This window comes from Manis javanica, chromosome 12 (assembly GCF_040802235.1).
Source record: "Manis javanica isolate MJ-LG chromosome 12, MJ_LKY, whole genome shotgun sequence".
NCBI lineage: Eukaryota > Metazoa > Chordata > Mammalia > Pholidota > Manidae > Manis > Manis javanica.
Genome location: NC_133167.1, coordinates 1,400,545 through 1,471,703, shown reverse-complemented (window position 1 = coordinate 1,471,703; position 71,159 = coordinate 1,400,545). Strand labels below are relative to the sequence as shown.

Genomic DNA, 71,159 nt, shown 5'->3' with positions numbered 1-71,159 from the left:
CCCTCAGGCCTGGCTGCTCAGAAGAGCCCTGCTCACATGTCCTCCATGGAAGGTTCTTGGTCTCCTTCTGCAGGGCCCTGTACACCTGTGCCCTGTGCTCCCCACACCTGTGCTCCCCACACCTGTGCCCTGTGCTCCCCACACCGGGGCCCTGTGCTCTCCACACCAGGCTGGCAAGCTCACACACCTCTTTCAAGTCTCAGCTCTGACTCGGTCTCTGCTGAGGGGCTTCTTAACTGAACCCACCCATCACTCACAGTCACATCGCAAAGGTTCCTCAGACCCGTGGGCCTTACAAGGCTTCCTCATTGGATGTCCCATAAAGCCACCGCAGCCATGGAAGTTTTGTTGACTTTGTGAATAACAGAGCAATAAATAGACTGAATATGACTTGTGAAGCTATGCATAACACATTCTCCCTCTTTCTTAAGAATAACTATTTTAACATATGTGTTAAACAGAATAAGCACTAGATGCAGGCTCTGTGCTCAGGACTTCCTATGCAACAATTAATTTAATCCTAGGAGAGGTCTTTTGTCTTGGTCCTACTAATTTCATCCCAATTTTACAGGTGGGGAAGCTGAGACTGGGGAGAACAATGAGTTTGTCTCAAGCTATGTAGTAAGTGTGGATCCAGGAATTTACCCTGACTCTTCCTGACACCTAAGCTGCCCTCTTAACAATCATGGGCGTCTGGAATGTGTCTGCACGCCGTGACCCCCATTGGACTGCTAGGTTCCTTGAGGATAGAACTGCGCCTTATTTATGTGGGTAACGTGGGGTTGTCACAGGTTCTCCCAGCCCAGGTGCCCAGTGAACGTCCGATGATGGAGACCTGGTTGGCATCTCAGCCTCAGAGGCTACCTGGCCCGGCCTGCCCCGGGTGCTCACCCTGCCATCAAGGAGACCAGGCGCGAGCCCAGGTCTGAGCTAGGGATCTAGAGGGGCCTGACCAGGGTGCAGCTTCCCTGGGGCCCCAGGGCGTACCCAGGCTTCTGCCTCCACCAACTGCCTCTTGGTCCAGTTCTCAGCCAGGGACTGCGCCCACTGCTCCACAGACGCCTTCCATAGACCCTGCTCTTGGGGCTGCAAGCACCCTCTCCCTACCCTGAGCCTGCTGACCTCCGCAGAGGTGAAGTCCTTTACGCCCTTTGCAGAACTCCATTCCTTATTGGTGAGAGCCCTTAACTCACAGCATGATTTAGAACAGGGAGATCGATTCGGAACAGTAATTAATAAGAATAAACAATAATAACATTAATACATAATAATTCCAAATTGCTTATTCTTATTAATAATCATGTTTATCCTCGCTATCAGTTTCCTAAACTTATCGTTACCTACTTGTCTTCCATGACGGAGACAAGTACCCGCAGTCACTCTCACCGTCCTCTGGGCTCTCCGATCCCAGGCTTTCTCCCCTGTGCCATGTGGGTGTCATCAGGATTGCGTTTGTGTTTGTTACAGATGTAATTTTTGTCTGTTTTGTTTTAGCCCTTGCTTTAGTGATTTGGTCATCCATATACCCTATACTTCTAGAGTTCATTTCTTTTCTTGCTATAGGACTTTCTTTCAAATATCTCAAAAAAAGTCCTTGTATAATAAAATTCCTGAGGCCTTATGTGTCTGAAAATATCCTTATTTTGCCAATGTGTCTAAATGATAGCTTAGCTGGGTATAAAACTCTGAGTTTAAAGATTGTTGTCCTTTAGCATGGAAACTACCCTCTACTCTCCTCCCATATTCAGCGTTGTTGGCGTCAGCCTGACAGTGTTCCCTTGACAATCACTCTTTTTTTTCCTTTTTGGAAGTTTTATAATTTTACCTCCTTAGTGTTCATAAATTTCTCTGGGTGTGTTGAGATGTGGGTCTCTTTCTTTTTCTCTCTTTGTTGAGACTGTACATGTTCCTTGAATCTGGGGAATTCTTGGTCAGTAATATTTTCTCTCTCCTCCCCTTCATTGTTTTCTTCTCTCTGGGACTCTAAGGTCTAGGTGGACAGTTCTTCAGGCTTCACATTTCTTGACTTTCTACTATTAAAAATCCTTTCATACCTTCTTCATTTCTTTTGAGGAATTCCTAAGATGAATCCTGTTGCTTAGTAATCTCCAGCTAAATTCACTTTGACATTTAACCCAGCTACTGATATTAAAAAAAAACAAAAATGGAAGCCACCCCTTTGTTTTCCTATATAAGACCTTGTTCTTATTTCATCTTCCCAATATCTGTCCTTCTTTACTTCTCAGAAGAAACTAAACTGGCTTATTTTAAACTCTTGTCCTGTCTGTTCCATTTATTCTTCTTCCTCCAGTAGGAACTTCTCTTCTTTTCGTCTCTCTGTAACAGTTGTATTCCTAAGATGTCTCATTACTTTTCCTGGGAGGTTATACTCCCCCGAGGCATTATCTCTCTTTCCTGGAAATGCCCACTTCTAAGGGGAGAGGACGGAGCCCATGCAAGACCTTGTCTGCTTGGAAGAGTCAGTGGGCAGCCTTCTTCTATCACAGCGACATCACACATCGCATCTCCTCCTTGACGTTGGTCTTACTCAATATTGTCTCCTTCAGCTCTGATTACCCAACACATAAACTGGGAAGGAGGGTGAAGAGAGGAATTCTCAGTAGTTGGAAAGCCCACAAGAACCTACTGAACTGTTCTAAGCAGGAAGTTCAAGAGTCCGTAGTGTGCCCTCCGCCAGCGGCCCTGGCCCTCTCGCAGAGGCAGTTGGCTTCACTGAGCTCCTTGAACCAGTGGATTGAAGTCTTGGAAAAATCTCACCATGACCTCCTCAAATACCACTTCGGCTTCATCCCTTCCCCCACCTCCCACTCCTTCTGGGACCCCAAATATTTGCAGGTCGCTCCCCCTGACTTGGACCCCTGTGCCTTACTTTCTAGTCCTTTCTTTCTCTCTAAGCTCTGGTCTTCGAGTCCCCTGACCCTGTCTTCTGTTGTGCCTCAATTGCTATTAAGTTTATTCAATGAGTTTTTAATACTAGATGTCTTTTTCACTTACAATGTCTGTTTGATTCTTCTTAGAGATTCCGGTCCTTTGCTGACATTCGCCATCTTTTCGACCACTCGGTGCATGTCTACTCCGTTGTCTTGGCATGTTTCCAGTCACTGATGTTAAGTCCCTGTGTGCTGACTCTGGAATCTGGATCAGCCGTTGATGTACCGATGCTTTTTCTCAGTCATTAGTCATATTGTCCTACCTGATCTTAACCTAAGGTCTTATTGTAGGCCAGGTATTGTGCATACAAAGACAATAGACACTCAAGTTTCTGCTCCTCAGAGGATTCCTCCCACCTTTTTTCTGGGCAGAGAAAGATAATTACCTCAACCCATTTAGGCGTCGAGCTGGTGCAAGACTGGCTGCAGCATTAGAATTAGCCCCTCTACGTTTTCCAGGTCTGAGGGATGATGCCTGGATTAGTCTAGGTTCTCCATAGAAAAGGGCCAATGGGATAGAAAGGAGACTTATTACGAGGGATCATGCATATAAGATACCATAGCTCAAGCAGTAAGGCAGAAAGAAAAGGGGCCACTTCCTCTGTCCTAAACCCTGGAGAGCTGGGGAAGGCCTCCACCTTCGGGAGGGCCCTGTACCTTACTGGGCCCAGCAATTCAAATGTTAAGCTCATCCAGAAATGCTCTTACAGACACACTGAATAAAATGTTTGATCAGATACACAGCATCCTCGGATCCAGTTAGGTTGAACATAAAATTAGCTGGCATGATGCCTAACAGCAAGTCTCTCTGGCAGATGAGGGGGTTGGACACCCCGTGTTGACTTCCAACCCAGCCAGTCCATCTCTCGCACCCCAGCACCTTGGCAAGGAGTCCATGTGAGAACACAGTTGCGATTTTTGGTCTCCTCTAGATTACAATCTCTCATGCCAGCCCACGTGATTTTCAAAATTTCCAGGGATGTTTTCCCCAGGAGGGCCCCTCTGCCTAGAACAAGCAGCAGCCTCAGACACCACCCAGACCCGGAAAATGCCCCCAGGAAAGTAGATGGCTGGCGAGTGCAGGTCACTCAGGAAGGGCTCTCCCTGCCCTGGGATAGGGACTCGTCTGCTCCTTCTGGCCATGGCCGTTTGGCATCCATATAACTACAGCACTTTCCCGTCGCCATGGAGAGAGCAGCGGCCTGCTAGTCCTGCCACCACCTGCTAAGTGGAAGCTGAAGACCCTCCCAGTAGTGAGGGCAGAGAACTGCTGCCCAGCGCCTTGGCGGGAGAGGGAAGGGCACACGCAGGGAGCCCTCCCACATCCCACCGCTGGGCTCCACCCCTTCCCACTGGGGCCACACTCCTACCTCCCCCCCATCCCGAGGAGCCCAAGAACTGAGAAGGCCTCAAGGTTTTATTTTATTTTATTTTTTGGCCGGACCCACCAAACGTCCTCTACTTTTTGGCGCATCAGTGAGGTCGGATTTGAGTGCAGGGGCCAGTGGAACCCATGCGAGTCACCCATCGTATTATGAACCAGAACGACAGCGAAGACCCAAGTCTTCCACACATTACCCGTAGCACCGTGAGCGACTCTCCTCGCCTCTCCTTTCCGCAGTTGTAAAATGGCATTGAAGTGGATCACGCGTCATTCAGGAAGAAAGCAAAAACTTCAGTGTCATGTCTACACACACAATTATTATTGGTTTTTACTCTTCGCAAACAATGCTCTTGTAGGCTCCGTCTGTATCACCGCTTTGTTAAAGTGGAACAAAGAGTCTTATATGCCTTTTACCCAGATTTCCCCCATATGGATTTATCATTCTCTCAGGTAGAGGGGATAGATGATAGATAGATAGATAGATAGATAGATAGATAGATAGATAGATAGATAGATAGATAGATAGATATAGATAGATATAGATAGATAGATGTATACATACATATGTACCTATCAATTTATCTATACATTTCCTCTAAACTATTTGCATCAGTTGCAAACACTATGTCCTTTCTGCTAAATATTTTTGTGTGTTTCCTAAGGTGGAGATATCCTTGACATGAAATTAAGCAATGACAGAATACTTGTGAGTAACCTGGAGTTCATGTTCCTGTTTCATCAGCCAGCCCAGCAGCTCCCCTTGTGCCCTTCGGCACCGTCCAGGGTCCAGTCCAGGACCTCATGCTGCACTGGAATCAGGCCTCTTTGGGCTTGCTTCCTCTGGCACGGTCCCCTGGGGCTTCCCCTGGAGGGTGCGGGCTGGCCCCAGGGTTGGGTCGGACATACATTCTGGCAGATCCACCCCAGAAGGGAGGCACACGGGTCACTGTCCGGTCACTCCTACGTTGGTGTCCACAGACTTTCCCCCTCTGCAGAGGGCCCGTGAGGCCAGAGCCTGGGACTCCTATCAACTCCCCTGTTGCCATTTACTGGCCCACATCCCACTGTGGGGGAAGCTTCTCTTTCCTCACTCAGCCATTCCTTTATCTTTATATCAGCACAAATTCATGGATTCTTGCATTATTCTGTGGATTATATATAATCAGTTCCTCTTGCCATTTACCTTGTTGCTCAAACTGTTCCACGTCTAGCCATGGAGGGATGGTCTGAGTGAGCCCCTCCGCGGTGGCGCCTAGAGAGGGCCACATAGGCCTCAGACATCGTAGGATGCATGGATGGGCTGGGCAGCGGCGGAACACCCAGCTGTTCTGATAAAATCGCCATGGGTCAGACTGGGCAAGGTGCCTACCCTCTGGCTTAATCTATTTTTCTAGCATGTACCTCCTACGGCGCCTGCTGGGATCCCTGCCTCCACCAGCCCAGAGGACGAGCCAACCTAGATTAGACATGCTTTCCGACCTCGCCACTCTGCGCTCAGCCTGGATCGTGCCCCCATATCCCTCCTTTACCACGTCTGGGGCCCCCTGGCCAGGAGCAACCTCTGTGCCCTGAGCAGCCCACCCTACAGCAGGCTCCCATCCTACCTGCCCACCCCTGCATTCCCGGGTGCTGTAGAAAGAGACGAGTTGTTTGGAAAAGCGTTTGGCAGTGCGTAACAAGAATCATAAAATTGTTTGTTCCATTTGACCTCGTGGTAACATTTCTGGGAAATCATTCTAAAAGAAAATTCCAAAAATGGACAAAAGCCTATGCATGAAGAAGTTTATTGCAGAATCATACAACTCACAGAGCAAACTGGATGCCTGGCGGCAGGGGAATGGGTGAGATTCATGGTGTACTGAATGGGTTGAATATTATATTGCCTTTCATATGGTTCTCAGGATGATGAAGTCACAAGGAAAATGCTTGCTGCATAACTAAGTAGGAAAATGCAGACTACAAAAACCTGTGTATACCATGAGTTATGGATAATAAAATCATAAATATGATCCATAATAATATGGATAGAAAGTGTTGCTTTCTTGCAAAAATGACATCAAAACGCTTCCTGGGAGGGGACGTCTGTCCGAGAAGTTCTCTGTGCCGGGGCGGAGGCTCTCGGCTGGGAACTTGGCTGGGAGTGAGGGGCCGTGAGGGAGACGCTCTCCTCTGAGCTGGACAAGCTCTGGGCCCGCCCAGAGGTCAGGACTACAGGCTCCCACAGGCCCACACCCTGGAGGCGCACCTGGCTTCCTCCTGCGTGCCCTGTGTGTAGGCAGGGGCAGGCCCGATGCCTTCCTGAGCCAAGCAGAGGACGTGCCCTGGCCACGGTTACGATAACCCTTCGGGGAGTATGGGGGAGTCGTTTATATTTTCCTCGCACAGCACGCTACGGGATTATCAAATGTTGTGAAATAAATTGCAACATCCCATGTTTTAATATTAAGTTTACTAAGAAGATGTATCTTTGCCCCTTATTCTTCATTTCTGGTTCTTCTCAAACTTTCATGGGGTTTTATTTTGAAGCATGCTTCCAGCAAGGGGACTATTTTACCTCGCTCAGATTGAAGGCGTCAAGGAACACACAGCATGAAATACTATGTATTTAAAAGGAAAACTTACTTTCCTGTGCATAAATAAACAGATTGCCCATGGCATGACAGACAGAACTGATGGGGAAATTGGTTCAGCCAAAAATATCCAGGAATCACAGATAAAACGTGTATGTGCACCTGCGTGCTTAAAGACAGAGCTGAGCGCAGGACAGGAGAGGCAGCCCCCGGGGGGCAAACTCGACGAGGGTCCCAAAGCAGGTGGCAGGTGCGTGAGCTGCCCCTGGTGGGCCCGGGGCCTAGGGTGGTATGAGACCAGGACCTCCCTCCCCCGAGAGGCAAAGTGCTCCCGGATCCCACTACCTGACACGAGGGGAGCCTGCAGCCTACTTGGCCTCTGGAACGGTGTCCCACAGTCCAAATGTCTCCCCAGATTCTCAGTGTGCCTTAGTTTATGCTACCCTTCCGCTTTGGGAATCCCAGGTTGTAAGTGACCTGACAGCAGGCCGCAGCTGGGTCACGCAGGGGGTCTCCAGCAGATAAGGCTGAAAGATGATCCCCGGGCATGCTGACAGATGCACATGCAAACATGTGCAATGTCATTTACATGTGTGAGTGACATGTAAATATATGTAAATGTGATAGCACGTGTGAATAACAGTCAGGTGTCGGGGTTACTTTAACACTGCGTAAAATGATCAGGAAACAAAGCAGCCAACGCCTTTCTCATGGCGTCAGGCCCAGTAATGTCTGTGAGTCGGTATAAACGTCTTATTTGATCCTTGTTTATTTGTTAAAAATTTTAGTGTGCTATTTTCCCAGGTCTGTCATTTTTTTAGATAATTTTTCTTTAACAGCAACAAAAAAAGTCAATAGGGCTTTTTAGAAAACGTTTTGCAGATGAGAAGAACCAGCCTTCCTCCTTACGGGCCAGGCGTTCCATGAAAAGGGCAGTCTGGGGGACGCCAGGGTGGCTGCAGGACAGAGCTGACCGACCAGGGTCCCGGGCGGGCTCTGCCACTCAGCACTGGCAGCGCTGCAGGCCCCTCATGCTCTTGGCGGCTCAGCTTCTCCCTCTGGGGAATTGCAAGAAGGGCCCTGTGAGGCTCGGCGTTACCGCCGTGCGCCAGTAATGGGCTGCCGCCTGGGCGCCATCCCCTGCGTCAGGCCCGTCCACACCTGCTGGCCGGGCTGAATGCAATCCTTGCTTGGCCAGGTGAGCAGGTCAGTGCCGCTCTGGCCTGAGGGTCAAGACACATTTCCTTCCTCGTGGGGGGTGCACTGCTTGGTTTGGCGACTGGCTGAGGGCCTGGCGCCGCAGCGGTGGGGATAAGAGGCGCGCTGAGCACATAGGGGCCGGGTCCAAGCAGCGGCCCAGGCTTGTTACCCGAGCTGGCGGTCAGTAGCGGATTGTGTGCGCCAGAGCCTCCTCCCCAAGGCAGTGGTGTGCAGTGACCCTCACACAGGCCAGGTGGGGTGCCCCCAGAGAGGGGGCGGGCATGCCTTGGTAATGGTCTCCATGCCAGAGGAAGAGGGCGAGGGAACCTGAGCCCCAGGGGCACTCAGGGAGGGAGGCTGCTGCCAGCAAAGCCTGGCTCTGGACCCTGCATCAGGGCCTTACAGGGACACGGGACCAGGGTGCTGGTGGTGGACCTGGGGCTGGAGACCCATGTGGTGGTGCCTGAGGGTTGACAGGGTCTTCCACTCTTATTCAAAAGGCATTTTTGAGCCTCCTCAAAGAGAGGCTGGCACATTCCCATGGATGAGAAGACAGGGCTCAGAGAGACGGGGCCTGCCATGGCAGCCCAGCAGGGTGGGAGGCCATGGGAGCACACACAGTCCTGGACCCCGTGCACCTCTGCACAGGCTTGGGGACCCTCATCCAGACGCCCACTGTGACCCAGACTTAGGGACTGTTCCCTGCTCGCACTGCGTCCACAGCTGGCCATACGTGGGTTTCACCTGGGCAGCTCCCAGTAGAAAGTCCCCAAACTCTCCCAGGAATGGGAGGGTGAACTTCACCAGTCTGTCCATTGCTTGCCCTGGAGGACCTGGCCCCTGACTCTGACCTTTTCTGGGAGACGTGGCGCACCTGGAGCTCAAGGGGGTGACATATCTCAGAACCCTAATCCTGAGGTTCATCAGCACAGCCCCGGGGCTCCGTCGTCTCCAGGACGAGGAGCCCAGGGGCCGTGTCCTACCGTCAGGCCATGCCATGTTCCTCCCGCTAATTCAAACCCAGGTACCCGAAGCTCCCTCCCATGAGTGCATAAGGCCCAGGGCCAAGGCGTCCAGTCTTAGAGGGAAGGGGACACACGTCCCTCCCAGCCAGTGCAGTCTCTGGGAGGAGGTGGGGCTGGCACCCCAACACCCAGCTTCGCCTATTACAGAGGTCATCAGGAAATGTTCCCGTATCTTGTCAACATCAGCACAGTCTCGGCTGAGTGTCTGCCCGGTGCCAGGGACACCCTCCTGTCCCCCCGGGCAGGGTGCGAGGCCAGCTACTCTTACACAGGCATATCCCAGCGCACAAGTCACCTTTATGCAGGGCCCATCAAGGAACAGACACCGCAAAATCAGAGTGAGGCCCCCATGGGCTTCAGGAAGAGCGGGAACCCAAGCTGGGCCCCTCGGCGGCGATGAGGACTAAGGAGTCGATCAGCATCGCTCACAGAGACAGGGCATCTTCTCGCTTTTAGCAGCTTTATAGAGATAAAAATATAATTTACAGCTAATTCACTCACTCCAAGTACACAATTCAATGACTTCTGGTGTATTCATAGGGTTGTACAGCCGTCCCTACCATTTTACAAAGTTCTCCTCACCCCCAAGAGACCCTGCAGCTCTTAGCGTCGTTCCCCGGAGCTCCCGCTCTCTCCCCGGTCCTAGGCAAACACTAACCCACTTCCTGTCTCTCTGAATTTGCCTGTTCTGGGCATTTCCTGCGAGTGAGATCACACATCCTGTGGCTGTTTGTTACTGATTCTTTCACTTGGCAGTGTTCTCCCGGCTCGTCCACACTGCGTGTGACTAAATACCTTATTCTTCTCGAGGGTTGAATAGTAGTCCATTGTATGGATGTACCACATTCTGTTTGTCCACTCATCAGCCGATGGACGTTTGTGTTGTTTCCACTTTTTGGCTCTGTGACTAATACTGCTGCAAACATTTGCATCCCAGTGTTTGCATCGACACATATTCCCCTTTCCCTTGGGCGTCTGCCCCGGGGTGGGGCTGCCGGGTCACATGGGACTCTATGGTCATCTTTCTGAGGGGCTGGCAAGCTGCCTCCTAACACAGCCGCACCATGTTTCATCCCCACCGGCAATGGATGAGTGTTGCAGTTTCTCCACACCCTCACCAACACTATTATCTGTCTCTGATTATAGCTCTGCTGGTGCCTGTGAAGTGGCATCTCTTTGTGGCTTTGATTTGCATTTCCCTGATGGCTAATGATGTTGAGTCTCTTTTCATGTGCTTATTGGCCATCTGCATGTCTTCTCTAGAGATGGATATAGTATCTTGCATTTGACAAACGCACACTTCCTGTCTGGGGTGCTGCGTGCATTCATGTATTTATTTTTGATCTGGCAGTGCTGGCTTTCTTCTGGGAATGGAATCCTCCTCCTTGTGGGGAGCAGCTCCCCCTTGCCTCCGCCTTTTCCCTAACGTGTGGTGCCAGCAGTTCCCCTCTTCTGCTCCACCCCGCTTCCGCAGCTGCGGCGGCTGGCTGTGGGGTGACTGTCTACGAGGCCAGCGTCAGAGCTGGGGGCAGGCAGCTCTGCCGCGGGGCTTTGGGGGCCGATGGCCCCCACATGGGAGCGGCAGCCCCTGGGGGTGGCAGGAAGCAGCACCCCGCCCACGGGCCCTCCGGGACCTGCTGAGGTGCGGTGGGGCCATTGCTTGCAACTGGGCGGGCAGCTGGGACCTGCACAACTTTGGGTGGGTTTCCTGTGTCTGTGACCTAAGAATCTGAACACAAACCCCGCCACTTCCTCTCCAAGGCAGGAGGGGCGAGATCGCTTTGCAAGGAAGCCTCGTGGGCCGGAGGGCTGGAGGTCCAGGGGCCTGGGTACTCACCGCCTGTACGGATCAGCTCTGGCATCCTCTCCCACCGGGGCCTCTCCAGGGGCACGTGGGCTGCTGGGGGCTCAGCCCAGATGCCGGGGCGGGGGATGGGGGTCTAGGTGGCTTGGCCCAAGGCTTGTCCATTGATCCCGTATCCATCCCTGGTGAGGACAGAAGCCGCTGGGTGTTTGCAGAATACACGATTTCCCATTTCACAGAAAAGAGGCAAGCTGAAAACACGGGCCAGAGAGGAGCTTTACTGGGATGATTCAAGCCTAAGGCACAAGGGGGAGAGCTGCCGCTTTCTGCAAACCTACTACGCACCAGGGCTGGTGCTAAGCACTTCTTATCCGACAAAATGTGAGGGCCTGGCAGGCGTCACCAGGGTGCAGCCTGGAGTCCGGGCTGTGGCTCCAGCATCATGGGCCGTCTGTGGCCCCCGGTGGCTGAGCAGGTCCTCGGTGGCCTCTCCATCTGAGGAGTGGCTTCAGGCCCGTCAGAGTGTGCACTGCCTTGCTGAATGGACACATGGTGCCCACAGAGCCTAGCAAATGCGTCAGAAAGTCCCTTCACATGTGGTTTCACTTTACATGACTTTAATAGGATTCAACTATTCCCTGGAATCTGGGGGTTTGGCAGAGGTCTAAAACTGGTTTTCCAGTGCTTGTGGCCTGGCAGATTCAGAACGCAGTCTGGGAAATTCCCTTGACTTCTAGAGCCCTGCCATTCTCCTAGAAGAGAGAAATAACACAGATGAACGATTCTCACTTACTGCAACAGCATTTCAGTCCGCACACCAGCTCGCACAGTGAGTTTGCCGTCTCCCTCCAGGCCTGGCTGTGCACCTAACAAGTCTGAGGAGGTTCTAGACAGTTCTGTCAAGTGTAGCTCGAAGCTTGGTACCAAAACTGTAGCCAGGGCCACAGGTGTGGTCTGCATGGTGGCGAGGCGGTGTGGGGGTGGCTGCCTGGACCACAGTCACTGTCCACTCTCCTGGCTCCCACCTGCTCACCCCCTCTTGCTCAGGGCCAAGCCTTTGTTGCTCGACAACAGTGCTGTCACACTCCATCCGGTGCAGCTACTGGCTGGGCCCAACACGAGCCCGCAGGCAGGAGGAGCAGCTGGCGGCCTCCAGCCCAGCGCACCCTGGCCCGGCATGTGCCGGGGCTGTTGAGTACAGTCCTGGGCCTACTGGCTGGTCCAGAACGTTCCTTCAGTCTTGCCCGCCACCTCTCTCCCTCGCGGCCCTCAGACTCTCCATGGAGCCCACAGCTTCTTTTATTATTACACATGCTGAGTGACAGGCAGGCCATGGTCCATGTTCTTCTGCAGGAATGAGATAACAGGGACCCTGGAAATGACCCAGACATGCTCAGGGGGCTTTCCACACTGGAGGCTTCCCACAGGGCTCACATGGCGTCATGGAGGCCACAGGCCTCTCTGTTCACTGGCAGCCGGTCACATGCCAGGAAGGCCTGGTGTGGGTCTGTCTGCTGGTGTCTGACATGGGCTGCACATCTCACCACTGCAGAACCCGACTGCTTCCAGCTTGCATGTCATCCCCTCTAGCCTCACTGTTGACTGGGAATTCTTGCCCCCAGACCCTCACAGCTGTCCACTCTCGGCTTCAGGTCTCAATGCCATAGACCCACCCTGACAGAGGCCTTTCCTGCTCATGCCAAGAAACACGGGTATCAACGGTCATTCGCCATTTCCTGCCTGATGCTTATAATTAAACCACTTAATTCTCGTTATCTCATTTTTCCTGGTAGAGTGAATTCCTTAAAGAGGGAGATGGTTCCAGCACCCAACACAGGGGCCACGTGCCTGGGGTCAAGCACTTGCAAACACCTGAATCGAGAGCACATGATATGTGAGCCTTTGGGTCTTCAGTGAGAACACTCGGGCTGATTTCACCAAAACCGAACGCTTGGCCACGGTAGCTGATGTCAGAGGCCTACCGGAGCCCCGCCCTGGCCCAGGGTATCATCCTTGGCATACCTGGTGGCTCGAAAGGCTTCACCGCAGGCCTGAGGCCCCAACCCCTGCAGAAAACTACACTGTCCTCTTTCTCTGCCACTCAGGGCTTAGTTAGCAATGACGTGTTAGATATGGCTGGTATTTCTAACTGAGTATTTTAAATAAAAAAAAGAATCACTTATGATTTCTTCTGCACCAGAAATACCACTGTGGCTGCTTAACACACCCTCTAAAACTTTCCATCGCACACAATTCAGCAGCATTTCTACAGCCTCGGGCTCGGGACCTGTGATCTGGTGTAGACACGTTCCTGCATGTGTTGCTCGCAGGGCGTTTGTCTGTCCTAAGACACAACACAGCACGTGTACGTGGTCCGGGGCTTAGCGACAGCTTCATCTCAAAAATTATTGAGGGCTTCAGAAGGTTTTTGCTTATGTAAGTTTTATCTATCAAGATTTACCATGTTAGCAATTGAAACAAAGCACTTAACATTTTGTTTACTCACTAGAAATAATGATAATTAATCTATTACATGCTTACATAAGTAACATGATTATGAAAAATAAATACACTTTCATTAAAAAATTTCAGTGAGAACAGTGATATTGCCTTACGACTTTACGAATCTCCTCAAACCCTGACTAGATAGATAGCGGCGGGATTCTCGTATCTACTTCCACAACTGTCGGTTGAGTATGGCGTTCTGGTTGAAAGTACCTGAGAAAAATTAGGCAGATGGTTGTCCCAAAAAAATCTTTTAAAATAGTTTCTTCATAGAGTTGTGGATATTCGTCTTTGACACTTCAGCAAACTGGACAAGGGATAGTTTCTTGAAGATTAGTTGCAGTGCAGAATATAAGACCTTAATCGTTGAACTTTTTCTTCTCTGTTGCATCAAAATGCACTGATTTATCTGTCGCTCTGAGCAGATCTTTATCTTTGCATGATTTTGTGCATCGTGTCTTGTTCATTTTGCAAGTTAATGTTTCACTGAGCTACACAGTTTCAAAGGTTGATGCATTTAATTAAACAATGTCTGGAAAATCACATCTGTTAATGCGGCCATGAAGTTTCTCAGCAAAGCCTTTAAGTATTGGGAACCTATGACACTGCGGGTGGTGGACACACAGTTCCCAAAACTCTAATTTTCACTTGAAAGTTCACCTTTTATCGTTGTCAACAAATACTGTCAGTAGTTTTCTTTGAAATGACTTCACTTATTTTCAATAAAATATCTGCCAAATAATAAAGTCTGAGTAGTCTGCAAGTTGTCCTTCCAAATAAAAATGATTCCATGAGAAAACCTTGTTCGGCAGGTGGCCCGGGCACTCTGGGCTTCTCCTCAGACAGCTGCTGTCCCAAGGAGACCCGACTCCTTGTGTACTTTCCATGTTGTCAGGGCGGTAAAAAGAGCTGTGCATACACAGCCAGGATTCAGTAAAAGCCATAATCTTGTGTGTCATGCAGAACATTCCTGCGAGGGGCCTGTGGGCAGCTCACCATGCCCACTGGGGTCGTGGCGCAGACGTCAAGCACCTCACCAGCAGAAATCCTCCTGCTTGTCTTTGTACCATTGGCACAAATGTCAGCCCAGTGGAGAAGGAGGCCAACATATCAGCTTGGAGCTCTGGGAACCCCAGGGGCCTCAGGCCACATATTCAAGGCTTATTAAGCTGAAGGCCGGATCTTTTACATCAAACGGTACAATTTCAATATCAGTGGTTTTTCACATTGACGATACTTGTATAATGAATGTAGTTATCTGTACAGACCTTCAAAAGTAGACATGTGAATTTTCAGACTTAGAAAATGAAGAATATATAAATAACATGTTCCCACGAACCCAACACTCAGCTTAAGAATATAAATGTTAAATGGATAGTTTAGCAGCCTACCTATCCCTCCCCCATCCTGTTCTCCTGAATTCGCCATCCTGAATTGGGTGTTTATCCTAATGATGAATTTCTATGTGCTTTTGTGATGTGAATGTATCCCTGAGCATTTTCAAATTTATCAGATATTGGGGATTTGCTGTCCAGGGTGGAGATTATCTCAATTTATGCTGCCAATACAATGCCTAAATCTCTCTTCTCTCTGTATCTTTGGTTTAATGAGACTTAGGAGTTTTTGTGGTTCCTGTGGGTATAAAACGGAATTTTACTATTATGATAGTTCAATGTGCATTTCTCTGAGTGTCAGTGAGGTTGATCGTATTTTCAAACCTATTTACTGTTAGATATTTTTCTGCACTAATTGCCTTTTTAACTCTTAAAATGTCTTGTATTTTTTTAATTTAATATTGTTTTGTAGGAATTCTTGATATATATTGAATTTTAATGCTTTGCCTGTTTTTGTGGTGCAGACACCTTTTTCCATGTGGTAGTGTTTCCTTACGTTTATGATGATGTGTCTTAATGTGCAGTTTCTACTTTTAATACAATCAGAATGATCATTGTTTTGTTATTTATGGTTTGGATTTTTTAGGACTTCCTTAATAAATCCTTCCTGGCTGCAAAGTCAGAAAAATCTCCCTAGATTTTCTTATAGAACTTTTAAAGATATACCTCCCACAATTAAGTTTAACCCACCTACATTTTATTGCTGGGTATCATGTGACCTGGGGTCTCATTTTATTTTTTCCACGCAAACAGCAGATTACCCAGCATCATGTACTGGTCCTTCCCCCACAGACCCACAGTGACACCTGTTCTTTGTCAGATCCCGCATGCTCGGAGGACTCTTCTGAATGCTCTTGGGTGGAGCACAATAATGCATTGATGTGGGTCAGGTTGTTTGATACCGTTGTTTGTGTTCTCTACATCCTGATTTTCTGTCCCTTAGAAGAGGGAGCATTGAAACCTCCAGCTGTATTTGGGGAATTATTATTTGACCTTTTAGTTCTTCCCGTTTTTCCTTCATATATTTAGATGCGCTGTATCCTCTCAGTGGAGCAACCCTTTAATCCTGGTCAGATGTTCCATTGCTTTGCTGGTGAGTCTGTGCTGAACCTACTTTGCCTGATAGGAACAGAATCACCGCAGCTTTCTTATGATAACATTTATGTGGTATGTCTTTTTAGGTCTTTTTCCTTTTGATCCACGTTTTTGTACTTAAAGTGCTTTTCTTGTAGACAGCTTCTGCTTGGGTCCTGTTCTTTCATCTCGCCTGGCAGTTTTTGCCTTTTACTTGAAGTACTTAGATCATTTATATTTATTGTAATAATCAACATTAATCCCATCTGTGTTTTAACTCCCATAATGCATTATTTATTTTTATTTTTGAGTTGCAAGTTAATTCTCTTTAAAGAATTTAAAACACAAATATTTCATATTTACTCAAAAAATTGCGGCTTCTGATGCTCGCCGTTCCCTTGTGTAGATCTGATATTTACACCAGCATCTGAGTATCAGCAACCACCTCCACAAAGGTTGTCTCATTTCGCCTTTGTGACATTTGCATGCAAGGGGCATATCCGTACAGAAGGGGAAGCTGGGGTCCAGGGCAATTATAGGGGTTCCCTAGTCTCTAGAGACAGATCCAGGTTGGTACCCAGGTCTGCTTGCCTCCTGGTCACTGTTTGCTGTGGGGAGAAGTGAGGTCAGCTGCATCAGAGAGGAGGAGAGGTGGGAAGTGCCTCCCCGCAGGAAGAGACCCCTGCCTTCATGTGAGCTCACCCCACAGGAGTTGGGAGAGGGGCTCCTGGCAAGGCTGAAGTGCCCACGGAGTGGCTGGAGGGAGCAGTTCACCCAGGAAGTCAGAAGGTACAAGTCAGGGCCGATGGACAGCCAGGCATAGACAGGACAGTCCGTCCAGCCAAGGGGCTGGTGGGATGGGAAGGAGGTGAGGTACCTCTTGCAGAGTGTCCCTGGCTCCCTTGGGCCTGGTGTGGAGGGGTCTTTAGGGCAAAAGGGAGATGGGAGGAGGTGCTGGAAAGTGGGGGTGCAGAGGAAGTGGGCCCCCTACTGCTGTCCTGGCCTGGACAAGCCCACTGCTGGGCAGCCCCTTGGCGCTCTTTGCTCAGTGCCCCTGCAGGCCATCCTGAGAAGACAGCATAAAAGAAGGCGCTGCCCCCACCGGCCTGAAGTCCTGGCTACAGGCTTCCCTCCCTGCGGCCCACTTCCTCCTCTGGGAAGTGCTCTGTTTTCCCTCCAGAGGCTGCTTGGATATTTAGGTATCTGGGAACCGCTGGGTGTGGAGCCCAGGGGTGCCAAAACCAGGGAAGATCCAGACCCAAATGCCAGTCCCTTCTGTGGGCATCACGACGACTGCCTTCATGGGGGTGTCGTCTGGATGGTGGGGAGCCCCCTGCCGCCAAGCTGCTCTGACTCTGCCAAAGACCGAGTCGGCCTGTGCACAGATGCAACACCCACTTTTGCTCCCCACTTCCAATGAGGGGCTGCAGCAATTCAGGAGAACTGTGTTTTTGAGGCAGAAAGAGGGGACATGACCTGAGGGTGCCACCTGGGAGACCCAGAGGTGGTTGGGGGCAGCTGCCATTTAACCAAACTTTGATTGAAGCAAGTAGCAAACTTATAATCTGGTGGTAAGTTAAGAAATAGAACAACAGGGCAGAACAGGGCCCCCCGTGACCTCCCTGGGTGGGCTGTCCAGGCGCCTGCCCTGTGGAGCAGGAGTGGGCATCGCCTGGCCGGCGGAAGCTGTGGCTTACAGGAAGGTGTCACCATGTGAGCGCGTTGGGGAAGGCCTTAGGAGGGAGGAGGGCCCTGCGGCCCGTGGGTGGAGGACTGGAGAGCTCCTGGTGGGGCTGCAGGGCCCTGAATGTGGGCATGAGGTATCCGTGTGGCTGATCAGCAAGTCCTTCTCCTTTTCTGTTAGGAAAGACATCTTTGCCCACCCGGCTCTGGGGCTGACTAATCGAATGAAAAGACTGTCAGGCAGGCTTAGGGCGCTGGGAGCCCCGCTCCAAGAGCGTGGCTCCCTGTCCGGGACTGCAGGCCTCCGCCCCCCTGGGCCCCATGCCCACCTGCGGTTCCCACCAGCAGAAATTGGCGCTCCCAGGAAGCTCAGCTTATTCTGGTACCTGTTGACCTCTCAGCCCGACACCCTAGCCTGGGAGCTTGCTGCCCCCTCCCCTCCCCATGTGGCCCCACAGAGGATGCGCCGCCCGCCTGCCCTGGTGGCCCTGGCCCCGCCTTGCTCTCCTGAGGTGGCGTCCCAGTGGCAGCGTCCACGTACACATCTGTTTTAGTTTCTCCTTGTTTTGAACATCAAGCTATTCTGGGAACTCCACGGCCGTCCCCAGTGGGGGCAAGCAGCTGCCCTTCCTAGGGCGCCTCATGAGATTACCCACCACAGGATGCGGCGCCAACTCTGGTCCTCATTGCCCTTCCTGGCCCTGCTGGCACCCACACCCAGCTGCACTGCTTCTTAGGTGGGATTTCAGAATGGGCCTCCTCCGCCTGGCAGGGAGGCCTGTGCCTTGTGTCTGGCCTCACCCTGCCCACGCCAGTTCATTCCATCACAGGGCTGGGAGTGGCTTGCCATCCCCAGCAGCCAGCTGGCAAGAGGTGCACGTGTGGCATCTCGATGTTGCCCCTGCAGACCAGGACCGAGGATGGAGTGCCCGCAGGGAAGGGCAGGGGCCGATGCTGAGCCACCCATCCCCGGGGCACCACCTGGTGACTCAGAGCCCCCTGGAGACAGGTGGAGCCTCACCTCTGCATGCGCCTCTGTGGTCTCTCCAGTTCCTAAGCGGGGAGACCACTGGGGGACACTGAACTTGACTGCGATCCATCCTCTTGTCAGAACCTACGGCCATGGGCTCTGCGCTCGCCACCACACGGAGGAAGCTCCGGCTCTCAACAAGCTGCGTCCTTTGGTTTATTTCCCCAGCTGCCCTGCGGGATAAGAGCTCCAATTGTCTTGCCTTTGCCTCACCACCCAGGAGATTTCTCAGTGGACAGTGGGCCCAGAGTGGCTCTATGCCCAGAGCTGTGGTCCACAGACACTAAGATGTGTGAGGGGTGTGGCCTCCGTGGGAGGCGGCCACCGCAGAAGTGGCTGCCGATGACTTCGCACCCACGTTACTGTGGGGCAGAAAGGCCTCACTGCCCCGCAGAGAACAGACTTTGCCAAGACTGGTGTTGGCGGCCACTGCTGGACTTGCCAGGATGCTGGCGCCCAGCACCTCTGCGAGCCTGCTCTGGACCCATAGCGCCAGCCCTTGCTTGCCCAACACGAAGGCCACCAGTGATGTAGGCTGTCTTGCAGGTGGTGGCCCTTCTGCGCCACTGGACACAGGTGAGTGCCAGGCAGGGTGTCCGCATAGCCGGCTCCCTTTGAGCTCCCAGAGGGGGCTGGTGATGTGTGCATCTTACGTGTTTCCTAAAATTCATGAATATAAAGACTCACTCAAGCAAGAGGGCAAACCATTAAAATGAGCGCCATGTCCAGCATTGGGCGGCTGTGGGGAAGGGGGGCAGGAGCAGCTGCTGCCGAGCCGGGGGGGCTGCAAGGGGCTCGGGGTGGCTGGTAGCCGAGCTGACCAGGCAGGAGGGAGAGACCCTCCTGGGAGGCTGAAGAAGAGAAAGGGTAGGAAGAAGGAAGCTGGTGACAGAGGGAAGGGCCAGCAGGAGTGGGGAGAGACACAGGCGGGGTCGGAGGCCAGGCCGGCCCTCCTCGGGTGGACCTGGTCCACCTGTGGCCCCGATGCCCACCCGCCTGCAGGCTGCCCACCCCAGCGTGGCCATCCCAGCCCCGTCCCTCTCTCCTGCCCACGGAGACCTCCAGCTCCAGTTTCAGCTCCACACTGCCATTCTCTTTATTTTTAGATCCTGCTTGCTTCCAAAGAGCAAAAACATATTTTATCAGGGAGTAACCACTTACAGCTTTTTTTAAAATAAACTTTTTATTTTAGAACAGTTTCAGATTTACCGACAAGTTCCCAAGATGGCATGGGCAGCTCCTGTATACCCTACAGCCAGTTTCCCCCGCTGCGCACCCCTGACAGGTGGGTGTGTTCACCGCATGCATGAGCCGACACCGACAGCTTGGGAGTAGCCCCTGCCACGCCGTGTCCGGATCCGCTGTGCCCCCCTCTCCTACTCGCCGGTTCTGCCCCAGCGCCCCACCCAAGGCCCCCACTGTATTTATTCTTCATGCCTCTGTAGGCTCTTCTTGGCCATGAGTTTCTCAGACTTTCCTTGTTTTTGATAACCATGGAAGTTTTAAGGAGGATTGGCCAGGAATTTTACAGAAAAACCTTCCACTTGACTTGGTCTAATGTTTTTCTCATGAGTAGACTGGGATTGTGTGTGCTTTGCATAGAAGCACAAAGGTAAGGTGGCATTCTCAGCGTCCCGTGGTCAGGCGTCCATACTGCCCACGTGGCACATCTCTGTTGACTTGATCGCCTGGCTGAAGTAGCATCTACCAGGTTTCTCTGCTGAAGTCTCTCTTTCGTCCCCCCATTCCATACTGGACCCTGGAAGGAAGTCACCAGGCTCAGCCCACCTCTTGCATTTCCTGCCCCCATCCTAGTATCAGCTCTGGGTCCTTTTATCAGAGAATGGTGTTAGAGACCAAGATCTGGTCACTGGGTGTGCTCACTGCCCCCACGGCATCACTGCTTGGAGTCCTCCTCAGCAGACAGAAGGGGCGGTCAGTGCTGGTGGGCAGAGCCCCCTCACCCCAATGCCAAGGCACAGCATGAAGCTTGCAGAACCCCAGGCGCGTGGCAGCTGGTGACAGAGATGACCAAGTCATTGAGACAAGCCTCAGGAACAATTGAGGTTAAGTGGTCAGAATCACACTTCTATCAGCCCAGAGAAGTGAGACGTGGGAGTCAGAAAATAAGCTGAGTGATCCAAAATTAAGGAACTGCTACTTACCGTGCCTCGGCCCTGAACTGGTGGGCAGCAAGGAGAGGGTGTGATAAAACTGTTCACTATGTTAATATGTCCGGAACGTCCCCCCTGCCCAACTGCGTGCTGAACCCTTCACATGATTTTCGATGGCTACACGCTAGTGCGCTGACTGGGGCGGCGTGACCATCCGGCCGTGTCATGTAGGGCATCTTCCTTGCTGTTCGTTCTGCTCTCCTTTACCCTGAAGAACTTGCCGGACTAAAGTTGTATCTGCCCTTTGCTTCTTTTCTTAGCACACATTCCTAACTCAGAAATGCAGGCCAAAGAGTAACCGCCTTGTTTCCTCCCCTGCCCTCCACAGTCAGGTCGTTTCCTGCCGTGCTGGATGCGGGTCTGGATGCCCTGCTGGATGCCCTGCTGGATGCCCTGCTGGGTTCCGTGCTCGCGCCTGCGTCTGTACCGGGAGGGGGAGGTCCCGCTGCAGCACATCCCTGCAGGCAGGGCTTGCGTCTTGCAGTGGCTTCTATCCGTGGAATAGATAAACAGTATTATCCAATTTTTAATGCATTACTTTGTACTTAATTAAATTCTAGTGATGCCAAAACTGTTTTCTGTGTTTATTACCATTTATTCATGTCCTTTGCCCTTTTGCTATTGGCGGCCTTTCCCTTTCTTCCTGCTCTGCAAAAGGGAATCCACATATCAAAAGTATTATAGAAAATAAGTAAATGTCTGAACTGAATGTTCAAATATATTAAAGGAAAAGACAAGAATTTTGAAAGAAGGTAAGAAAGATGAGAAGGCAACCCAACAGACCACTTTCCTGGTAACTAAGTCCCCTTTCATTCCAAAGTCTGACAGGAGGTAAATGAAACAAGTGCAAGTTAAATTGGGACAAAAAGATCCACATAACATGCGTAGCACATACTGTCAGGTTCCGGGCTGAAGGAGGCCAGGCTTCTCGTGGGGAAGGGCCTGCTTTCCCTCCAGCCTGATGGGGACTCATGCTTCCTTAAAACTGTAGAAATGGCATAGCAAACTCTTGCCCTTGATGCTGTCCAGGTGACCGGCCACCTGAAACCTACGGGCGCTCCTTCAGCCCCGCCCCAGAACTCCCAGACTGATTAGAGATCACCCGGAGAGGGAGCGAGCGGTAACTCGAAGTGACTCCAGGAAGTATCTGATCTCCTGCGGAAGGCCTTTCTAAACAAAAAACACTGGAGGAACAATAAGAAAGTGATTAATGCATTTTAGTGCATAAACATAAAAATTCCCACCCTCTGCAACACAACAAACACGGAGAAAGGCACACAGCTGAGAACGCTCCTCTGTCGGACACACCAAGACGCACACACGTCACCAGGCAGGGCTGCTCACCACGCGCACGCTCCATAGAAAGCAGCCGTCTAAGTGCTGCCCACCCCCGGGGGAAGCGGGTTCTCCAGGCCTGGGATTTCTGCACCCCCTCCCCCAGGCCCCTGTGCCGCCCACCTGAGGCGGGTCCTGACGGCGTGTTCTTGCTGCAGCCCCCACCAGCCAGCAGGCCTGGCCCCCTTCCCTGCTCCCACTCCCACGGCCCTCGCTGGGACAAGATACCAGCATCACCTTTACTGGCTTGCAGTCGCCTCTCCCCCTAGAAACAGAACCACCCAAAGTTTCTGCAGCTGCAACTGTTTTGTTCCCAGCTGTGTCTCGGCCCTTCAGGAGCCGCTGGCACACAGAATGTGCTTAGGATATGTCTGTTGGAGGCACCAGTGGCCCCCTGTGTTCATCTGGGCACACGGGTCCACCGGCACCACAGCCCGCTGTCAGCAGGCTGGGAGCAGCTCACCTAAAAGGGGGCCAGAGGTCATGGTCAGGGCCATTCTGGAATCAGGAAAAGCTGGCCCTTCTTACGCCAGCCTGCTCCCGCCTCCATGTGCCCTTCTCCATGGCCGCAGCACCAACCCCGTAATCTTCCGGTGGAGACTTTTCACTTGGCCTTCTGGTCTGAGGACAGAGGCGCAGGAGCTGACCACCAGCCACACGGCCCTGGGGACGGGCCTGGAGGACCCAGGGCTGAGCCTGGCGGTGGGCTGGCATTCTACGAGTGTTGAGTATTAAAAACAGCAGGAACCTGGTGTGCAAAAAAACCCTTGCTTATGCTCAGAGTGCAGCCCCATGGTACTGCCGGCAGAGCGTGGCACCTGCTGGCCCTGCCATCTCTCCAGGGTGACTGAGTGACGCCAGTGCTGGGACAGGCCAGCTGAGCCTGAAGCAGCCCCACCACCTTGGGACGGAGCATGTGCGTGTGAATGCATGCATGTGTGTATGTGTGTGTGTATGACAGGTAACTAAGAAAACATCGGGAAAGTGGGGGGCATCTTACAGAATGGAAACATTTCTCCTCAAAGCAAGACCAGCATGAACACCAAAGCCGAGGGCGCCCGTGTGCTACTCAGGTGGGGCACTGGACGGGCGCGGGAGTCCCATCTCTGCGCTGGTCGTGCTGACATGGCATCTGACCAGGAAGTTCCGAGACCCTCAGTGTCGCTGCCCCTTGGTACCACAACGTGGGCATTTATGAACGGGTTTCAGCGAGGAGCAAACAGCCATCCTCAGATATAAAACCACCTCAGGTGGACACCTACCTGGGAAAACCGGAGGGGGAGGCTCCCGGGGCCTCAAGGGCCTCAAAGCGCAGCCTTCCAGTAGATCTGGTGAACCTAGAAGTCACACCAAAGACCTGGTAGCTGGTTTTCTTTAAAGCGTCACAGGTCCAGAAGCAAGCTGACATTGGCTAGCTGGGTGTCCGCCCTTGTTCTCACCTGAAAATGTCACATCCAATTCTGTGATCCAGGGCACGGAAGGTTCGACCCGGGCCCGTGGAGGCTGGATGGGAGCAGACGCGGTGCATTTCCCCGAAGAGGCCTCCACATCAAATTCCACAGCCCTCTTTCTGCTTGTTAATTCTGTTTTTGATTTGTGGATCTTATTTGAGTTTCAGATGAAGTTAATAATTGTTTTTAAAAGAGACCTTGAAGATGTTAAGTGGAGCGGCTCTACCTTGCCCCTGGCCATCCCCAGGCTGCTCGTGAGTGATTCTCTCTGGAGCCATGGGTGTGTTTTGAATCAAAACTGCCTGCCTGTCTTGCCAAGACGTGGGTTCAGAAAGGATTCTCTCATTTTTCTGGATGCCACGGAGCTGCAGTTCTCCCGGCAAGGTAGGGATCAGCCCCGCAGGAGCGTACGAGGCACTTACGGTCCTATTTGGACCTGACTCCTCAGGCCCGGGCACCTCTTTCTACACTCAGAGTGCAGCCCTGTGGTACTGCCCCAGGAAGTGCAGGAAGGAGGGGACGCATCCACTGCCCCCACCCCATGTCCTAGTCCTTCGCTGCAGGCGCTGAGCTGGCCCCAGGGACGTCCGGCACGCCCCCAAGCTCCCCCTGAGCCGAAGCAGGGAGCAGCGGCCAATGGTCGGGCCCAGAGAGAGGGGCAGAGCTCTGGGGTCACAGCACCTGGGCCGCCCGCCTGTCCCCCACTAGTCCTAGGCATCCCGACTGTCTGAGCCGCAGTTTCCACACTGGGAAAGCAGTTTTGCAAGGGAGAGAGCACCCCTGGGTGGAGGGATCAGGGCCTGGCAGGTGGCAAGCCCTCCTTGTAACTGTAACTGACACTTGGACATGACATGCATGTGCCTCTCTGACCATCGAGCCAGGCATCCTGCTCTGCCAAGAAACCGGGCTGGCGCAGAGTGGTGACTGGGCCGCCTCAGGGGAGAAAGCTGGGGTCATTGCGGATTCCCCGCCGGCAGGCCAGGCACATCTTGCCGGCTCCTCGTCTCTAAGACACGTGGCCCAGGCCTGCAGATCACGCCCCACGACTGGGCTTGGGTGCCAAACAACGTCATGAGGGAAGTGCGTGGGGGCCCAGAAGGGGCTGCTGCCTCAGGACCGGTGGTTTTTCTTGGTGACATCATATTGTGTTTTCCACATAAATTGACAATGTTGATGGGGGGTGGGGTTCAGCTAAGTGAGATGCCTTGTGAGGTCACACCAGCAAATAGTGGGGTCAGGGTCAAACAGGGGTCTTTCCCATCCTAAAGCACATGTCCAAGATTCTAAGATGCTCTCAATTTAAAGACATCCCTGAGGATTTTTCAGGGGAGAAGTACCCCAACAGAAACATGACTAGGTGAATTTCACATACTAGTTTTAAGACACATTCAAAGATCAGAAAATAGGAAGGAAAGCTGTGTTTCCAAACTGGGGCAATGGATGTACGTGTAGCATATAAACGTCCACGCAGAGCCACCTCCCTCGTCCAAGTCCCAACGCTGCCTGGTTCTCAAGTCAGGCAAATCGACACCAACTCCAGGTGCTTCGGTGGGAAACGTGAAGGGATGCAGGAAAGGCCTCGGACCTGGAGGGGGAAGCAAGGGCTTGGGGGTGGGGCCACAGCTGGGAGACCTTTGCCCCCCACCATCCCACCACCCCGTCATCAGCAGTAAGGACAAGCGCACCTCGGGGCGTCCTGCTGCAGCAAGGCGGGGCGCTGAGCACAGGCCTGGCCCGGGCATGGGCCACACTCACTGAGAAATGAGCAACTGCCTTGTTCCCAGCACCTGGGCGGCACTGTGGACCCCCTCCTCCTGGAAGGCTCCATGGAGGTGGACCTGTGAGGTCAGAGTCACCAGGGAGGCCAGCCCGCAGCCACCAGACCCCGCTGCCCAGCCCAGGGCAGCCTCCTGCGTGTCTTCTCCCGCCCGCCGCCTAGAAGCCCTTCCACGTGGTTCCAGAGCGGGTCCCAGAGCGTGGCCAGCTAACCCACACCAGTGCCTCCTGAACGGGAAAGCGCGCGGGCCCGTCCGGGTTTCCCATGCAGACTGGACTCCTGCCCTGGTCCCACCCTGGCCCAGGACTGAAAGAGAGTGTGGTCCCGGGAAACTGCAGGGCAGCCCTCTCCCGAGAGGCCACTGTGGCTGTGCAGGGAGTGGTCACAGGGGCCAGAAGCCACCCCACGATGATGCCGCCATGAGGGAGCGTGCCTGCCCCACCCTGGGGGCGAGTGGCCTGGGAGTCCAGCAGCTTCGGAGTGTCCCTGGGGCTGGCCTGGGGAGGGTTCGTTATCTCGGGGACAGCGACAGGGAGGCAGGGGCAGGGCCGGGGCCTGGCCCAGGGAGGGACTCTAAAGAGGCAGCTGACCTGTGCTCCTGGGTCTAAAAAGTGTCCACTGCCCACGTGGAGCTCCCACTTCTGGGGCCACGCCTGTTATATGGAGCTGGAGAAAGAGCAAACACTGGGGGGAATGTTCCAGAAAAGGAATTTGTCTCAGTCTTGCCATGTGAATCCTTCAGACAGGGTGTCTCCTGGCAGGCCGCAGCCCAGAGGCTGTCCGCAGAGTCCCAGGCCCGGTGCGCCAGCCGACGGCTCTGAACCCGCTCCTGCCTGTGACTGGGAGAAAGGCCACCATTCTGGCCCTCGGGGGTGGGGAGCTGGTCCCTGCTGCTGGGAGAGCAGGCTGCTGACCTTGGGGACCGTCCTTGGCCTTGGTCATGTCCCATGGGCCGTCCAGGGCCAGCAGCGGACAATGTGGAGGCACGAGGCCCCAAGCCACCCCCACCTCAGTTTGGAACAGCTCTGGAGCCATCCAGCCCCCAGGGCTGATGAGCTCCCTTCCCTGCAGCCAGCGCCCCCCACCCCAGCCACCGGGCTCTGCTGGGTCCTCCTAGCTGCTCCTGAGTGTGAAGAAATAGTTAATAACCTCCCCTCAGCCTGCCCTGAGATAAGGACCCACCCCTGTCAATCTCACCTTGTTTGTTTTTTAACTAATGTCCAAGGACCGGAGTAAAATTCAGAAGCGCATCTTAAGCCATGAGTTACAAGCTCTCAAAGAAAGTGTCCTTGTTTCATCAGCATGAGAAAGATTTAAATGCTGGACAGGGCTGGGAGGCCATGTCACAGGTGAGGACACCGAGGCGGGGACAGCAGAGGCTCGGGACACGTGGGCAGGGCTGAGCGCACGCACCGACTCCCACGGGGGCCCAGGCATGCCAGCTGCCCTGCAGGGTCGGAGATGCTGGGCACACAGGGCTGCGTGCACCCTGGGCTGAGACTGGTGGCCTTGTGCTGGGCCACGTCCCCACAGACCTCTGTGCTGGCCATGCTTTGCAGAGGCGGGTCTCTGGCACAGGAGACCAGGGGGGCAGAAATGTGTGACGGGGACAGAGCCACCCTGGCCCTGCAGCTACAGCGAGTGTTAGCACCCCAGCAGGGTGGAGGGACACCCTTGGCTGATAAGAGCCCTCCGGCTCCTCAGAAGAGTCAGGGCTGACCCCCGGCCCAGTGTGCCCAGCGCTGACAGCAGGCTGGGACCGGCACACCTCCAGCCCCCAAAGCTCAGGGGTGTGCGTTCAGGTGAGGAGCCCTAACCAGGCTGGCTCTGCGTGTGATGCCCCATCCCACCACTTGCTTCCAGCCCCATTACCAAAGCTGCAGTCTCCTGGGGCCTGTTTAGCGGCTGCCCCATCCTGGCAGGGGTCGCTCCCCGCCTCCAGACACCCACAGCTGTGTGTCCATCCCGCACCGCATTGCAGTCGTCACGCCCACCACGGGGTTCTTCCTGGAGCCTCCACCAAGCCTTCCCATCACAGGGGCTTTGGTGAGCCTGCTAGTGGAAGTGGGAAGGAGGGCAGGGGAGGTGGTCCTCGAGACAGTGTGGGGCCCACGGGCAGGAGCCTGCAACCTGGGACTGCGGGCCGTGCCGGGTCCTGTAGGCCAGCTCCCAGGCGTCCCCTTCTTTACGTCCCAGTGCCCAGCCGAGGCTGTGCTGGTGTCCTAGGACATGTGCCCCAGCAAGGCCCACAATGACCACTGTGACCGCACCCCACACTCCCCGGGCTGGCTGCACAGAGGAGGACTGCCCACCCAACCCTCCCCGAGTATCTGATTTCCAACCAGCAGCCAGCCCCCCTTCTCCGCCCCTTGCCTGGTCTCGGGCCCCTCAGAAGCTCCCCACACCAGCTCCACAAGCTGAGGGCGGCTCTGGGGAGGGGCAGGGGGCTTCCTGCCCAGCTCTGATGAACTTGCTGAGTGCCTGTGGCCGTCACCCCCCACCCCATCCCAGGTGTTAGGTCCTCCCTGGTGGCAGGTGGGACCGGATGCAGTGCATGCAGTGTTGGAAACCACAGAGACCGCTGGGTGGGTCTCGCCAAGGACCCCAGGGCCCACGTGGTAGGGTTGGGGGTGGGGGCGGTCAGGCTGGCCCAGCACCTGCAGGTGGCCGAGGCCGTGAGGAGAGGCAGGACCCGGCTGCAGGGAGCGGTCACTGTGGTCAGGGCCGGAATGGCCTCGGCTACAGAAAGAAGCCCAGTAATTAATGACCCGCAGGGCGATGGGAGCCCTGGCTGCCTGCCGTGTGGCGGGGGGAGTGCAGCCGCCTTTGCTCTGCAGGGTCTGTGAGCAGAGGAGAGGCCCTTGGCTTCCCCAGGCCTGGGGCCAGCAGCCCAAGTTCCCCAGTCCTGCTGGGAGCTGGCACCCTGAGCCTGCCTCCCCTGAGCCCCACCATGCCTCCTGGAGTGGAGCCAGAGGTGCGAGCCCCCTTTACAGGTGAGGCTGGAGCTCGGTGGGGTTGGCGCCCTGGGAGGGGCACCTGGGCCCTGGCTTGGCCGGCTCCCTGTGAGGTCCCTGCAGGCCCCCGCAGCCTGCCCTTCCACTGCCAGGCCCGGGTCTCCCCCGGGACAGGGGAACACGGCCATTTCAGCCTTTTGGCGGCAGGAGAGGCCAGGACACAGGCTGGCCTGAACTGCAGCACCGTGTGCCCCGTTCCCACCCGGGTTCCAGGCCCCGCAGACTTAGACCTGGGCTCCCTCTGCTCCAGCCCATTAGGGAACCAGCCGGAAGCAGCGACCAGGGTGCCGCAGCCAGTCTGAGACGAGCGGCCCTGAGGGGCAGATTTCCCTGGGCCCAGCACACCGGGCTCGCCCTCAAGACTGTAGTTCCTGGAGCTCACGTGGCATTGCCTCTGTCTGGGCGGCAGGCAGAGAGAGGGGCTGGTTTATGAAGCACAGACGAGCCACCATCACGTGACGGATGTTTGCAGCCGTGGGGACACTGCATGGAGCCTGCGTGCAGCTGGTGAACAGCCCCCGGTCCCACCGAGCCGGAGCAGCGTGCCAGTCGCTCCAAGTCCTTCCGGTCTCGATAAACAAAGCATGCCTGTAGGGACATGTGACACTGAAGCCGTGAGGCTGCATGTCCTCCTTCACCAGCCCCTGGAGGGCCTGCAGGGCCCCCGTCCCAGCACAGCCCTGGGGCAGCTGCTCCCCTAGGGGGCCCTGAGACCCCCTGGGCCCTCGGCATCACGTTGGGCCTCTTGCCAGCTGCCCCTTTAATGCCAGCTGTGACCCCCAGAGACGGTCGGGGGGAGTAGGTGGTCTGTTCAGGACCAGCGAAGCCACCAGCATGGACCGACTCCAGAGAGAAGGCAAAGCCTGGCCGACCCAGCCTCTAGGGTGCTGCCCTCTGACCTCAGGGGCCCCACTGCAGTGGGGGCCCCTCTGGATTGATGGCTGAATGTGGCCGGCTGGCAGCTCAGGGCAGGGTGGCTGGGAGCCCAGGGTGCTCGCTTCACATGAGCGGTGCAGGCAAGGGGCCCCGGCTGGGGAGGAGGCCTGGGTGCGGGCCCCCCAGAGCTCTCCCTTCCCCAGTGCCGGGCCCCTGGCGCCCAGGGCACTGCAGACTCTGACGTGGAGGCAGAGGAAGGACAGCAGGCATCTGGAGGGGCAGCCCCAGCACTGGGAGCCCCGCGTCTCCCTGGACTTGCTGAGGGTTGGGGTGACCCCCCGAGGGCCTACAGGGCCCAGAGACGGGCAGCTCTGATGGCCGCTGGGCCGCGGTCTCCCAGCCATGCCCACCCCCAGGTTCCCACAGGGCAGTGGAAGCCAGGAGGCCACAGCCATCCATTGAGGTTGGGTGGGAGTCTGGCCCTGGCCGCCCCCCAGGCTGGGGCCCCTCCCAGCTGCCCGGGGTCAGCATCCAGGCAGTGATGTCTGTGGGCAGCGTAAGGCTCTGATGGGCGCTGGGGGCCAATGGTTTCGGGTCTCTGAGGCGGCCTCTGACGAGGGAGGCACGAGGGCCTCCGCCCTGAGACAGGCAGTGGGAAGCCCATCCGGTAGGACTCTGGGAACTGACCGCATCCAGGGGACGTGGGTCACTCCTTGGTGAGCCGCATGTGGGGTCCGTGTGCCCCTTGTGCAGGGACTGGGAGTCGCACCTGCCCCGGGTGACATCACGGACAGGCAGGACGCCCCACAGGTGGGTGGCGGCTCCCAAAACCCACCCCTCCCTCTCTTCCCTCCCCGGCTCCAGAGTGGAAATAGCTGCATTCAGGTCAGGCCAACGTTGAAGGGCACCCCAGCCTTCAGGACAGAAGCTGTGATACCAGTTGGACGCAGCAAAGGTGGCCCCACTCCCCACTGTGAAGAGGGCGGTCAGCAGGCCAGAGGGGAGAGGCGCCCTCAAGACCTCGTGACCCAAATGACAGGAAAATGGAGACCCAGCCCCCTTTAAACCAGGCAAGGGGGCCTGAGCACCTCCTCCCACCTGCCCTCAGGCCTCAGGGCTCAACCCATCCCTCCCCCAGCCTAGCAGGCCCCGGCGGTGGGCAGTTCAGAGGGCAGCCTCACATCACCACAGGGTGTGCGCTCCATGTTCCAGCTGCGCCCCGTGGGATGAGACCCTGTCACCCCACATAGACTCCACCGGCTCACGGCCTTTCCCCACCCCCAGCCCTGTCCTCTGTCAGCTGCTCCTGCACGAACCCCTCACCCCTTCCTCTTCCCCTCCTAGCCCCCCAGCTCCTTGGGGCTCATGTGGTGACAGCAGCCCCCAGTCTCTGGTGGAAAAGTGGTGTTGAGGGGGTGCATGGCTGTCCTTCCTGCCCAGGCTCCCCCTCTGTCCCTCTCTCCCATCTTGTCCCCGTGTCCCCTGCCCTCCTTTGTCCCCTGAGGAAAGGACACTACCTCTGGCTGAAAGTCCCTGCCCTGTGGTGCCCACCCAGCTGAGTTGTCTGTGCTGGCTTCCGTCCCACACTTCTTTCCCTCCTGTGTTAATCTGCACTGGGATGGGGGGCCATGCGGGGTTCCCGGGCCTTGCAGACTGAAGTCGCAATGCCTGGAGACCCTCAGACCCCACAAATGGGATGGTCTGGGTCCTGGTTCTTCTCCAAGCGGCCGCCCTGGAGGAATGGGAGAAGGAGCCACTCCCTGGAGCCCAGGCACTGGCTCGTCCTGGGCCTGCGTTCCTCCAGAACCCCTTGTTCTGGCTTCCTTGAGGGTCCACCCCAAGCTCCAGCCCCTGCCTGCCCTTCTGGGGGTCAGCCCTCCTGTCTCTAGTGACGGGCCTGCGTTCTGGAAAAGGCCAAGCCCTCGGCCCCCTCTTCCCGACTGCACCTGTCCTTTCCCAGATTAGAGAGGTGACTTGTCCCTTCATGAGGGACCCTCTACTCAGAGGCCGACTTTGCCCTCTGGCCCCTCTAGGACAAGCCAGGAGGAAACAGCCTGGTGCGGGGAGATGCCAACTGTCCTGCTGGGTGAGCAGGCGCCTCGCCAGAGGGGTGAGCTCAGGCCACTGCAGGTGCTCCGCCTCCATCCCTGTGGCCACTGCCTGAGCAGGGCTGCACATGCACGCACACCCATGAGCTCACACAGGCACATGCACACATACACTCACACACACATGCACATATGCACATGCTCACACATACATGTTCACACTCACACATACACATACACACATGCATAAGCTCACATGATTCACATGTCTACATACCCTCACATGCATATATGCATGTACATGCTCACCCACTCACATACACACTCACATGCACATATATGCTCGCATGCACACACTCAATGTATGCACACGCACACACACTCACATGCATACATGCATGCACTGCTCACACACATACACACACATATATTCACACATGCATGTGCACACACATTCACACGCATATGCTCACACAATGCATACATGCATGCATGTACATGCTAACACATGCTCATACACATGCTCACATGCACACACTCACACTCACAGGCACACATGTATGTACACACTCATGCATTCTCACACATTCACACACTTAGATCCTCTAACAAACAACCATCTTCAGGAACAGTGCAGATTAAGTCCATATTTAGGAGAAATTTCCTAAAGAAACATAATCAACAAAGATGCAATTCCACCCCCAGGAAGACAGCCATTTACTGCATTATGCAGAGCAATTTAGCTCCTTGCTGACTAGAGCGTTTCTGAGCAGAGTATAATATTTGCTTTCCCTTCACATAAGCAAAAGGCCAATCACAGTTATTTCCCTGAGACAAAGAGCTTTATGTCCTTGGAAGGTGAACTGAGACACGGCTGCAGCGCGGCCCTTTCCAGCCCCGAGCTCCAGCGCCAGTGGGGTCTGGCCTCTGTGGCAGCCTGTGATGGCAGTGGCTCCTCACCCGACAAGACCCAAGGGTGCCTCAGCCTCGCACTGGGCCTGCCACGGGGAAAGGGCTTATCCGTGTCTGCAGAACAAGTGGCCTTTAGGATCACCTTCATGACCGCTTCTAGCTGGAACCCTGGGGTCTAGGCTGAGGGGGGCCAAGGAACGGAGAGATGGAGGGGCCCACAGAGCAGCTTCGCGGGAGCTTGCCAGGCCAGCGCCCACCACCAAACGGCCATCTCCTGCGCCTGGGTGCTCACCTGCTGCATGACCAGAAGACCTGGCCAGGAACATTCCGGAGCTGGGTCATAAGGACCAAACACCAGGCCAGTCCAGGTGCAGTCAGGGTGTCCACAAACAGATGAGGACAGACAGACACACATTCAGCAGTGGCCCTGTGAACAAGCTGCGACACACACAGAGCAACGAGTGGCTCTCTGACACGCTGCGCCGAGCGGGAGCCTCCCACCGAAGGGCACAGACCGTATGACCCTGTCTATGCAACGTGCTGGGACAGGTAAAGCTCCGTCGTTGCTGGACAAACTGGACAGGTGGTCGACTCTGGAGGCACTGGGGGCACTGGGAGGTTTGACTGGGAGAAAGGGGCTTGAGAGAACCTGCTCGGGGGACAGTGTGCTCTGCATCTTACTGGGTTTGGTCTACACAGGTCATGAAATGACACTCTCACAGGATGCAGTGAAGACAGTGCTCAGAGGAAAATGAACAGCTGCAAACGGCAACACATAAAAAGAAGGAAGACCTCAAATCAGGAGCCTGGCTTTGCATTTAAAGAGCTAGAAAAAAAAAAAGAACAAAATAAACCCAAACCCAGGAGAAAGAAGAGAACAGGAAAGATGGGAGCAGAGAGACATAAAACAGGGCAGCAGAGCAAAAGGGAACAAGACCCAGAGCCACTTCTTTGCAAAGATGGACAAAGACAAGCCTTCAGCCAGGCTGGCAAGCGCAAAGGGCTCATTCATCTCACTGTTTGCAGAACACGCACAAAACCTGTAACTAACTGTTGCACTGTAGGTACGGTGATCAGGAAACTACCTGGGGAGATGGGCACTGATGTCTCTTACTCACTTTGAAATGCATAAAATAGAAGATGGGATGATGAATGGACAGAAAGCTGGATGGATGGGTTGACATGATCATGCAAGAAGAGTGGACCATGAAGGTCTGAGTGATGGGCCTATGCGTGTTCATTATAAAATATTTTCAACTTCTCTGTTTATCTGCAAAACTTCACAGAGATATTTGAAGAAATGACTGTCAACACGTAGCACCCATGGCACCTTCCAGGCTCTAGGATGCGTATCCCACCATGGAAAGAGCTCAGTTGTGAGCACTGGCTTGTTCATCACCACCCTGGAGGGGCACTGGGCCAGACACTGGTCTAGGTGCCACGGCTGCGTCAGTGAACCAAACGATGCAAACCTCTGCACGCAGGAGGCTGCGGCGCAGTGGGCATGGAGACACAATGGGCAAGACAGAAACTCGAGGTCTGCGGTCAGGTAAGGTGGTGGGTGCATGTAGATGGCATCTATTTCAGTGCCTCCATGGAGCAGGGGTGTTGCACTTGCTCAGAGCCCTTCCCAGGCGGTTTCTCTGAGTCTCTCCCTCTCCTGGGGGTGGAGGTGGTGTCACACTGGGCACTCAGCAAGTGCCCCGGGGAGAGGGCTTTACAATTATCATGGCTGGTAATAGTGGAGTGGGGGTGCACAGGGAACATTTAGGGAATCGTTCTGGGGGTGCCAGGTCTGGTTCTCTAACTGGGTGGTGTGGGCTGGGAGGGGTGGATGCTTGGTGAGGTGTGTGGTCTCTGGTACCTTAGACCACTCAGGACGGATACACCAACACATCGTGGCCAGGCTGAGAGACCCTGGAGGCCTTCTCAGGGCATGGGTATTGGGTGGGCAGCCACCACACAAAAGGCTCCAGGGAAGACCCCTGGCACGAAGTCCCAGTCCACCCATTTCGGGGCACCACAGGGTCAGGCCAAATATGCCCCTCTGTCACATGCTCACAGAATGGCCCCCAGATGATGGCCCAGAGGAGAAAGCTGGTCTCAAGGCCTGGCCCACACACTCCTCGGGAACCCCTGGTGGACAGAGCAGCCGTGGATGCTTGCTTGGCTAAGGTGCCCCTGGGGCACTCTGTGTTCACATGAACCGGCTTGATAGACCACCCGGAGTAACGACAGCCATTCAACACATAGGCTCTCCAAGTAAGCGCATGTGGCAGAGCCATTCTGGCCCCAGCAGCGCCCGTGTGCCAGGGCATCGGTCCTGGGCACCAGTGGTGGCGGCCACACTGCTCCCGCTGGGGCTGCAAGGGACGGCACTGCCGAGAACTTCATGCGCACATCTGTGGCCACACGGGCTCTGTTCCACTTGGGCAGAATCTCTCCATTTCTACATGTCTGGTGATTTCACGACACACAGTTTAAGAAAGGGTTTTTGGAAAGCTGAGAAAGTGCCTCTTGGGGGGGGGTAAGAACAGGAGGAAGGGGGGCTCCCCAACCAAGAGCAGGGAGGCAGGGGCCGGCCACTGAGAAGTTACCCCACAGGGAGCCACTGTCCTGGTCACCACAGTGACCCCTGGGAAATCCAGGGCACACTGCCTGGGTGCAACCTCCCGGGTGATGACCCCCACACACCTGCACATGCAGGAGCTCCTGCTCAGCTCGTGCTGAGGGGCTGGGGTGGAAGGAGGCCTCAGTGTGTGGGGGGCACCCCAAAGTGAGGAAGCAGGAGGGGATGACCACATGGCCCTGCAGCTGAGGCCTATGGGGGAGCAACTCCCAGGCCTGTCTTCTTCCTGCAAGGACCCACCACACCCCTATCCTCAACGCGAGCTGGGTGGCCCAGGGACTGGACTGGAGAAGTGCAACATGGCCACCAGAAACTCAGCTTACAAATGTGAAGCTCTGCCAACTGAAGTCAGAGGTGGGAGGAGCCAAGGGGGAGGAGCCAGCTGTCACTCAAGGGGAGACCTTCCCACCCCGGGGGATAGCCACCCAGCACTTAGCCGGCACTAACAATGCCAAGCGCTTAATAAAGGGTTGCAGTCCCCTGAGATTTAAGACAAAACCATACGTGTGCAAAAGAATTTTCTCAGAAAACAGAAGACATTTTTAGGGTATATGCCATATCTCCTCAAAATTCAGGAAAGCATGGACAACACTAAAGACAGAAATCATCTGATGGCTCTGGAAGTCAGAAATGGAAAAAAGATTGTAAAGAAACTAAAATTATAATATAGGAAAGATGATTATCGGGTCCAGCAAAAGCAGCTTTGATAAGGCGGAAACTCAAATCAAAGGTGTGCCCGATGCACCTCTGGGGATGTGCTTCCAGAATTCAGGGGAAAAGGACCAAGGGAAGAAAATGGTGCTGCTGTATTATGTGGAGGGCGAGGAAAGCAGATTTAGAAGAAAATTTACATGATTCTTCAAGAACAGAGGAAACACAAGAAATAAAAATAAGCAGTAGTAAAAGATTTCAGTGGTGTAAAAACACATACCCAGAGATAAGGAAAACTGGAATTTGCAGAAAGAGTTTTCTGAGTATCAGGCAATAAAATAAAAATCATGATGACTGACCTATACCTGGTGACATTTCCTTAATGCAGAGATGAAGAAACCACCAAAGAAGGAACATCTCTTTGACTTCAAAGTCCTCCTCCACTATGCTGAAAAGAAGAAGAAAATGGCAGCTTATTGATTTGGAAGAGCTCTGCATATTTTAGGACTAACTACGACCCGGCACATGTGTTGCCAATAGTTTCTTCGCTTGCGTTTTGTTTTTTAGGCATAATATGGTCGGGTTGTTTGTTTTGCCACTTACATTTTAAATATTTACATGGTCATAATTTCTTCCTTTCTTGTTATATTCAGAAATATCTTTTACCATTTGCAACATATTAAAAATATTCACCTAAGTACCACTTTTACTTTACCATGGCTTCTTAATTTTTTAAATTACATTAAATAAGTGCATTGTTTTGGTAAGAATTGCAAACAAAAGCAAATTCATTTTCCACTCTAAGCCTTACTCTGCCCTTTGCAGAGTAATCATGGCAACACCACCATCTATTTGGTACGTATTCTGTCAGAGTTTTTGCTATGTGCTTATTTATATATATATATATATATATATATATATATATATATATATATATATATGCAGATAAAACACCAGAATCATTATATGTGCACATTAGTTTGTTTTTACGTAAATGGAATCATTCTATATGTATTGCTCCATAGTTAGCATTTTTACTTAATGATAACGTTTTAGACTGTTTCCATGTGAATACGTATATGTTTATTTTGTTTTGTTCTAGCATCTGTGCAGCGTTTCACAGTATAGACAGCCGGAGTTTCTTCAACCATTTTCTGACAGATGGATGGATATTTGTACACCTTTACAAATACACAGGAATAAACAGAATTTGCAGAAAGTTTTCTGCAGTTGCTTTTGAACATTTGACTCCTACAGCTCCAACTGCTGGCATGGAAGGCTTCTGAGTGTGTAACCCAGACAAGAAGCTAGTTTTCCCTGTCAAAGCCCTTGCTGCATGCCCCACCCATGGTGGGAAGAGCCTCTCTGACACTGTGTCACACCAGCCAGTCTTTCTCCAGGTCCGGCAGGTGAAAACTGACATTTCATTTTTGCACTAGTTTGCATTGCCCTGGGTATGAACAGCCCATGCATATACTCCGTCCATTTTAAATTTATGTTTGTCTTTTTCTTATTGCTGTTTTGGAGCTTATTACACTCTATGGATATTTATACTTTGTCTACTACTTAAGTTGCAAATATTTTCTCTTAGATGATCACTTATCTTTTAGTTTTAGTGACTATGCATTTCATTGTATTGAAGTTTAAAAATTTTGTGTGATGAAAATTTCCAGCCTCTTCCTTTATGGCTTAGGGATTCAGGGGGCCTCTCTGCTCGGGGTTACATGACACCCCCTGTCTGTTCTTCTGATCAGCTGCTCAGTCATCTGGTATTAACTCTGATGTAGAGTCGTGCAGAGTGAATGACATTTTACTATGTGGCAATGAGCTGCCCACACACCCTTCATTGATCATTTACCCTCTGTTCTGATATACTGATCTTTATCTTTTATTAAGTTTCATTTACACAGGAGTTTGGTCCACTGACATATTTATTACCATGCCAATAACAGATGTTTTATATAACCAATAATATATCAGTTTATAAACAAATATAATGTTATACACTCATAATGTATGTGTGGATGTAGATATATAAAAATCTGTGTGTATTGTATATGCATATGTGTGTGTGTACAATCTAAGTATATTTATATGCATGGAAAACAGATTGGAAGAATATAGTCATGATTTTCTGGGAAGCAATGATCATATGTAATATAAATATGATGTAGTCATGTACATCTATATGCATGTATCCACATCTATGCAAATGTGAATCTGCATACCTGGCATGCATTTTAAGACAGCACATGGGGCAGGTACCAGCAGCGTGGTTACTGGGAGGTCCAGCTGGGGTTGTCTGCCCTGAGGCTGTCATACCATAAGGGGCCATTTGTCTTTGTGGAAGTGCTGCAGCTGATGAGAAAGAAAAGATGAGAGGATCAGAACATGGTTGCAGTACAGCCCCTAGGGGTCAAGGCCATGGCCAGCCCCGGCTACTCACATCCATTCACATCTGAGAAGGAGAGGCATTTGCCCACCATGTGCCTCTGGAAGGGACGAGTTACATATCTGGGGACCTGATGAAGCCTTGGGATCTAACTACCAAATTTCAGGAACTACAGGGGTCAGAGGAACAAGTGGAATGGCACCCTGAGGATGTCATCAGCAAAATCACAGAGAAGGTGACCCACTGCCCTTAACAAATGTCACCACTAAAAAAGCCTCACTCTATAAAAAAGAGATGGGGCACAGCAGGGGACCTTATAAACTAAACACATATCAAGCAGTCATGATGCACAACCCTTCATTGTCTCCTGACTCAAATTTTTAAAAACTATAAAATGAATTATAAACAACTGGGGAAAGGTGAACACTGAGATTAAGGAATCAGTGTTGATTTTCTGCAAATATGGAAATAGTAGGTGAGGAGGGCAGGTGGGAACATGTGTGGAATATTGATAAAAGCAGGTTGGACTTTTATCAATCACTTACAGTAAGAGGATAATCGTTGAAACTCAGTGATGGTGCCCGGGTGTTCATTGTGTAATTCTCTCTGCCTTTGTCTGTGGCTGACATCTTCCATCATAAAAATATCTGATAGGTCTTCTTGGCTGAGTGTTATTTTCCACTTCTTGGGACATCATCTGGGCCCCTTGCTCCCAGATTCAGGATGAAGCTAAGCAGTGAGGGAGGCGTCGAGGAACCACGGGCCTCCTCACCCCTTGGCTGCCGGATAAACGATGGTGCGGCCCCAGCCCTCCCAGAGTCGGGCAACGGCTTTTACCAACAACATGCCGACCATGCCTTCATATCACCTCACCTGACAATGGAAGCTTCGCCGCCCTGTGCCCCCACATCCCCCTGTGCTCCCAGAGGGCACAGCAGCCCTCCCACCGACCTGGGGCACTTGGTCCATGCCCTGCAGAAGCAGGTAGGGGAAGGCAGTGGTGTATGGAGCAGGAGCCCTGAGATTGGGCCAGGTATCCGCATATTTGTGTCCACCAGGTCGTTTTGGGGTCTTTGCACCCCTTGATCCCAAGGAAGCTGTGATCCCTCAAACCCCACATGTCTGCAGAGCAAAGGGAGGGGGTGGCCTCAGCCCCATGCCTCGCTTGCCGCCGTTGTCACTTGGGGGCTGTGTCTTCTTCACTGTCTTGGCTGAAATCCCAGCTGGCTCGCAGCACCTGCCCCCCGGCGGTCCCTAGCTGAGGTCCCCCTGTCAGACCCAGCAGCTCGCCCACCTAGGCAGGCCCTGTGCCCCTCGGCTGCGACTCCACACGAGCCTCCCTCCTCGGTTCAGCTCTTTAGCCTGGGACATGTGCCATAGCCTGAGCCAGTGGGTGGGTTTCTGGGACCTCGGTGACGCCCTGAAGACCAGGGGTCCAAGCCAGCCCTCAGAAGGCGGCTGATGCCTCCCTCCCTGGGAGCTGCGCGTGTGTCTGCAGAGCCAGCCCTCCGCTGCCCCACATGAGCTGCGCCAAACCGCACCCCTCGGTCACACCCTCCTTACTGGGCTCCAGGAGGAGCCAGGAGCAGAATTGCTCCAGGACCCCAGTGACCAGGGATTTAAGCACGACGAGTGTCTTCACGCTAACCAGCTCCTGCTGTGGACGACGTGGAGCCTTACTCTGGGCCGTGGACTCCCCTGCTGGGCGGGGCTTTGTCCTCCACTCACTAGCAGAGGCCCAGCTATTGGAAGCCCTCGGCTCTGCATGTGCATGGGTGTGTGTGCGAGCGTCCCGGCGACCTCGCGGTTGGCTCTTCCATGAAGACCGCATCACTGTGAACTGACAGTCCTGCAGGGCAGAGGGCGGCCAGCAGGGAAACCTGCGTGGGTAACACATGCCCTCCGTCCTTACGGGAGTTGCACGCACAACTGTCATGTGTACTGGGTGGACACCCCTCTGTGTTCGCCTCCACCTAGGCTGCGCTGTCCTCTGATGCTGTCTGTAGTTGGCATGGAGCAGCGTGCTGTAGGGTGCATGGCTGTACCTCCTCTCAACACCCGTGCGTGGCCCCTGGTTCTGACCCCTGCAGAGTCTGAAGAGTGCCCAGGGCCTTTTGTGGTCTGCATTCCCAGCGACAGGCACCGGGGAGAGACGCCCAGGTCACCTCCAGAGCCACCGGCTGGCCCCGCTCTGCATGCCCTCGTGGGTCTGTGCTCGCCCCCCGCTCCTTGGGGGGGCAGCAGGCTGCTCAGGCACAGGCCTTCCAGGTGCTCCTGAGGTGGGGACCCAGCTCTCACCGCATGTTAGTGTCCTGGCTGCCATAGCAAAGAATCAAGACCCGCTGGCCCAGAACGACAGCAGTGTATTCTCTCTTGGCTCTGGAGGCCAGAAGCCCAGAACTAAGGGGCCGGCGGGGTGGGCTCCCTCTCGGGGTGCTGAGGACGGGTCTGCTCCCCGCCTTTCCCTCCAGCCTCTGGCAGTTTGCTGGCAATCGCCAGGGCTGTTCTTCACCGGGAGGGGCACCAGCCCGGCCTGGGCCTCCACCAGCACGTGCGTTCTCTCCGTGGGTGTGTCTGTCTCTGTGTCCAGGGTTCCCCTTTTCATAAGGACACAGTCATGTGAGGATAGGACACTCTTTCAGGTTCCAGGGATTAGGACAGGGACAAATCTTTCCTGGGGGCACCGTTCACCCCATACACCCCTGGCCACTGGGGCAGGAGCTTGCCAGTTTCCCCCACATCCCTGCCAGGACTTGCTAGGACTCGATTTTCTAGTTGAAGCCAAACGCGCAGCGTCTGATTACCAGTGAGCCTGAACACACGTGCCTGGGAACACTTCCGACGTCCCTTAGTGATTCCCCGCCAGGCCTCGCCTGTTTTCCTGTTGGACTTCCCATCTTTTCCAGGTTAACTGGCGACTACTTCCCGCGAAGGAGCAATGGCGAAGGACTGGTCTGGCGTCTGTGTGCCAGTGCATGCGGAACCCTGAGCACCCCTGGATTAACTGGAAGGGGTCTTCCACCAGGGTGGTGCATTGGCAATCACAGTTCAGTGCAGCAGAAATACCCTAGTTTTTACTAATACTGTGCAGCCGTTCTCGCCCTCAGGGCCCCACCCTTGAGGAAACTCCCTGAGTCCTGCCGTGTAGCTCCTGCTGGAGTCCAAGGGCCACTCGCCCCAAATAGTCAGGAGAATTTCGAGGCACATGAGAGGCAGCAGCATGAATCAGGACGGAGTCAGCACGCCGCTCACCTGCTGCCGAGGCACCTGGCTGGCTCTGGCCACACAGCTCACTCCTGCTGCCGCTCTAAGCCCAGCAGGCATGTCCCCATCACCTGCAAGCCTGGACCACCCCGGCTGCCCTGTGATCCTGTCCACGAGCAGAAGAGACCTTCTGCTTCCTGCAGGTGGAGATCCTGAGGAGAACCGAGGGCTGGTGCTGGGCCCAGCCTGCCCAGGCCCCACGTCCGAGTCAGCGGTGGCTCCTCCTGGGAGGCCTGGGTGGCAGCTTGGCCAGCCTTCCGCCTCCTGGAAGCACAGGACAGGGAAAGGGCTGAGCTGCCCTCACGAACGTCCTCTGGCCTTGGCATTGCGTGGTGGATGGAGGCACCCCAGGGCCTCGCGTCCAGGGGGACAGGAGCTGCCCATCACTGTCCTGAAGATTGAGCTCACTTACCATGCCCAGAGTGGGACCCAGAACCTGGGCCCAAGCCTGGGCTTCTGCACCCGCTGTCCTGTCCCAGAGACCCGGGGCCCCTCGCCCCTGCAGACGCTGCTCCTCACGCTGGCTGCCCGGCTCTTGGGGAACTGCATCCAACGGCTGTCCAAAGGAGCCATGCTCCCGTCCACAGGGCAGAGGACAAAATCCCCCACAGCTGTTGCCACAACAACTGAGATCTAAAATTAGAAACACGGCAGACCAGGGGGTGGGTGCCACCACAGGAAGAGCTGCTCCAGCTGCCTCGTCGGTTGCCTGGACCGGAGGCCAGCCTCCCCTGCATCGGGCTGTGGGCCGTCAGACGCCCTGCCCTTCATGGGCCCACTGGCCTGCCCCTTGAGCTGCCTGCCGGGTCCCTTCACCCAGGGGGTCCACGAGTGCACATGGTGCTCCCTTCACCTTGCAGACACCTCCGCCCGGCGCCCCGGGGTGTGGACAGAAGCCCAGGAGCCAGCAGGAGCCGGACCAGGCTTGCAGCAGGACCCTGTAGTCCCGGGCCCCTCCCGAGCACCCCCTTGTCCCCGACCAGCAGTGCATTGCGGTGTTTCCCAGGACTGAGCACTCAGTCCCTCCCCGGCCCTCAGCATCAACCCCCACCAGGCCTGGCCACCCAGGGCACAGGGACACCAGCCTGGCCAGGGCCCCTGATGCCCTCCCATCGGCCCCGGGTGAGTTTTGTGCCTCGCAGACACACGTGCCCCCTCCTGCCTCCCCGGCCTGTAGCTCCTCTCCTAGAGCTCCTTCATCGCCCTTGGGGCAGTCGCCCCTCCAGTCTCCATCCACACCACCACCCGGGTGCTTCCGGAAGGAGGCGACGTCTGGATCTGGCTCTCCATGGGGCCCTGCCTCCGACCCCCGCCGGGTGAAGTTCCGGGTGACCGCGCCATAGTGCAGCTCCCCAGCTCTGCTCCGGTGCAGGGGAACGTTGGTTTCCTTGTGAGCGCAGTTCCGTGGCTTTGGGAGGCCTACGTGTCCATTTGTGTAACCATCATGGCATCAGGGCATGGCACTGCCCCCTCCACCACCCAGAGGCTGCTGGTGCCGCCCTGCGCAGCCCCACCCTCCCTGCCGCCATCCCCCGGGGGGTCACAACCCGCCCGCCATCACCAGGGCGCATTCCTAGAGTGCCATACAGCTGGAATCCAACTGTGTGGAGCCTCTGAGACTGGCCTCCCTTCTTGGCAGGACGCCTTTGAGGGCCGCCAAGCTGCTGAGAGTCCGCGGTCGGTGCTGGTCACCCACTTAGCCCTGTACAGCCTCCTGCAGAAACCTGCCAGGATTATCAACAAGAACAATAGTAATAACAATAAAATAAAGCTCACATTTGCCAAGCACAGGGAGTGGCCTGCACCTGCGTCATCGCCTGAGCCCCACCCCAGTCCTGTGATGTGGTGTCGCGGGGCCTCACCTTCCCGCTGAGCAGCTCGCCTGGGACACACAGGATCTGCGGCATATTTACACAAAGCTTCGGTTCCAGGGCCCCTCATGCACATGGTCCCTCCCAAGGGGGAAGATCCTCTTGAGAAATGTGCTATATTCGCACCCCGGGAACCGTCTCTTTGCTCAATGGAGCAAAGACAGTTCAGAGTGTCATCAGTTTGAAGAGTGTTCAGCAGGGGTCACCACCCAAGGAAACGTGGGACACGCTGACATTTTAAAGGTCGGGCCTGGGAGAAACACAACTGCTGTTTTTCTGAATTTAACATACTAAAACTAAAACTTCTCTCCACATTACCTATAGAGAGTGTCATAGTTAAAATAAACTTCTCTCGACTTCAACAATTAAAAAATGTGGGTCGACCTCGCTGGGGGAGACTGAATCTCCTTTCCATATTCTTTATAGAAAATGCTATTACATAATTGTATGAAGAGGCCATCAGAAGTACACAGCCAGAAAGTATGCAGACAGAAGGCATGACAGGCAGGTAATTATTAATGATTAATGATGTTGTTCTTCTGGTTTTTCTGATACTTGTGGTATTTGGCAGCTTTTAAAGTATTAAAATTGGTTGCAATTTTTTGTCCTTCCAAGTAAATATTCACATTTTCACCTAAATTTTTATTTGTGATTTTCCTCCCTTTTTCTTACAGGGCTCCGAAGATCATAAAATCTTGAGGCCCTGCCCACCTGGAGCCCCCCCTCCACGGGTGGGGTGTCGGAGCCGGAGCGGAGGGTGTTCCTCACCTGCTCCTGATGGAGCAGGGAAGCCAGGGAAGCAGACAGAGGTGGGAGGGCCCAGCACATCCTCAGGGCCGGGCATGGGGACAGAGCCCCTGGGTACACGGGCGTGAGCTGGGGCAGCAGGAAGTGGCCCTGCCGGCAACCGTCTCCTCCAAGCAGGAGGGGGGATGGCAGGGTTTGTTCCCAGGGCCCCACGACTGCACGACTCACTTTGTCACCTCCTGAATGCCCCGTGCCGCTGTCGTGGGGGTGGATACAGGAGAACAGAGACATGGTCATGGCCATCGGAAAGCCCGGGAGCCGAGCTGCACACAGGGAGGTGGGGGTTTCCGCGGGGCCGTCGGACACTGCCTCCTGAGCACGACCACTGCCCTCCCACCCCCACTCGGTCACGGCCGGAGCAAAGCCCCACAGGCATGGGCCCCGCTTCTTGGTGCGCATTTCAGGGTGCTCATCCTGGGCGGGGAGGGGGCTGTCCCAGTTCCCTAGTACCGCGTTGCAAAGCACCACAGCTTAAAAAATGCTTCCAACAACGTTGATTTCTCCCGTGGATCTGAGACCTGGGGGGCACGGCGCCTCTCTGTACCCCAGGCACCAGCTGGGGGTGAGGGCCTGGGGTCATCTGATGGTTACTTGCATGGCTGGAGGCTGATGCTGGCTGCAGGCTGGGATCCGGACAGTGTGGCCTTGCCGGTGGCCTGGGTTCCTCCCAGCATTGCGCCGGCTTACCAGGGAGGTGTCCTGAGAAGGAGAAGCCAGAGGGACTATCTGCCTTGCTGTCCTGGCCCTGGAAGTCATGCAGGTCTGTCCACAGCATGCAGCCAGGCAGCCACCGGGCCTCACATTTCATGAGCAGAGGAGAGGCTTGGCCCTTGATGGAAAGGACAAGCTGGGGAAAGCATCAGGCCCCATGTCCTGCCCTCGGGGAGCCGGCCGCCCCAGGCATGCCGTCCTCCTGTGCCTCCAAGGTGTTCTCACAGCTGGGTACGCTCACCGGACAGCTTGTTTGCCTGGGGAACAGGCCTTCAATTGCTTTCTCGAACACTGGCTCTGGGCAGCCCTAACCCCAGCAGTGCAGCCCAACAGGTGCTCACTCGGTGGGTCCTTTGTTCCCACAAGACAGGCTGAATCCCTGTCCCTCCCAGGCGACTGCTGGGGAAGGTGTGTGGCTCTGAGATTCACCTCCTGCGTGTGGAGAATGGCTTTGGGGTGTTTGCCTGTTTCAGTCTCCAGGGCACTGCAGCCCCGTATCCTCGTGGTCTCAGTCCAGGGAATCAGGGTAGCCTGTTGTGGGTAAAATTGTAGTATTCCCAGAATATTTCGCCCGGCTTTAGTACACCTGCATAATAGTAGGCATCCAGAGGTGGAAAGAAGTATGGCTTTAGTGCATTTGCGTCATTCCTCAGGGGTGGAGAGAAGGTCATCTCCCTATCAGTGGGTAATGACCCGGGCAAGGAGGGCTTATCTGTGCCTGAGAGGGGAGGGGAGGGCCGGCTTTGCTTCTGCTGGTGCAGGAGAGAGAGAAGGCCCCAGACTGCAGTTTGTGAGCAATAAATGGATTTTAAACTTTATTTCTCCCTTTAACTGATTTCGGTTTTTAGAGGTATTTTGCCCCAGATTTCCTCTCCCCAGACTCACACCTCTTCTCGGGAGGACGTGTGTTCCTGTCCAGCTGCCTCGGCCGCCTGGTCCCTGCCCCTCCCCAGTTCCAGCAGGTGGTCAGCAGGCCTGTACCCGTCCCCCAGAGCAGGGACTGGCTCGGAGGGGGTGGAAATCTCACCCACTTCCAGACTCTCTGGATTTTGCTTCCAAAACCCTAAGGATTTGAGAGGAAGAGTAAGAACTAGGAGCAGAGAATCTCAGCTCCGAATATGAAGGGGGCAGTCCTTCCCCAAGAACAAGGCAGAGCTCCTCCTTGTGGGGAGGTGGAGGGAACAGGGAGCCCTGGGTCCTGCAGCACAGAGCTGGTGTCCCCGCAGCAGACGACTCGTCGCTCCGCACGCCCAGCTGGCGGCCCTCCAGCCTCCCCACGGTGGGGCGCGGTCCCAGCACAGAGGTCTGCAGGAGATGCGTGTCACTGTGGGACGAGCGGACAGACGTGGGACGGGTCTTGTGCCTCCCTCTTCTGTGTGGGACAGAGGCTGTCCTGTGCACGTGGGTTTCTGACGCACAGAAACTGGGATAGTGAGTATGTGTTTTTCTAAGCCACTGCATTTTGGGGGAAACGTGCTGTGCAATAGATCAACTGGCATGCTCCCATCTGCCAACTAAAGGCCGCAGCTCCACCACCCGGGGAGGGCAGAGCCTGTGAAGGAAGGCTTCCGGCCGGCCTGGGATACCCAGCGCAGACAGTCAGGGACACGAGACCCCGCCCACTGCCCCACACCCCTCCTCTCATCTCGGGTGGGCGGCTGTGCGCCGTGTCTAGCAGAGGGGCCTGTATCATCTAGGGGGGACCTGGGTACCAGTAATAAAACACCCAGAAAGCAGGCTCCAGCCAGGATATGTGTTTTCTCAGGTCACCCCAGTGGCCCGTGGACCCTGGCCGGGCCTGCTGCTGCTCCAGGCTCCTTCCACCTCCCCAGAATGCATGCTCAGGGGCCGCTCCTGTGGGGACAGGACACCCATGTGCCTCGGTGGGCCCCCACGGCTCCACAGGGCCAGGGCTACGAGCCTAGGCTGCCTCCCAGGTCAGAAGGCGGGCTCCTCAGCTGACGGCCCCACCGGGTGCTCGCCCACCTTGCGGCTCCAGCCCCCCAGTGCTGACAATTTCTCCTTCCCTCCAAGCAGCAGAGGACAGCTGCCTGGAAGCCCGATTTCCAGTCCGTTCAGACAGACTCTGTTAGTCAGTTTGACCGATTTTCATTTCTTCTCTGGGGCCTGTTTTCCTGGGACAAACCAGGCCGTGGGGCGGCCGAGGTGGGTCAGGCTCCCTTCCAACCTGACACTGAATGTGACACGTCTGACGTGCTCATGCACAAAGAGACCTGGCTGGAATCTGCTCCAGGAATGGGCTAATTTGGAAACTTTCAGATCCATGCTGAAAAGATGGCATGGAAATAAAGAGGAAAAAAGCAGAATACATCATAAAAGTTTAAAAAACTAGATTATTTCCAGAAGATAGAGTTTGGATGAAATCAATCTATGTGTATGAGAAAACGAAGCCCACTGGGGAAAGGCCAGGGGTGAACTGAGAGTGGCGACCCCGCAGGCTGAGGGACGCTGCAGAGGCGGCCCGTCCGATGACAGGGACAGGCTGGTGGAAGGACAGAGGGGGCCATGTGGCCACGAGGAGAACACTCCAGAAGCAGACAGGCTCTGCAGATCGCCTCTGATCAGCTAGAATTTCTCTTTGGCCAGAAGACAGATTTGTACTGAAGGAGAATCTGGCTGAGGAACCCCTTCCTTGCGTGCATTTCTTTCAGGTACAATTCCAAGCTCAAGGGGCGGGCGATTCCTTCTCTCCACACCAGTGAGCAGGTGCCCTTCTCCCACTGATCACAGTCTCATGTGCCCTCAGACCAGGCAGAGAATCACATCCAACCTGTGCCAAGCACCCTGGAGTCCCTGGAACCTGCACTTCTCCCCTGGCAGCTATGTGTCCTACAAATGTACCGACTCCCTGGAGCCCCACTTTCTCCGTTTCCCAGATTTGGACAGCACATTTCATGCTATAAAATGTTTCTGAGCACAGTTTCTTTTGACCTTGATTGCATCTCCTGGGGAGGTATAGCCCCTTGCTTTGAAGCCCCTCCATGGCTGTCCAGCTGGGCCAGTGAAGGAGCCCCACGATGCACCTGTCGAGCCAGGTAGCAGGTAAGAGGCGAGGTGGGAGCCCCGCACAGCCCTGACACTCCTCTCTGGACTCCAGGAGAAAGAAGGGGCCCGGCAGGGGAAACCGGCAAGCGCAGCCCCCTCCTCTGTGGCCCCTGGGAAACTGAAGGAGCGGGTCAGTGGGGACCTCTGGGGAGCAGAGGGCTTCAACCCACCGAGAGGCCTGTACCCATTCATACCTCTACCTCCTGGGCACGGCGGTGCCCCTGCTGCTGAAGGAGACCCCGCGTCGCTTAGGAGGAGAGACCACCCTGCCCACTGCCTGGCAGGGGCAAGGAGGCCCCGCCGCCCACCACACACCAGTGTGTGTGGACAGCAGGACTGGCACCAGGCAGCTTTTGAAGGGTTAGTGGTGACAAATGAAACTTCAGACTGTGCACCATCTCGGGCACAAAGCACATGGCTTTGTGTGAACTGGGCTGGCCTCTCAGCTGGAGGAGGAGCCAGGGTGCCTCCAGCAGTACTGGCTTCACACACCAGCCCAAGCCTAGGAAGACTGTGGTTATGGCCCCACTTTCTAGAGGAGGAAATGAGGCTGGGGGAAGGGCCCGGGGAGCTCACACAGGGGTCAGGGCCCAGGGAGCTCACACAGGGGTCAGGGGTCAGGGCCCGGGGAACTCACACAGGGGTCAGGGCCCAGGGAGCTCACACAGGGGTCAGGGGTCAGGACCCGGGGAGCTCACACAGGGGTCAGGGCCTCCACGCTGCTCCACGCTGCTGCTCTGAGTGCAGGTGGGCTCGGCGGCTCCTTGTCCCCCTGCCAGGGTAGACTCCCACCTGGCCTGCTCTTCCTGGCCTCCCCCTGCTGACCTTCCACACTCTTTCCAGGTCGCCAAGAGCGAGGCCTGGCCCAGGTGGCCCGAGGCGCCCCCAGATCCCATTGGCAGTCCCCGCGGCTCCCGGCTTGGCCCAGCAAGGGCCGGCCACCCTCCATGAAGCACCTGAGCAGGTGCCCCCGGCCCCTCTCCGGCCCCTCCCTGTCTCTGCCGCTCAGTCTCCGCCTCCATCCCTCTCTGTCTGTCCCTCTGTCCCTCTGTCCCTCTGTCTCTCTGTCCAGATCGCGGGTGGGTGGATCCAGGAACTGTTGTTTCAATCCACCCGATCCAGGGTGAAGTGTTACCCGGCAGCAGGTCTGTAAACCCGCTCGACGCCCTGTTGCCCAGGCTCCAGTTCACCCGTCATTCACCGAGCACCGTCTGTGTGCCAGCTCGCTGTCCTCACGCGTTCTCTTGCCCGAGCCCGCCGAGCTGGACCTGTGCCAGACACAGTCACCCCGCACGGGCGGGCTCACCCACCCCACCGTGCTCAGCTTCCACGGGATGAGTGTTTGAATGTGTATCACAGTGGACATCACAAGTGGGTGGGAGCTGGTCTGGATGGAGAGATGGGGAGCCCCCATGGGCAGGGGGCGCTTCAAGACTCCTAAGCGCCCTTGATTTGGGCACAGGGGCAGGTTTGCAAGGCAGCTCCATCTGGCTGCCTGCTTGCTGCCTCTCGGATGGGGACACCGGCCCACCACTGGCCCCTGGGGATGGTGTGTGTCACCCTCACCCAGGGGAGCACGGTAGGTTGGTGTGTCCTGGGCCTTCTGCGTGCACCTACAGCACACGGCTGGTGTCCAGTGTCCTTCTCCGGCATGAGTCCATGAGCTTGGGGGGGCACCCGCCACCCAGCATGATGCACTGGGTATCTCATAAGCTCACAGACACTTTGCTCAATCAGCCGACCGGAGGTAAAGAGTCAGGCCTGACTCTGGGCCACCAGGGGCCACCGGGTCAGTGTGCAGTGCCGCCAGCTTAACAAACGACCAGCCGGTGATTCAGTGAGGAGTGCAGCTGGCCCTCAGGGCTCAGGGCCAAGAGAAGCGTTCTCTGGGGGCAGGCAGAGCCCCACGGTGGCCGGGCCCGCTCCCCCTCCCCACTGAGTCAGCCCTGCCTTCAGCCTCCCATCTGCGCCCAGAGTGTCAGCTGTTGGGGGGCAGCCAGTTCAACCCAAAGAAGAGAGGGATGTGCTGTGGGCGACCCTTTCTTGGCAATCCCGAGAGAAAACAGGAATTTGGACTCACAAGAAACGCTGGGCACAAGGCAAGCCGCAGCTCCCGCTCGGTCTGGCTCGGACTCGGTGCTGGGCTCATGCGGGGGCCTGTTCTTGGCCCAGCCCTGCCCCAGGCACTCCCTGCAGGCCCGCATTCCCACGTCGGTTTGGTCTAACCCATTGGCAAAGATAAGCCAGAGCGTGTTGCCAAAAGAAACCATTGCAGACCCTGTGGGGGAGGGGGCTTCAAAATTAATCAGAATCAATTAATTTTGCCCCAGCACCTTTTGTCACTGAACATTCATATTACACGTGTTCAGTGGGGGGGGTGCCAGTGTATTCCCTCCACCCTCCCATGTAGGGGGAATGAGGCCTCTCTGCTCCTCCACCCCTGCTCAGGTCTTGCTGGGCCCCAGCAGCTGGCTGGTCCTTACCTGATGTCCTGATTTAAGTGGGCCCACTACGTGGAGGTGCCAGCGTCCCCCCTCCACCCCTCTCTGGGGTGCCTGCACCTCTGGGGGTTTGGCTCAAGAGGCACTCTGGCTGCAGACAATGTCTGGAGATCCAGGCCCCCGATGGGGCCCCTGAGCTGGAATGGCACCGGTGCCCGCCCCGCCCTTGGTGATTTCTGGCATCTCTGCAGGAGCCGCGGCTGGTGCACTACCCACCCTGCTCTCACCCACCTGCTGCTGTCTTAAATGTCAGTTTTACCCTCAAGGGTCCTGGGCCCGGTGCCCTGCATCTGCACAGGCCCGTGATGGAGCTCCGGAGCCAGGCATGTGAGCCCAGGGCTGCCCGCCTGCTTGGCCGCTCCGACAACAGGGAATGCTCAGTAATCATACCAAAACTGCAAGTCCCAGCACAGAGCCACGTCTCTAACACGTCCCTTGAACATAGGAGGTTCATCAGGACAGATGCATCCGGGGACTGCAGAGGGACAGCGTGTGCCCAGGGACGAGGCTCGGGCCTGGCAGACCCAGGCGCCAAGGCCCTCAGAGGGTGGAGAGGACACCACACCTGGTGGCCGGGCGCTGTCTGGCACAGGGCGCCTTGAACCAACAAACGTCAGCCACAGCTGGGGAGCCCCTGCCCCTGCCCCGCACAGGTTCACGGCCCTCACCGGCCCCGAGAACTGCAGCCCAGAGCCAGCAGTGGCCAGCGCTGGAGGAGGCCGGGAGCGCGGGGCACGCAGTTCTCTGAAAATCCCTCCTCGGTTCACAGATGGAGAAACCGAGGCAGGCACCAGTGAGAGCACAGCTAGTCCAGCAGCCAACTCGCCATCTGGTGATCTCTGAATGCCCCCAGCACGGGGTCTTTGTTGAGGTGCAATTCATAGGCCATAAAATTCATCACTGTAAGTCTATGATCCCTCGATTTTAAGTGAATTCACAGATTTCTGAAGCCATCATAACACTCCAGTTTGGGAACAGTTCCAGCACTCCCCAAGCCCCCCAGTCCTCGGCCAGCCCCCAGGCCCCCCACCTGCAGCCCCCGCTCTGCTGGGCGCTTTTGTCCCTCCCAGTGGAGCTTTGGAAGCAAGGTGACACACCCAAAACTTAGCTGGGGGCCAGACCAGCGTCACAGGCTGTGACTTGCCGACCACGGGGGGGCTGTGACTGGGGGTCAGTGCTCCACCACCCCCACCCTGAAGCAGTGAGGCAGGTGGGCCGGCAGAGGGGCAGGGCCCTGGGGCAGCGACACAGGCAGTTGGGAAGGTTGTGATTAATGCCGAGGAAAGTACATGTTTGTCCCTCCCCCAAACACAACAGCAGACATCTGTCCCCTGCAGGGCTGTGAGCTCTGCCAACTGCGAATAAATCACAAACAGGAACATGGCCCAGTGTGTGGGGGCAGGGGCTCGGCCCCCGACAGGAAGAGAAGGGAAATTAACTGTGGGCACAGCGGCCTGGTGCAGGAGACGTGGCTGGCTGGGTCGAGGGAGGCCCGAGGCACATCATGCCCCTGCCAGCAGCGGGCAGAGGCCTTGCCCCGCAGGGGGCCTGGCAGAGCCCCTCAAACAGAGGGCAGGAGCCTGGAGTGGGTCGTGCCCCACGCACCCCAATCAGCTCTGCACTGTGCACACAGCGAGCACCGTGTCCTCTTGCATGAGGGACACATCGAGGGCAAAGGGTGAGCCCAGAAAATGGCCTTCTGCACACAGCTCTCTGCCCCTCCCCTCGCACACCGGGAGCAGCACCCACCCGAGCTCTGACCGGAAGTGGTGGGCCGGTGGACGCTCCGGTCCAGCTGGACATGGCCTCGGGGGGGGGGTGACCCCAGTAGGGTTCTCCAGAAGACAGCCTGGGGCAGAGATGACCCCCCTGGAAGGGACCTGGGCCACCTGCCTTTTAAAGCAGGGTGACAGGGCTAGTCCGGCCAGGGCCTGGGCTCCCCGCTCCTGGGTCACTGCCTGGCACGCCACAGAGCCCGGGGTCACACAGCGGGGAGGAGAGCAGACACCTATGTGCACCTCGGTGGCTTCAAGTCAGCCAATACCCGGAGGTGGGATCAGCGACCTCGGACTCCAGCCAGTCAGCTTTGGGCTCCATCCTCACCCACACCTGCCCGCACGCAGGGGACAGACCTCACCTGCAGCTTACATCTCTCTGCCCCTCTGGTGCCCAGGCTGCTGTCCAGCATCTCAGGCCAAAGCTCTCCTCCCACTCAGGGGCCCTGAGTCACAGGTGGGAGAATGCCTCCTCAGGCACCCAGTCCACGTGCACAGGCCACTGGCATTGGATGCCGCGTCTGTCAGTAGGTCATGATAAAGGAATCCATTGTAGAGAAATCTTCCCTGAGCCTTGTGTAGATGAGAATTGCTTTGGTAAAGCAAACGCCATTCTGAGCCCTGCCTGCTTTGTGTGGGAGCCCTGCACTGCCTTCCCCAGGAGCACAGGCGTTCGGGAGATGGATGACACGGAGCCTACTGACCAGAGGCGCCCCAAGAGCCAATAGCTGAGCCCTCGAGACATAGTTGACTGCAGATTTAAAATGGAACACAGACACGTGGGCTTATTTTTCCCATGAAAATATATAAAGTACAAGTTTTCACGATTTTCAAAAACACTCTTTCCCACCTGTAAAGTAGGACCTGTGTAATTAATACGACTTCACATTATTGCTTGAATCTGTAAAAATTGATCACATTCAAAAGCACAAATCTGTAACTGTGAAATTTCAGAACCACTTTTCAGAAAGCACCTGGCTCCCCCCAGGCCCACAGACCGATGTCTGGGAGCAGCTCAGCAGGTAAACACTGGTTGTGGCTGGGATGGCAGGGACTGCAGGGCATGGCCTCACCCAGAGTGCCACCTGCTCCAGCTAAGGCTGACCCATGGAACGGCGAGCCCAGCGTGGGTTCAAGAGAAGCCGGAATTTCCAAATTTCCTGGAAGTCTAAAACTAATCCGAACTGTGAGAAATGGGGCTGAGCCAGTGGAAATGTATCTGCAGTTCAAACCTGACAAGGCTGCCGGCCTGTGACTCTGTGTGACCCCATCACACAGCCATGACCCCGCACCCCCGTCCTTGGTCTGGAGCCCTGGCCCTGGCCCTGCCTCCCCCACTGCTCACTCCCATCGCTCTTACCACGTGACTTCCGGGCTCTGTGTCTCCTGAGCAGTGGGTGTCCCCGGCTCTGTGCCCGGGTGAGCCCCCCATAACTCATCTTCACCCCCTGATGTGCTCCCGGCACACAGTGAGCTGAATGCTCACAACTGGTGAGAAGCCTGCCTCCCTCTGAGATGCTCCATGAGGGCCACATAAACATGGTGCCGGCGCCCTGTAAGGGCCCCAATGGCGCGACCTTCACGATTGCCAACGTGTAAGAACGCGCCCCTACGTGAGAGGGAGTCTCCTGGCCAGTGTGGCCCAGCCACCAGGGACATACAGGACTCGTGAATGTGCATGGACGTGCCCTGGGCCCAGCTCCCGGTGCTGGGGTTGGGGGGCACCCACTGTGTCTGGGAGTCCACTTCTGGTCCTACGTTGCCCGTCCATCAGCGGGCAGGACACTGGGACTGGACCACCAGGAACCCGCACCAATGTGCCATCCAGTGGGGCAGCAACACCCTGGTGTGATCCTCAGTCTTTGTCCCTCTTTTCTGTACTTAAATCTCCTTTAGTCATTTCTGGGGCACCAAAAGCATCCAACAGAGACCCTACATAGGGGAACGCAGACCCAGAGACGCCAAGTGGCTTCCCCAGGCCACAGAGGGTGCTGAGGCCCAGGCTCCCTGCTGCTGGCCTCACCCCGGACCCCCGCCCCCGAGCCCAGGCAGTGCCCCAGGCAGCCCACAGGGCGCTGTCCCCCACACGAGTATTCTGCAGGCTGAGGGTAACAGAAGCATCCTGCCTTTGACCTGAGGGGCCAGGGGAGCGCGTGAGACCCAGTGCCCCACCTGGTCTGCTGCCAGCACCCCTCTCAGGCCCTGGGAACAGCCTTCCGCAGGCTGATAGGCCTGTGTGTAAATTGCTCCCAGGCAGCTGATCAGAATACATTTTCCATGTGAGGGGAGGCCTGGCCTTCATTCTGATGTGAAAAGGCAGAAGAAAATTGCTATTTTGAGGGCATTTGAGATAAGCTGGAAGGCGCACAGCCCTTCCACCTTATCCACCTCAGCCCCGTCGCAGCCCTCCACCCAGTAGGACAGGGCCCGGGGGTTCAGGCGGTGGGGCCTGGCGCTGACAGGTGGGGTCTTCCAGCTGCTGCAGGCACCAGCAGAGTCATCCTCGAGGTGGTGAGGGCAGGAGGTGGCGAAGGCGATTCCAGCTGGGTCTAACTGGACCCACCCGAGGCCCTGCAGGCCCTGCCCTGGACACGCACACAAGCCAGGCCAGCAGGACCCTCAGGAGGCTGTTGTGGGGGTGGGGAGAAGCTGGATCCTCAGCGACCCCCCCACCCCGCATCCCTCTCTGGGGTCTCAGTGCAAAGCCAGCCTGCAGACACACCTTTCCCAGGACCCTGGCTCTGCGTTTCTCCAGCCTTTTGGCCAAGTCCAAACAAGCTGAGGAGAAGCCACGCGGGCCCGGTTCGTCTCGTTCCTGCTGGTCAAGGGCCCATGTGGCCTAGTGGCTTTGCCATTTCTGAGGGCAGTACAACTCAGCAACTTATTTATTTATTGTTTGGCAATGCCTTTTAAATTTGGCATGAATCCTTTCGGCACCATTAACTGAAGAGAATACAATTAGTGAAAAATTGTACCTCATTTGTCTTCCAATAAAGCTGATGATAAACCTGCAAATTGCATTAAATGTTTATCAACAAGTACCACTCACCGTGGGACCATGGCGATAACCTGGACCTCGTGAAAGTCAGATGACTCAAATCTGCTGGAAGTATCTGCTTCTACTTTAAAAACTAATTTGTGATTCATATAAACTGTGACCAAAAGTCATAACATAGCACATGTAGGTACAGAAGGTAGGTTTACATACACTTTGTGAAGCATAACATTTCATTTAGATTAATTGTTTCTTCTCCTAGACTTATTTTGCTCACTTTAAATTCCAAGCTTCTATATGACTCTTCTGCATGGCTCCATTAGCAGAGGCAGGAATTCACAACTGAAAGATGCCTGCTTTTAAAGAAAAAAAAAAGAAAGATGCCTGCTTTTCAGTTTTCTAGTCAGCATCACCAGATGCTAGAAACAGAACCCTCTAAGCTAATTTCAATACAGGATTCCATTTCTAAAATAACTGTAGTTCAACGAATCAAAGAAAAGCCATGAGAATTTCACCCTCTTGAAAGAGAAACATCTGATATTATATTGAATGCAATTCAAATAGTTGAAGTCAAAAAGTCCAACACTGAAATAAAGTTAGTTGTCTGTAGTGATACTATGAAACAAAATTTGTGGATAAAGTAATGTTCTCGCTAAACTAAGGACCCTTAGTGGCAGTGGTTATAATTATATGAATAAAATAAAATTCATAATTTTGTCAAACAAGCTAGGTTAGTCTGCCAACTGAAACAGAAGATACTGCCATCAAATTTTATGATACTACTAAATATACATAAAAATATGTATGTGTATATATATATATACATACATACACACACACACATACATGAATTAGAATAAGTGAACTATAAAATGTTTGTTATTAAGCTAGTGTTGAATAGAAATATACTTATCATGGGAGGACACTGATGCCTATCATGAATTTAATTTCAGGAATACCTGAGTTCAATAGGACCTAAATGTCCTACAGGGCTATTAATGGTACTTTATTAAAAAATAACATTTTAAAATCTTTATTTATAGTACTCACTGAAAGTAGTGTCAAAGAACTTTATCTAAAAGCTAAGATTTTAGCAAATATGATTATTCATAACAATGCCATAAACAGGAAGTCTTTGAAACTTAACTATCTGAAAGAAAGGAGAGTTTAATTTTAATCATCGAACTAAATAATAAATAAATTAAAGATAAATAAGTAAAATAGTAGCTCCTATTCCCCTGATTCTCCTGCCAATAATGATCATGAAAACTAAAAATGGTTTATAATAAACTTCTTCAAAGTACTGGAGAGAAACCAGATCAGGAGGAAATCAGGAGAGACCTAGTCATCGAAACAGCGGAAAGCACACCAGAAAATCGAACCTCTTTGGAGGACGATAATGCCTTCCCCTGAATGTTTTATCCACAGACAAGAAAATCAGGCTCACTGGTGTTTCGGTCACCAGAGTCAGCAGAAACGGTCTTTAAAATAGTTGACCATATGTCAGATCCATCATACGTATGGTCAACATGGTGAGTGGGAGGAAAAGAGGTTAAAAATGGAAGATGGCGAATTTCTACAGAGAATGGAAATCTATAAAAGAAAGCCAAACAGATATTCTGGAACTGAAAATTACAATACCTAAAATGAGAAATTCATTCAGTGAGGTTTAAGATATCCTGGACACTCCAGAGACAGTCAGTAACCTTGAAGATAAGTTAATAGAAAATACCCAAGATGAAACAGAAAGAAAAATGTAGAGAACACGAAAGACAAAGAATAATAGTAAATGGTCTAATGGGAGTCAGAAGACAAAGGAATGACCTTTTGCAATGAAAGGGGTAGGGATGGGGGAGGAGGTCCCACCAACCTAGAAATTCTGGTGGCTGTGCTTTGGTATATCTTGATCTGTGGGAAAATCTTTTGAGGGACACTGTGGGGAAACCGGAAGTTCCTACGGGCAGGATCCTCCCCTGACCCCAAACTACTTGAGGATGCAACTGGCCTGCTGCTGGGCTGCTGCTCGCACACCGGTGGGCAATGGGCTATTACTGGCTGGGTCACTGTATGAAAGGCTCTGCCCAGGGCTCTGGGAGGAGGCAGAGGCGATGGGGGATTACGGACCTGCAGGCCGCTGGACACAGACGTGATCCTAGTGCTCGACCTGCCGCCAGGAGAATAAATCCAGGTATATACCGTTCTACCCCAAGAACGTTCTGTTGTCGTTTCTCGGTTTCACTGAATCCATAGTGAACTTGCCCAGGGCTGAAACCTATTGGCAAGACAGACACTTTTTTTCAATTGGATACATTTATACCCTTTACCAAAATGGAATTCACCGGAGAAGTTTCTTTTCTTTTTTTTTTTTTTCAAGATCTAAGCCAGGCAAAACATTCAAAGGAATCCTAAGTACAATATATTTGACCAGTTTTATCTTAAAAATATATTTGCCAAAGAAATGTCCTCTGAAAGGAGGCATAAAGATAGTATGTATGGAAACATTTGGCCTGAAATATTTAAAGATTTACATATGAAAAATAAAATTAAGATGATCCTTCACTGTAGAGAAAGTGAAGGTTCCTGTGGCCAGGATTCTCACCTGACCCTGGTTGGCTTGCTCGCTGCACACGTGTGGGCAATACGTTATTACTGACTATATAAAGAGCTCGCCCAGGGCTTTGGGTGACACAGTGGCATGGCTGCACGGCTGCAGGAGAGCAGAAGATGGAGTGGTGGCAGTGCCAAGGACAGCTGTGTGGGCAGAGGGGCCCAGAGGACAGCTGTGCAGACAGAGGGGCTCAGAGGCAGAGACCGGCCTGCTGCCTGCAGACTCGCTCCGAGTGGACGGGATTCTAATGACTGACCTGCACTGTGGGTACAAAGCTGTGTATAAACCCTTTCATCCCAAGAATGTTCCTCTGTCATTTTTTGGTCTCACCGATTCAAGAGTGAACTTGACTGGGGCTGAAACCCACTGGCAAAACACTCACTAAGCAGAATTATTCTGGACTTAGTCTATACTTCAGCATCAATAGACAGAGTATTTCCTCAATCAAACATCCTATGGTCAACAGAGCAGAGTCGATTGAAGTGTACGATTTCAAATTTATTAACAGCAACACAAAAACTTGAAGAAGTCTGCAGTTTTATGAAGAGAGTAAAAAGACAAAGAAGACAAACTTCCTGAACAGAGCTGTGGCTAGGCAGCGGGTTAAAGCGCGGCAGGTGGATACTCACCTAGAACAATGTGCTCATGATATTATCTTAGTATTCTGACAGCCAATATAAAGTTTTGTTTTGCTTTAATAAACACAGACGTGTTATTTTTAACAAAGAATTATACTTTTGAAACTTACTAACAGAACTAATTTTGAGATCCAGCAATGTAAGGTAGTTATTTTGTTGGTCAATAAATACGTATTTCAAAAATTCTGTACTTCCATCACTTTTAGTACGTATCCCCTTTACCCTCAGCACTGCCCTTGTGTGACGAGGACCCTGCAAGCCCCGTGCCAAAGCCCCTTTAGATGGGCCAGTGGGTGTCATCATGGCAAGGTGACCACCTTGCGGGTGGCAGCATGTCATCGGAGGGAAGCCAACTAGACATGGAGTCAGGTCGCTGCAGGGGGCCTGCCCCAGGCACACGGGTAGGGTGGAAGACGTGACCCCCGGAAAACCTTAGCCAAGGGACAGATTCCACAAGTCCACCCCTGGTGCATTTCTCCTTGGGCACTGCCAGCATGGCCAGGCATGGAGACCAGGTGTCACAGAGGCGGCCGTGGATGCAGCGAGAAAGCCACGCTAACGGTGTGACCTTGTCTGTGAGCTGCATGAGGTGTTCCCTTGTCACCGAAACCCAGTGCCGCAGGGCGTTTGCAGAGGTGAGTCCAAGGTAAAGGCGCATCATCGACAATCTGTGGTGCCAGAGGTCAAAGTCCATCCTGCCACCTGCATGTCCCTCTGCGATGGAAAAGTTTACCCACCGCCCCTGGGTATCAAGTAGCCATTGTTTGGGTTTCTATGTTTTCACCTTTACCCTTTGCAAATGGTCTGGATACAAATGTCAAGATTGAAATGCCCAATAACTAGGGACTCTAGATTCAGAAAACAGGAAATCAAAGATACTTTTAAATCCCCACTTTTCACTGAAGCGATGGATGCGGCATCTTAGCCCAAGATCCTGCTCCGTCTCCCTCTCCCGACGCACGCCGTAAGCATCGGGGACAAGGAGGGGCACTTCCACACTTCTTACTTTTCTCATGAGGCCCCATTATCTATGCCAGCTTGTATTTATTCTATCAGTGGAAAACCCGTCCTCAAAAATAAGCTACGGAAATCAGCTGATAAGATGCGTGAATGCGCTAGCCAAGGCCTGTGGGGCCCAGCTACTGTGGTCTGGTCCCCGTGCCTCAGTTTCCCTTTGTGAAAGCGTGTGTTATATTCACAGAGCCCAAAACTAACCCAGTGTGAGAGCTGGACTCCCCTCCTCCCGGCCACGTTAGCTGTGACCAGCGTGGCTCCACCCGCGGCTGTCTGGGCAGAAGGGGCAGATAGCATGACCCTTCACCTTGCCCCGATCTAGGCACCACACTCCCAGTTTGGAGGGGCAGGATCCCAGCTGGTCTGGCCAGGCCTCAGGCGGCTTGAGGCAGAGACAGCCTGATGCGTAGAGCATATCCCAGGGAGGCACCCAGGGGACGCGGACCAGGCATCTGGAAATGCATGTGACACAGCTCCAGAGAGCTGCCCAACATCCTCCTGGTCCACGGCGGGACCTGAGGGCTGGGCCTCCGCACCTCTGTGCCCTTTGCACCCCGTTTAGGACCATCACCTCACAAAGGACAAACGGTGACACTTGCCCGTGTTCATAGGAGCTGGGCCCAGGCGTCGGAGTCTCCCGGGCTGCTTGGTAACGAAGGGGAGGAGGGACCCACCCAAGTGGAGGGTCCCCTAGAGGCACTTCTGGGCCTTAAGCTCTGGCTGACGCCCCACTGCCCACGCTTCACACTGGCACACGCATCCCACCATGAGATAGGTGTGAATTTTATGTGGGACTCTAACAGGCTGCAGCCAGATTAGTGTTTGTGTTGATTCTGTGGTTTCTTCTAAGAATGCTAACGCGTGTCATCCCAGCTCTAACTGGCAGTGCCCCTCGGGCGGGCAGCTGTCCCTCCCTCTGCCTCAGTTTCCTTGCCTGTAAAGCAGGGACCTTGGATCTGGGCCCCCACAAGCGCCTCCATGCGCTCCACGGCCCTGGTCAGTGCTGAACAGTCCACAGGGAGACATCGACAGTAATGGAGCTTCGCGTTCTGCTAAAATTGGAAGTTTATGACCACGGACTGCTCTTTCCAGAAACACACCTCAGCTACCCTATTACCTGTTGAATTCCAACAACACACTGTTACATTAATCCGATATAATACCTCGTTCCAAAAAAAGAAGCCAGGCCTAGAAGGAACAGAGCCATTCCAGAGAAGAGCGAGCGGTATTATTCAGTCAGGCACTTAATTCGAAGGATTAGGACCCCAGCTTACTACCGCACAGTAAGCGAACATTGCCTAATTAAAAGCCCTTTTATAAACAGCCCCATTAAAACTGCTATGGCCGCTGCCGGGCATGTTTCCGCTACAGAACGCTGTCACCCACCCTGAGAAGCGTCTCTGGAACACGATTCAGGGTTCATCAGCCCAGCAAGGCCCCGGCCTCCCAATGCCAGCCAATTTCAAAGCACTGTGAAAAATACAGTCATGCAGGACGTGCCTGCCCCAGACCCGCTGTTACCAATCTGTGGGCAGGGACTGAATATACAAGCAGGGATCCCTGCAGAGAGAGACGGGAGCACGCGAGAGCCTGGCACTGGCAGAACCGGAGTCAGAGCAGGCAGCCCAGGAAGGAGCCCCCAGCCCCTCACAGGCAGCGGGCCACGCCACGCAAGGGGCACCCGTGTCCCAAGGACAGCGCACCTGACTCCACCCCATGTGGCTCCAGGAGCGAGGCCACTGCCCACAGGGACAGGCCAACACCCCCTTCCCAAGGGCTTGGGTCTGCCGGGTTGGACCGCCAAAGAAAAGAGCTGCCTACCCCAGCTTCTCCACCGGGGTCCCACAGAGCAGGCCCAGAGCCAGGCCTGCACCAGCACGCCGCGTTCCCACCCCAGCCTGCCTTCCCCAGGGGGTGGTCCCGGCACCCACAGCCCGGCCCATCTGCCCCTCCCTGAGAAGTGTGCCGGGGGCCCGGCCAGGTGTGTCCTGCACCGCTGTGCACCCTCTGTGGCCTGCAGGAGCCCAAGCCCTGGTCCTCACCCCGATCCACATCCGACCCGAGCTGGGTTTCTTCAGAGGGGAGTTTCTGTGCCACTGGTTTAGGGAACTGATGAAGTCAACAGCGTAGCTTAGCTAACCTGCCAGTCCAAGCGAACCAGGGAGGGAATAAGGCCCGGCTCCCAGGGGCTCTAATACGGCCGCAGGGGGAAGGAGGCTGCACCGCTGCGGTCCCCAGGGGCAAGGAGGGGCTGTGCATCCTGGCCTCCTGTCCCACCCTCCCCATCTCCGCTGGCTAAGGCCTGAGACTCTGCAGCTGCTCCGCCCACCCCGGCCCCAGGTAATGGTGTGGCCAGTACTCCCCAGCCCATCAGCTGCCCACACCACACCAGGCTTGCCCTGTACCCAACCACACAAATGGCTGGGTTTCCTCCAAGCAGGGTCCAGTGGGGTCGGACGGGACCATCACCTCCATCCTAGGCTATGCTTTCCGTACAAGTTTCTGGAACTCTCTGTAGCCATATAGCCACGTCCCCCCAAATGGCCCTTGGCCTCTTGTATTATCTGTAAGCATGTTCTTTCACTGAAGTTTAACTTCCACACTGGAAATGACCATGTTGGAGGTGTGTGGCTGCTTGGAAAGTGACGCACCTGTTGAACTGCCTCTGGGTAAAGAGAGGGGCTTTCCTAGCAATGCAGACAGAGTCCTGCCCCTCCCACTCCCACCTGCCCGCCTCACCCAGTGGTAAACATTGTACTGATTTTTACATCACCCATAAATTCTTCTGGGTCTGAGATTTATGTGAATTGAAAGATCAGCATACGGTCTGGGTCTGACCCTTGAGTCTGCAGGATTCAGCCCTGCTGGTGTGGGTGCACCTGGCGCTTGTTCGTTTCTCTGCAGGGGCTGAACTGGATGCCGCATGGGGGGAATTCCATGTGGGGGGCATATGTCTGGGTGCACACACGTAGGCGCCTCTGCTGGGTGTGTGCCCAGGAGGATTTCAGGGGGCAGAAGGTATGAGCATGTGCCATGGCAGCAGGACCCCAAGTGCTCCCTAAAGTAGGGACCTTATTTATGCCCCCATCCTTGCCAGCTCTGGCAAGCGCTGTTCCCATGACAGCCTTTCCATCACACAGTGGTTTACTTTGTTTCCCTGAAGACCTGCAAGGCCGCGCTTTCCATGGTCATGGCCATTGGGCAGCCTCGGCGTGAGGCACAGGCCCCTGCGTCCCGCCCATTTGGCTCTCCGGCTTTCTGGCCTTTTCTCTCTGACATAGGGGGGCACTTTCTAGGCTCCGGATGTGAGCATGGCCACGTGTGCTGCAGATGGCACTTCAGGCCCTCTGGCCTCTAAAGCTCTTCTCACTGTCTGGTTTCTGTTTTCTTCAATTCCTTGACCCCTTTTCTCTCCTCACCTTACCCAGGGTAAACTGCTTTTCACACCACACTTGCATTCCTTGCAGATCCATTGCTCTTCTTTTAGACAGTATCCAAAGCTGAGAGATTTACATATCCTTCACCTACAAATTCTCAAATAAGTTCCTATTTTCAACACAAAGCAAAGGCCTGAGAAGTCTTAGTTTCCATCCACTTCTGTGCTGCTGCTTGTATTTTAAATCCACATCCCACTCAAATCTCACAGGACAGGATTGTCTTTGCTCTAAAGCCTCTGAACACATTTAGGCAGCCCTGTGCATTTACCCTTTTTTGTTAAACCCTCTTCCATTTCTGTTTGTCCATCTGGGACCCCTGTCCTTCTATGGGAAGAATCCCCTTTTCCATGACCTTTATGAGTTCATGTGCTTTGACTGCACATTTCTCAGACTTTATATGAAAATATCTCTGTTTTACCTTTAGTTTTAGAGGATATCCTCACTGGGCATAGAATTCTAAGTTGGCAGTTATTTTCTTGTAGAACTTGGCAGATGACATCCAACTGTCTTTTGACTTTTATTTTTCTGTTGAGAAGGCAAGCTGTCAGGTTTATTTCTTTGGAAATAATGTGTCTTTTCCACTAAGAACCCCAGTTTCTCTTTTCTCTCTCTTTTTTTATTGTGGTAAAATGCACACAACATAAAATTTAGCCTCCTAACCATTTTTAAGTGACCACTGCAGTGGTACTAAGTCCACTTACATTGTTCTGCAGCCGTCAGTCCATCCCTCTCTGGTGCACCTTCCCCTTGCAAAAACGAAACTCAGTCCCCATTAAACAGTAACACCCTGGTCCCCCTCCTCAGCCCCTGGCACCCATCCTCTACCTTCTAGGTCCCTCGTGTGAGTGGAATCATGCAGTACGTGTCCTTTGTCCTTCTGTGACTGATTTATTTCACGTGGCATAATGTCCTCAGCTCCATCCACACTGGTACGTGTGCCAGAATGTTCTTCCTTCTTATGGATAAGTACTACTCCATTGTGTGGATAGACCGCACGGTGTTCATCCATTCATCTGTCGATGGACACCTGAGTTCCATCTTTGGCTGTTGTGAATAGTGCTGCTAGAAACACAAGTGAAGTGTGCAAATATCTCTTCAAGACCCTGCTATCGATTATTTTGGGTATACACCCAAAGTGGATCATATGGTAAATGTATTTTTAATTTTCTGAGGACCTGTCGTACTGTTTTCCGTAGAGGCTGCACCATTTTGCTTTTGAACAGTGCGCAAGCATTCCAATTTCTCCACATCCTTGCTAACACTTGCTATTTTCTGTTTTTGCTTTTTGTGTCTTTGGTACAGCAGCCACCCTCATGGGTGTGAAGTGACCTAAGTTTCTTTACTATTTTATTTTGTCCTTGGTCTTCCGTGGGCTCACTGTTTATCTGCTTGGAGTGGGGAACTTTCCTTGCTCTGTGACCTGACGCTTTTGTGTTTGGGGAAGTTCTCAGCCTGTATATCTTCGAGGTTGCTCTGTCCTATATTCTGTGCCCACAGGCACTGGTTGTATGTACTTTCAATATCTTTTGCCATCCCCCAATAAGTCCTTTATGCTCTTTTCTGCATTTTCCATCCTTTTGCCTTATTCTGGCTGTTTTCTACCAGCCCATCTTCTAGTTCACTAATCTCTTCCTTGTGTTTGATTTGCTAGTAAGTCTCTCTTACAACTTCTTAATCTAGTTATTTTATTTTCCACTTGTAGTACTTCCATTTCATTCTTTTTCATAATTTTCAGCTCTTGTTGAAATTATCCTTGTACTCAGCAATTTTTTAGTGCATCAGTCAGTGGTGTTGAAGTCTGCAATAGGTCCTGTGTCTGTATCTTCTCTGGCTCTGTTTCCATCATTTGTTTTTCTCGCCTGGATTTTGGTCATTTATGTTGTCTCTGGCATGTCTGGTAATTTTTTATTGAACATTTGCCATTATGTATGAAATGCTGAGGCATAGTTTGAGGTTCTGGATTATATTATCTTCCTCCAAAGAGACTTTTTTTTGGCTTCTGAGAGTTACTGAGGAGGGAGGTCACCCAACACCACGTGGAATTGAGCTGAGGGGGCCTGTGGGAAGGCTGGAACTTTGGGTCCAGCGGAATGCTGGGGTTTCTCCCAGGCCCTTCCTCTTGGGGGGCACTTCAGTCCATTGGCTCCCCCGGCCCCTTGGGGTGTCTGGGGCTGGGGGTTCTGCTCAGCATGTCAGTCTTTGGGACCAGCACTGGCGGGGCCCTCAAGGGAAGAGGGACCAAACGTCAGACTCATTTCGGTGGCTTTCCCTTCTCTCCAGGACCTTGATCTTCAATTGCTGTCTGCCGAGGCAGCTCTCTGGTACCTTTAAACTGATATTTAAAATGCCTTTTACCCAGATTTTTAGAAATGGTTCCTGGCGGCAGCGGTGAATGTGGCTCACCACTATAGAATGCCTATTCTGGCGTAGGTGGGTGACAAAAGGGAAGGTCATCTCTCCTTCCTTTCTTCCTAAGCTGGTGGATTACTAGACCACTAACAGCAAATACTTGTTGAGCCTATTTACAAGGTACTAGAGGTAAAGCAAATGACTCCTCTCTGGCCCTTTCTCATGGAGCTGTCAGAGTATTAGGAAGAGGGCGGATGCGCTGTGACAGTGTAAGGACAGTTTAGATGGCACCATTTTCTTCCGTTATAAAGGGAATGATGAATCCAAGCGATAATGCATTTAAGTTGCTAAACCCAATATGTGGCACACAGCTGGTGCTCAATTAATGTTACTTACTATTGTTGACTTTGTGAAGCACTTCCTGGCACTCCTCGGAGGTTTGTATTTCTTTTGAAAAGTTGGAAATCACTATGTCTCAACCTATTCTTCAGCTAGTCACAGAGAGTTGAAACACAGCCTAAAATCAAGAACAAAGGATCTGCATGTACATGCCCAAATTTCTCTTCTGCAGTCCCCATTTTCAAAAGTCATAAGAAACCATATTTATCAAAATTTCAGGAACGTTAACTGAACCAACACTGTCTCTGCTCTCCTCCTCAACTTGAAATAGAACAATGAACACACAAAATGGAATATGTCAGGGACACTTCTTTCACAGATGAATCACGAAGGACAAAATACATGAAAAGGAGATCTACAGACTGAAGGGGACAGAAAACACCAGCCAGTCACACTTTGATTGGGTTCCGATTCAAACAAAATGTAAAAACGTAAAATGACATTTATGTGGCAATTGAAAATTTGAACACTGACTTGATATTTGATTATATTATGGTATCTTTTTTAACATATCCACAAAACCATTATCATGCCTAAAATTATGAGTCCTTATCTTTCAGAAGTACAAGCAGAGACATTTACAGAAGATGTTTTATGATGTCTAGGATTTGCTTGTTAAGTAACACGATGGGAGAGGGAAGTAGGGGTTGGTTTAGGTTTAAAAAAGAAGAAGAAAAGACTGGCTGCGGGCCGGCGTTAATGCATGAGGGCACGTTAATTGTACTCTATTTGGTTTTTGTGTATGTTCATAATTTGATGCACTAAACAGTGAAAAACATGCCACAAATAAAGAACTATATCTAGGGCGTCTGTCATTGGATCAACGACTGCTTGCCGTATCTCCTTTTCCTTCTTTGAAGTTCTTGGGTAAGCAATTCGCTTTTGTACCAACTCCCCATAGAGAGGGATGAATTTGCTGATGCTGTTTCAGATAATCAAAGTCGCCACTTCATTTCTCTCTTTTCCCATTAAGAGAATGAGTCCCCCTTCTCAACAGGTTCCCCACACCTCAGAAGTCAAGGAAGACACAGGCACGGTTCATGTTTCCTAAAGCGGCAGGATTTCACTGGCCCCCAGATGGCCATTAAGAGCCCGTTGGCAGAGATGAACCGAACCCCGAAGCTGTGAGGAGCAGGGGACAGGACGTGAACCCTGTGTCTGCAGTTAGACTTCCTGCTGAAGTCGTGCCTGTAAGGAAAGCTTAACCCTACACTTGCCCCCCGTTGCTGGAGGCAGAACTGTGCTGGGGGGCTCGGTGGGGGGAGTCCCGGGCTCGGGTCGGAGCTTGGATGGTCACCGGCCACGAGGCCCAGGGAAAGTGTCTCCCCTGTCAGCATCAGCCCCCTCCCTGGGGAGATTAAGTGGATGGTCCCCGACCGCCCGCTTCCCTAACGCGAGCTAAGGTCGGAGGAGGTAAGTCCCAGGGAAGAGCTTAGCGACCCCCAGAGCGCAGCACTGTGTGAGCCTGGAGGGTGCCTGGGCCGTCCTGAAAGGCAAGGGCCCGACCCTACAGCTGCTCAGGCGGCAGGACTCAACCATGACCCAGCCGCTTTGGGTGTCAGACTCTTTCCAAGCAGGGGCTGGGAAGGGCGCGCCCCACGCCCAGGGGAGGAGGGCAGGCTGGGACCCACCCGGCACAGTCCCTGCGGCCCGCGACACAGCAGGGCACAGGCGGGGCTCCTCTGGGGCCTCTGCGGCGTTCTTCTGTGGTCTGGGGGTGACGTCTCAGTCCTGGTGGACTGCCGCCCGCTCCCACTGTCAGCTGAGAGGAGATTGGGCAGAAGCGCACCCCTTGGCCCACCCTGGCAGGCGCAGCATCTCCTTCCTGATGAAGAGGCTCTTCATGCTCGGCCAATGGGACATGGATCACACATTCAGCAGTAAAACCCCCCAGTTTCCATTCCACTCCTGCTGCCTTGTGAAAGTGGCCCCCAAGAAACAGCACCGAGTAAGGCCCTGCATTTTACTCGACTCTACATCTGCCCGCTGCCGCCACCATCTCCCGGGTGAAACACTTGTGGAAAAGCCCTGGGACCGGGGAGCACAGGTCGGGGTCCCCCGGAGGGATTCCGTTCTCTGCTGATCACACAGCTGAGACAGCAGGGCCACAAAGGGGAGACAGGAATGGGGCACAGCTGTGCCTCCCCACCTCAGAGAGGCAGCCCAGGGTGGGCACTGCGGGGTGAGCCCCCTGCCACACTCTACCATGCAGGCCAGATCACGGGCCTGAAAGATCACCGGCTCAGGTGGACACCTGGCGGCCATTCCCAGTTCCGCCCCCAGCTGGGAGGGACAGGAGCAGATGCCTCCCGGGACTGGGGAGCTGGCAGGGGCAACGGCTGAGCCAGGGGGCACCCGGGGCGTCTGGGACTGTACTGCTCTCTCGGGCAAAAGGATCGTTACCACCCTCCAAGCTGTCTGGGAGCACATGACGCTTTTCCTGCGCATGGCTGGGGCTGGGCTGGCCTCACCTGCTCCAGACACACGCGGACACCAGGTGCTGGTCTTCGGGCTGGGCCAGGCAGCCCTTCCGTGGTGGGGCCGGGGAGAGAAGCCCGGGCAGCCGCCGATGCACCCGGGAAAGCGGCTCTCGTCCGAGGACCAGCGGAGGTGAACCCCGGTTAGGCGGCCCCCTCCGGTGCGCACACCCCTGCCAGGCACGAGGGGGGAAATGACATCTGCGTCTGTGGACGTGTGTGAATATATATAGTGGAGTCATGTTCACAGCAGGATAAAGGCAGTTTTTAGAAAGCATCTGCTCTGTGTTCTCAGTTAAATTCAAGGGATTCTGTGAAGAGAGATGAAGATCAAGGAGACAGTGAGAGACGAGGGTGGACGTGGGGTCGGCTGAGAGGCAGGGAGTGGAGGGCTGGGCAGGGCGAGGGGTGGCGGCAGGCGGTCCCAGCCGCACCAGCAGGTAGGGGCACACTTGGTGGCACCCGGGAACCAACCCGGGCCCAACTTGGGGTGTAGACCAGAGGACAAAGTGAAAATCATGGTGGGGAAGACAGCGGGTCTGAAAGAGAGATGGGACAGTGACATAAGGGCGCACCCAGGACAAGGGGGCCAGCGGGAGCACAGCCAGCACCTGGCTCGGAGCTGCCGCGGGGACTTGAGGAGCGCGTGCCAGGTCCTAAACGACACAGCGCCTGCGTGCACCCACACTCTCATTCTCAGAGGTTTAAAAGCACCACAGGTGCCTTCACATGCATGGTGAGCGATGGATGAGCTTGCTGCAGCCAGAGGGTAGACGTGCCCCCGGGGGTGGGCGCCATGTTTCCGTGGCCTGGGGAGAGGCACGTGAGCCTGGGGAGATTGGCCTCGAGTCTGTCTTGAGGGCATGTTGGCTGTGAGGTGGCGTGTCCTCGGCCGCCTCCCCAGCCCCTGCCCCGTCCCTGCTCTCCCACAGGAGCTGCTCTTGCCACCAGGAGCAAACAAGGAATCAGATGGCTTTCAGGCTGCGCCCCAGCTCCCGCAGCTGGGACGGATGACCCCTGGGCCCCCCAGCACTGCACCCCAACCCCCACACCAAGCAGTGAGCCCAGGGTGCCTTTTCTCAGGGCACCTGCTTCCCCAGTCCACTGCTGGGCTCTGTCCCGTCCTCTACAGCCAAGGACACCTCCTCAGTGAAGCCCCCCAATGCCCACCGGGTCCCTCCCCACTTGCTGCACAACTGGCCAGTCTGACCCGGGAAGTTGGCAGCATGAGGCAGCTCCCCCTGGCATCCCCAGGGCCCAAGTCACGGAGCTGGGACAGCAAACGCTAACCTGGGTCTCACTTCACCAGAAAGGGACAAACACTGGCTGACCGAGGAAGGCATGTCTTTGGAAGCAATCGACTTCCTCTGGGCTGGTTGTGATGGGATCCCTGGTGTCTTCAGCACCTTGAGTTCTGGGAGGAGAAGGTGACCTGGGCAGGTGACAGGTGTGTCCTCAGGAACCTGCCACCACCTCCAAGCCACTGTCTGTGAAGGGCGCATGGCCTCCAGCCGCAGCCCAGCCTGCAGTCACCAGCATTGTGCCCTGTCCCCAGAGCCAGCCCTGGAGTGGTCCCAGGGACACCCGATGCCCCTCAGAGGCCTTCTGGGTCCACCTGGAGCCAGCAGCCTCGACATCCACCAGCGCCTGTGCTCGTGTGCTGACGACCCGGCATCCGCACAGGACACCCAGGCTCGGCTAGCAAGAACCACTGTCTGCGACTGTGTGAGCAGGAGAACGGGCCACAGTGGTGCAGCGGCCAGCTGGCCCTCGAATCCACATGCCTCCCCCCATCTCTGAGCCTTAGTTTCCCTCCCTGTAAAACAAAGGGCCAGACTTGCAGACTCTCCACGCCTGCTCACGTCAGCTCAGTTCTGCTTTTACATGAAGGAGCTGGAGCCCCATGTTTCCCGGTGTCTCACAGGCAGGAGAGGGGCCGCTTGCGCATTTGTGTGGACCTGTGGGCAGCGCACGGCCATCCGGGTGTGGGGCACAGGCCTGCAGAGCTGCCTCCCACCTGGGTGATACATGTGTCCTGCTCTGCCTTCCCTGTGGGTTCCCTTTAAGAACAAACGAGGGACCGAGGCAGCTGGCTTGTCTGCTGACACCCGCTCTCCCGACCAAGTGAACTGGCTACAGTAGCCCTGGGTCTTCTGGGGAGCCACGGGGGCCTCGGGATTGCTTGACAGTTGCCTCCCCTACCACCCTACAGCGCCAGCTAACTGTCCGATGTGCATCCTGACACCCTTCTGTCCATTCAGCCAGCACCCTCGGAGCACAGCATCCCTCCCTGAGCTAAGCAGTGCTGTGTTATCACCACTCTGATCTTCTGCCTAATGAGGGAACGGAAGCCTTGCTAATAAGCAGCCAGCTCCTGCTGTTTGCTGCCTCCCAGCCCTGGCCTAGGGGAACCCATTCGGCGCCTGCGCTGGCTGGTTCCACCTCGAGGAAGAGGGCCCGGAACTTTGGGTTCAGCCACACCCTACAGCGAGGGCGGTGCTGGCCCCCGGGGAGCCCATGTACCCACAGAGGCCTGGCACAGAGAACGTCTCTCTGAGAACGGGACTCGAGGCGCTGCTCAACTTTGGCTTCTCTATGGGGTCCAGACAGATGCCGGCTCCTAACCACACTGCGAGAGGTGCAAGGCGTACTCAGCCCTGGTCCCTCAAGGCAGGCGTCCAGGCCACTGACAATGTGACACCAGACGCAGGCAGCTTCCCAGAGGCCATGCTCCCTGACCAGCTGTGCTGGCCCTCCAGGGGCAAAGTCAGAGGCACGGGGCGCCAGAGCCCTCGGGCCTGTGGGCCAGGACTGAGCGGATGGCCAAGTCAGCATTCCAGAAGGCAGGCGTGTAGGTGTGTAGACCCCCTACTCTAGCCCCAAGAGCCATGTGTCCTCCACACGGGGGGGCTGTGGCCCTGCTGGGTTCATGTCAGATCAGCCCATCCTTGATCCTGCATGACCAGCGGAGAAAGGACAGGTGGAAACACGGACGAAGCCATGGCAGAGTCCCCCTGCCCGGGGCTGGAAGGCCCTCCTACTTTACTCTGAAAGGAACTGGGAACAGCATGAGCCCCTCGAGCCCCCTCCAGCCAGGTGGCCCTGAGGCCAGAGCCCCCCACACCAGGCCCAAGCCAGGTCCACACCTCCTGGAGGCTGTGCCGGCCTCTGAGCGGCGCCACGCTGTCACTGCCCCTGGGATGATAATGGACGTGCAGCGCCCCGAAAGCCCAGGCAGAGAGGCGGCTGCAGAGGCTCACCCTGATCCCAGGACTGGCTGCCCGAGGTGGCAGGCATGCCTCCCAAATCCCGGCGTTCGGGAAATGCTCTGGGCTTCTTCAAAAACACTGCACAGCCGTCCACACGCA

The 71,159-nt window shown here is 54.5% G+C and overlaps 1 long non-coding RNA gene across 1 annotated transcript; it reads right to left on the bottom strand.

Moving 5' to 3' along the window:
- Nucleotides 1–24,552: 24,552 nt before the first annotated feature.
- LOC140844878 (uncharacterized) lies at nucleotides 24,553–35,932 on the bottom strand. Its single transcript, XR_012123397.1, has 4 exons — nucleotides 35,847–35,932; nucleotides 28,754–28,959; nucleotides 25,266–28,096; nucleotides 24,553–25,165 (listed from the first exon to the last, which is right to left on the bottom strand). It is a non-coding gene; the product is annotated as an uncharacterized lncRNA (long non-coding RNA).
- Nucleotides 35,933–71,159: the final 35,227 nt, after the last annotated feature.